This window comes from Lontra canadensis, unplaced genomic scaffold (genome assembly GCF_010015895.1).
Source record: "Lontra canadensis isolate GAN:19392208 unplaced genomic scaffold, GSC_riverotter_1.0 scaffold82, whole genome shotgun sequence".
Taxonomy (NCBI): Eukaryota; Metazoa; Chordata; class Mammalia; order Carnivora; family Mustelidae; genus Lontra; species Lontra canadensis.
In genome coordinates this window covers 318,238-388,756 of record NW_022631076.1, presented here as the reverse complement: position 1 = coordinate 388,756, position 70,519 = coordinate 318,238, and the positions used below count along the sequence as shown (strand labels likewise).

The following is a 70,519-nucleotide window of genomic DNA, read 5'->3' as shown; positions in this document are numbered from 1 at the left end:
TTCTTCTTTTTTTTTTTTAAATAGTGTTAAACTGAGAAGCCAAGTGTTAAAATCTCTCGACTCTCACATGACAGCCAAGTAGCATGGGACATAGACTGAGATGAGCATCTTTGGTTAGCGAATGTCATCTTCCTTCCCCTCTTCCTGTTACTTTTCCTGACACTTTTATAAAATCTCTCCTGGGTGGTTGTAACAACTCTAAGGCATAGGGAAGTAATCAGAAGGGCTGGGTGGGATAGAAGAGGCGGCAGCTGGAGAAACGGCTTATTTTGACAAGAGCTCTTAGGCAGCAGGTGGGAGATAGATGGAGGAGGACGGAGAGGCAGCCAGATTTCCACGCTCTGATGGTGACGTCCCTGAGGAACAGACAGCTCTTCTGAGGTGTATCCTTCCACAGCTGCAGTCCACGGCAAAGGCACGGAGCTGCTCAGAATGTTGGTGTCTGGACACCGTTAAGCAGGTGTTTCTGATTCAGATCTGACATGAAATGACTCATCCGTGCCCAGCCAGACGAGCTCCAGTGTTCCTGCTGGAACTGACCAAATTCCAAGTCATCCATCTGATGTCTTCCTGTTTGGGCTCCATTTAAGAACGAGTCCTACCTTTCTCCGTCCCGCTCAAGTAGATCAGGATCCCAAGATTCTGCCGTGTTCATGATGGTTTCTGATACCATCGGTCTGCAGGCAGTGGCTTGAACTTAGAAACCGAAAGTTGAAATTCCCACCTGGAACTGTGTCTGCTCATGCAGTCCCAGGGATTTCGAAGGGCAGAAAAGAACAGAGGAGAGACGGTGTGGTGTAGGGAATGAGACCGTAAGTTTGGATTGGGCAGATCCAGATTCGAGTTCTGGCTCTGCCTTTTCTTAGCTCTGTGACATTGGGCAAGCTGCTTATCAGCGCCAAGGCTTATTTTCCATTTTCCTTAAAATACAGCTTTTGTAATTGATAGTAAGTGTAAAGAAGCATTTATCTGATGCAAAGTAAATATGTGGAGAATGTAACAATTCCTTACCCCACTCACAAGGGCTATCCAGATGTGCTAAGAGGGTTCTAAATTAGAATGCGTACCTTTTATTATGCCCCACCCCCATTCACCTGTTACCCCGTGTGATAATCCTGTCCTGCACATTAACAGCTTCAAATGGACTTAAGAACTGTGTCTTATTCACTCTGGATTCCTAGTGCTCAGTAGAGCAGACAAATCAATAATTAAGAGAGTGGACCAGTTGTGGTATAGATTTCTTAAAGTTTTATTTCTGACTATGGCACTTGAGGGAAGGGAGGGTGTATGGCATCAGCCTGTGTTGGGGGGATTTCATTCAGAAAATTAGTATGCTTATTTCTCCATGGAAACAGGGTAAATAAAGCACTGCTATGTTTTGGTTTAAGATACGCAGTAAATCAAAGATAGCTCCAGAATCAATACCCAGGCAGAGGATTGGTTGATTTCTGGCACTAAACTAGATCTCCCCAGATACTGGCAAAAGAGTCTACAGTAATTAAACTCCAGTCTTTTTCCTCGGTCTTTGGAGGAAATAAGCCCCCCAGAGCTAAGATTCTGTATTTGATATCACAGCACTGCTGAAGATGGTGAAAAGGAGCTGAGAACAGACAAAGAGACAAAGCTGAGCCCCCGTCGGTAGGTACGGTTGGAGACTTCGGGCTGCTTGGTGGTACTTTGAGACCTCACTTGACTTTAATGACTTCCTTTGTAAGAACAAGACAAGTAGACAAGACTGAGGGCCAGGTAGCCTCAAGAGTTGATTCCCGAGGATGTCTGAGATCACACCTGTCACAACCTCATACGTGGAGGGCCCATGTGGATGTTGAGTGTGGAGGACCCTGCCCTTGGCCAGGGGTAGGCTAGAAGGATGGCTGGTTGGGTATCACACCTTCTGCTTTGTCTCCTTCTTCAAAGGGCCTCTTCCCCTGTTTTTAAGAGCCTAGTGCTAAGACCATTCCTACACCAGGATGACAGGGAATGACCATGAACCACATAAATATATCTAGTTAACCCAATCTAAATGTATCTTTAACTCAACTTCTCCTCAGGTGGATCTTCAAAATACTCCTTGTCCCTCCAACAGTAGGTATGATGGAGGGAGGTTAGAATGCAAAGAAACAAGATTCAACCAATAGCAATTCAAATATCTAGCTTTTGAAAATTTTACAAGACTATTTGGCCATTTTCTTCTCCAAGTCCCTGGAAGGGGCCTTTATAGGTAAAGGGTCCCAAAGTTTACCTTTCATTAGCTTTACAGTGAGTTAGTTTCTAGGATATTTTACTTATTGTCACTTTTTGTTTTTTAATTAAAGATTTTTTTAAGGGGCATTGAGGTGGCTCAGTAGGTTAAATATCTGCCTTCAGTTCAGGTCATGATCCCAGGTCCTGGCATCAAGCCCCGCGTCAAGCCCCACATAAAGCCCTACATCAGGCTCCCTTCTCAGTGGGGGAGCCTGATTTCCCTCTCCCTCTGCCTGCCACTCCCCATGCTTGTGTGCACTCTCTCTGTCAAACAAATAAACAAAATCTTGTTTTTTAAGATTTTTAAAAAGATTTTATTTATTTGCTTATTTATTTATTTATTGAGTGTGAGCAGGGGGAAGGGCAGAGGGAGAGGAAGAATGAGAATCGCAGGCAGGCTCTGCACTGACTGAGAGCAAAGCCCTACTCTGGGCTGGATCTCATGACCTGAGATCATTACCTGAGCCAGAAATCAAGGATCTGATGCTTAACTGACTGAGCCACCCTGAGGCCTCTGGGATATTTTAAATTGCAATCTGCCCCTTACCCCCAGAGCACCTCATTCTTCTTATTCACTTTTCTTATTTCCAAAGCACCACTGCCCTCAAGGTATAATTTACTCATTTATTATATCTACTTCTGTTAAAATGTACAGACTGTAAGTTTAATGAGGGCAGGGATCTTTCCTTATTTTGTTCACTGATGTTTAAGTGCCTAGAAAAAGGCCAGGTGCATAGTAGATGCTTCTGAAAGATTTGTGAATAAACGAATGAAATAAATAATGCACAACTGAGTGAATGAATGGTCTAGCTAATCTACAGTTGTAAGTTGTAAAATCTGAGTTCTATTTCAGACCCTGACCCTTAACCTAGGTCAAGTCCTTTAGACTTTCTGTGCCTGTTTCTTCGTGTATAAAATTTCATGGCTATTTATTCAATCAATTAATATTTATTGCAACACAACTAGGGCCAAGAGGATACAAGGATGCTTCCTTGCATTCAAAACTTACTACTTCTTGGGGCGCCTGGGTGGCTCAGTCGTTAAAAATCTGCTTTAGGCTCAGGTCCTGGGATGGAACCCCGCATGGGGAAGCCTATTCTCCCTCTCCCAGTCCCCCTGGTTGTGTTCCCTCTCTTGCTGTGTCTCCATCAAAAAAATAAATAATCTTAAAAAAATAAGTAAGTAAGTAATCTTGAAAAAAAGAAATCCAACTACTTCTTGCGGAGCGTGTAACTCGGAGACTTCAAAAATCCCGCCTCTTCTAAGCCCCGCCCGCTAGCCTTGTTCTTCTCCCAGATTCCGCCCCGCCGACTGCCAGAGTAGAGGCCCCGCCTCCTCTCGGCGCAGTCATCCAATGGCTAAGATACACGGATAGGTGAATGCGGCGCAGCTTTAGGTGTCCTCTTGGCGCCTGACCAGAGTCTTGAGGAATTCAGTTCCTCTCGAATAGTCACTTCCCCGAGTTGTCCCTGCGATATGCAAGATCACCCTCTCTCCCAAGCTCGCTGGGAAGGGTCGGACCAGGCTCCTCAGTAGCGTCGCTGCCCTCCCTAGAAGCCCTGGGGCTTTACTGGACGAGCCTCTCGTCCCGCGGCATTCTGGGAGTGGTAGTTTTCTTCCCAGTTCCCTCCTGGTGGACCAGTGCCTAAGACTCGCAGAGGACTCCCATTCCCAGACGCCCGAGCGAGCTGCCGGTCACGTGACCTGCACGGACAAGCGGCCGGTAGGCGGGGGCCGGGGCTGGCCGGGGCTCCGCTGCTGTGACATCCGGAGCGGCGGGCCGTCTCGGCCCTTGGAAAGCCCGCCATGGTGCGCGCGGGCGCCGTGGGGACGCATCTCCCGGCGTCCGGCTGGGACATCTTCGGGGACCTGAGGAAGATGAACAAGCGCCAGGTAAGGGAGGCCCGCGGGGTGGGCGCGCCCGGAGCGAGAACGGGCTGCGACGGCGGGGAGTCGGGGCTTTCTGGGTAGGGCTCCGGCAAGGACAGCGACTGGGGCTGACGGCGCCCCCAGGCTCCTCCACCCGCTCTCAGAGGCCCTGGGTTCAAATCTGCGCAAACCCACGTGTGGGCACGGGTGTGCGCTGTCTTGCACTTAACAAGAGCGCAGTGAGGGGAGGGTGGTCAGGAAGGAGAAGAGGATAGGAATCTAGTCCTATGGATGTCAGATGTGGTTGGGAAAGCCGGGAGAGGCGACTCGGTCGTGAGTGACAGCTGTCTGCACGTGTTTGAAGGGCCAGCTTCTGGAAGAGGAAATAGATTTCTCTGTGAGGCTCTGGAGGCCTGACACCCGGAGGAAGGCTGCCCGCGGGTGGAAGGGGCGGGAAGGCAGGCGAAAGGAAGGCACTTTCTGACAGTGGACACTGTCCAGTAGTGCGTCTCAAAGTGATTTCTTCCCGTTCTGGGAAGTGTTCTCCCCACCGTGCGTCGGGACTAAATAAAGCTCCTTGTGCCTGGCGATCTCACTGGGGGTGCTCAGTCGTTTGACTGATTCAGTGTTCTACAGGGGACCCCAGAAGGCGTCCCTCAGATTCTGTCATCTGGCTGCATCTTGAAAATAGGAAACAGTTAACGTGGGGTCTCTGGGCAACTGGGGTTGATTTCTCACTCTTCTGTGACCTCAGAGGAAAACTTCCTTCTTGCTCTCTCCTTGGTCAGCTCCCTGGCCAGCTCCTCGGCCAGCATCGCTTTGAGTCTTCAATATAAGGCAAGAGTGAGTAGGGACTGGAAAGGAAGCCCGCTCAGTCAGGAAAAATGTGATGGCTTAAGCTTCTCGATAGAGAATTTAGGGAACCTGTAGGGCATGATAGATCCTAATGGATCCTAATACTTCTATCGATTTAAACAATAAATTATGCAAAGAAAAATGGATCCATCCTATTGGTAAGTTTGATTGTCGTTGAAAATGGTATAGGGCGTCCTGGATGGCCCAGTGGGTTAAAGTGTTCGACTCTTGATTTAGGCTCAGGTCAGAGTCCCCAGATAAAACCCCGCATGGGGCTCCCCGTTGGGTGTGGAGCCTGCTTAAGATTCTCTCTCTTCCTCTTCCTTTACTTCTCCCCTTCTCTTCACCCCCTCATGCTCTCTCCCTCTCTCTAAAACAAACAAAAACACTTAAAAAGAAACTGGTGCAAATTCTAATGATTTTGACACATCCTGTCATTTTTGCCGCTATACTGTGGAGTGGGATGATGCCTATGGCAGAACACAACGTATGCCTGTGGACATATGGGTTTTGTTTTGTTTTGTTTTCCAAATAGAATTTCATACTAGCGCAGCAGTGTGGGAGAGTTTGGTGACTCAAGTCACCAAGTCTAAACTGTCATTTAGAGTCTGGTTGTTTCTAGGTGTGCATAGCTGATGAGCTGTTAGGAGTTTCTGTGATTAAGATGAGTTGCGGCAGTGATTACCACCAGCTTGAAAAACCAGCAGCAAATTCCCTGAGCAATGAAACTGCTCCCAGGAAAATCCTCCAGAAAACAGAGCTTTATTTAAAACTCCAGACTTAATTGGCTAGGTTTTTAAAACGTCTCTAAAACTGGTACTAATTACTGGTGGTTATAATTGCAGGCTATCAGAGAAGGCCTTCTGATGAATGTCTCAATTCCTAAACTAGTTTGCCTTTTGAAAGATCTGTGTATTTCCACTCTTGGTGATAAGGCCTGTCAGAAGCTATTGCATTGTCTGTGTTTTGCTGGTTTTCTGATTAAAATGTAGAAGCTCAAATCTGCTTCCTCCTGATACTTTTTTTCTTTTCTTTTAAGCTTTGTCCTTTTGTTTCTTTTTCTTTTTCCCTCCAAAATAGCATCCTCTGACACCTTGTCAGGCATGCATGCTCTGCCAATTGGAAGTGGGATCTCCTTTCTCTGCTGCCCCAGCTTGCTATAAAGTAAGGCAAGAGCCACATGCAAAAACAGGGACTCTTTGTTTCTGCAGCGAGGAAGAGAGGAAGGAAGAAAGACAGCTACTGGCATTTCTGCTGCTTTGTCGGCCAGAATATCGCGTCTGAACTGTTTGTTTGAAACTCTCAGACATTGGCTGTTTTCATCTTTGGTGGACAAAGACTGAGTGTGGGCTGCTTCTGAACTTTTGCTTTGGCTGTGAATCAACAAGCTTAGAAAGTTGGTAGGTGATGATGGACAAACAAAAGGCACCAGTGAAACGTGGTGGTGTATTTCTTACGTTGCAGTCAGTTTGTCAGTAGTTCAACCAAAATTATGTTTCTGGATCCCAGAATTTTATTTTTTTTAATATTTTATTTATTTATTTGACAGAGGGATAGAGAGCACAAGTAGGCAGAGTGGGAGGCAGAGGGAGAGGAGGAAGCAGGCTCCCTGCTGAGCAGAGAGCCAGATGCGGGGCTCGATCCCAGGAGCCAGGACCCAAAATCATAAAACTGTGGCTTGGGGTGGCTCAGTGGGTTAAAGGCTCTGCCTTCGGCTTAGGTTATGATCCCAGGGTCCTGGGATAGAACCCCACATCTGGCTTTCTGCTCAGCAGGGAGCCTGCTTCCTCCTCTCTCTCTCTGCCTGCCTCTCTGCCTACTTGTAATCTCTGTCTGTCAAATAAATAAATAAAATCTTTTTAAAAAATGAAATAAAATAAAACTGTGGCTTGGGGCTTTCCCAGTCAGATCTGTAATGCATAATGAAACAACATTTATTTATCAAGTCCTTCAAATCAGGCAGAGCAGGTAGAGAAGTTTTCGAATGTGAGCTACTTTAGACTGAGTGCCTTGCAAGGCAAATTTTACTTCGGGAGCAACAAGGGAATGTATTATAGCCCAGTGCTTTAACAGTCTCCACTTGGCACTCCAGTTTACTTGTCTTCTGGGTACTTAGTGATAATTTCATAATTTGCTATTGACACAGTAGCCAAAACGTTTTTTAATGGTGTGTAACTTTAATTTTGAATTAAATTTACTTTCTTTTCAATTATTACATCAGAATATCTTCACGGTTTTTAAAAAAATGTTATTTATGTATTGGAGAGAGAGAGAAAGCTGGAGAGAGAGAGTGAGCATGAGCAGGGGTGAGGGACAGAGAGAGAAGCAGGCTCCCAGCTGAGCAGGGAACCCAAGGCAGGACTCGATCCCAGGACCCTGAGATCATGACCTGACCCGAAGGCAGATGCTTAACCGACTGAGCCACCCAGGCGTACCTCTTCATGGTTATTTTAATTCAGTTTTATGTCCCTACTTGCAGTTGTTTCCTCCATAAACCTGGACTGAATAATTTCACAGACGTGTAGCAGGAGCAATACGAGCTCTGCTTTTCCTACCTCGCCACCGCGTCAGACTGTGTGTTTCTGTTTTGTCACACTCTTCGAAGTAATTATTTTAACAGCCATCTAATATTCTGTCATATTCCTTTAAACATTTATTTTCCCCAAACTTTGAAATTAATCCATGCCCATCACAGAAATTTTAAAGAATAGAGAATAGTTTAAAGAAGAAAATTCAGGGGCGCCTGGGTGGCTCAGTGGGTTAAGCCTCTGCCTTTGGCTCAGGTCATGATCTCAGGGTCCTGGGATCAAGCCCCACATCGGGCTCTCTGCTCGGCAGGGAGCCTGCTTCTGCCTCTTTCTCTGCCTGCCTCTCTGCCTACTTGTGATCTCTGTCTGTCAAATAAATAAATAAAATCTTAAAAAAAAAAAGAAGAAGAAGAAGAAGAAAATTCCATCACTCGTAACTCCGCCATGCTGAAATGGCCTCTGTTAACCTTGAGGGCAACTCCTTGTGTCTGTTTTACAAACTGTTTTGCAGTTTGTGGAGCTTCTACTGTAGCCTACACTTTTGTTTTAAATAGTGCTGTAACCTGCCATTATTTTACAACATCATTTCTCTGTTGTTGCTCAGTTATTTCCTTTTCTCTGTTACTAGAAATAGGACCATAACGCATATTGTTGGGCCATGATTCCCTGCCTGCGTTTCTTGTAGACTGAATTCCTAAAGCAGGACTACCGGACTGAAAGTAACCTTGTGTTAAAGTGCCAGATTGCTCTCAGAATGGCTGTCCGCTTGCCTTCTCACCGCAGTGGATCCTAGGCCAGCACCAAGTATTAGCATTAAAAAAACAAACAGAAATACCCCCAAACTTGAAACTTGCTAGGCATAAAAAAAGAAGAGAGGGCAGAGGCAGGATTGGGTTTGAGCACTCTAAGTGTTTATTCACCACTTGTATTTCTTTGGAAAATTAATAGTTTTAAGCTTTTGCTTCTTTTGTTGTTGTTTTGGGGATTTTAGTGTATTTCTTACTGTTTGTGCCCACCATATATTACAAAATGTTTATTTTCTCACTATTTATTCAACGACTTGAGCACTTACTTTTTGCCAGACCTGTATTGAATATTGGAGGTGCACCTGCATCTTGGTACAAGGCCAAAATGGTCTTTGCCTTTATGGAACATACAGTCTACTGTAAAAGACACATTAGAAATGATATGTGTAATTATGATAGTTATTATACAGATGGTATAAAGAAGTACAGAATGCAGTGAGAATATATAACAGGAGGACCCAGGCTGTTCTACAGCGGAGAGTAACAAATTCCAGCCCACCGGTAGGGGATTGGGGGAGGAACAGAGGGGAGAGAGAGAATCTCACCCAGGCTCCATGCCCAGCATGGAGGCCAGTGCAGGGCTCAATCTCACGTTCCTGATGTGATAATCTCACGTTCCTGAGCAAAAATTAAGAGTCAGACACTTAACCAACAGAGCCATCCAGGCACCTCCCCTCCCACCATCTGTTTTTATAAATAAAGTTTTATTGGAACACTGACCTACTAATTCTTTTACATGTTGTCTTACATGTTGTCTGTACAACAGACTCCAGTTGCTTTTCACTACAATGGAAGGGTAGAGTGATTTCAACAGAGACTGTGTGGCGTGTAAAATACTTATTATGTGGTTCTTAATAGAAAGTTTGCTGACTTCTAATTTAGTGGGTCAGGGAGGGCTTCCCTGGGGAACTGGTGCCGAAAGTAGGATTTAAGATGAGTGAGCATTAGGTATGCTGAGGAGTTGAGGGAGAGAGCCTCTGGGCTAATAGCCAGGTGTAGATCCCGAGTGGATAGGAGCACATGCTCTCTGAAGCACTGACAGATGCCACTAGTGTCCCTGGAGTGCCGTGAGCTTCACCGGCTGAAGCTAGGGAGGAGGGGGATGTACCAGAAAGGGCCATAGACCATATTCATCCTCAGCCAGCGGGCTGCAGTTGGAGGGATGCGATCGAGGGACAATTGAAACAGGGCACAGAGATGATCAGATGGCCAGAGGCACATTTGCGAGTGCATGGAGAGCGTAATGCAGAGAGCGCCTCAGAACAGGTGTGTGTGGCCATCAGGAGACTGGTCCCCATGGGCTCTGCTGGTGGCTTGGATGAGAGCGGCGCCAGTGGGAGAGAGAACACAACAGACTCCAGAAATGTTCAGAAGGTAGAATGTGTAGAACGAATGGGGGGTCGTGGTGACAAGAGTCCTGCCATGTAGGCGAGCACATATGGCAGCAGAGCAGGTGTACATGGGCAGGTAGAGGGGATCGTTGAGTTAGAGACGCGGGGACCAAGCACTTTCAGTCCAGGTCTGTTGTTGCGAGTGGTTGGTTCAGGTGGAGGGAGAAGGACGTTGGAGATGAGGATGTCTAAGAACTGAGACCCCGGACTGCTGGGTAGGCCATCTGCATGGCTCTTTGGATCACCCAGGACAAGGGTGAGAAGATTGAGGCAAGTACTAGAGTAAGGAGCCATCCTGGAGGGCACTAAGGGCAGATGCCCTGAGGGACTTACATTCCAAGTAGTAGCAGGCACAGTGACTTTTGTTCCTAAAGCCCCTTGGAAGACCGGAGACATCTGGCCCAACGATCCAGCTATAGTCCGATACAGGGTGTTGTGATGTGGGCACGTGTTGCTTCCCCCCTGTAGTCACCGGGGTTGGGTGTGGCTGGCCGCTGTCAGTAAAGGAAGAGCCTTGAGCTTTGGCGGGACAAGCCCCGTGGATCTTAACTCCGTGGTCTAAGGAGGAGCGAGGCCAGCGTGGAACTCGATACCATCTTGTGTGGCTTTCTGCCTGTGTTCTTAACCACATAGTGTTTGCTTTTTACTTCCTAAAACATTTATGGAAAATTTAAATATCCAGGTCTTTAAAGTTTTTGTTCACTTTGAAATGTAATCTTAGGTGCAGAACAGCTCATTGCTAAGCACTATAGGACTGTGAAGCCTCCTTTGAGGCCCCTTTGGCCAGGGGGCTAAGGAGCGGCTCTAGGTAAACCACACTGCGTGCATCAGGCTCTCAGGTCTGATGGGCATTCTCTAGAGCAGGAGGCCCTCCGGGTAGAACTTGAATAATGGGACTCTTCAGGGTTGAAGGGTCTAGGAAATCCCAGTCAGGTGAGTAGAATCTTACCGAGGCTCTAACAAAGTAGGTTCCATCTCTCATTGCTCATTGAAAGGGAGACAATATACGGACGGCTCATGCCATGGACAGAAGTTGAAATACTACTTGAGTTTGTGTGAATTAGTTTAATATCCTAAAATCACAGTTTAGCCTTTTGTTTTGTTTTGTTTTTTTGTAAACTGGCTCATCGCCAGCATCGAGTTTGTGCCTGTTCTTTCACTCGTTTTCACTTTGGGTCTGGCCTTTCCCGTTCCAGCTCTATTACCAGGTTTTAAACTTTGCCATGATCGTGTCTTCTGCGCTCATGATCTGGAAAGGCTTGATCGTCCTCACCGGCAGCGAGAGCCCAATCGTGGTGGTGCTGAGGTAGGTCCCGCACACGGTCACGCTGCTGTCGCGCTGCTGTCACACTCTGCCCCATGACAGAGGAGCAGTGTTGCCTGAGCGAAAGCCTGCGTGACAGCCAACACTCTGTGTTCTCACTGGGTGGAGTATTAGAATGTTCTTCGTTGATACTGTTTTCATTTCCTTCTGCCCTTTGTTGAAACACCCCCACTTTCTCAGCACACGCTTCGGAGCTCTTTTCGCGCACATGCTAACGCTCCAGTGCGGAGTATTTGCTCTTGTATTTTAATGCTCTAACGCACCTGAAATAACAGTCCTCCACGATTATGTGTGCACAAATGGACTTTAAACATCAGTAGTTTGAAACTGTGATTTAAAACTGTGATTTGGTTTTCTTTGTCCCCGACAGCCTGTGAGGTGGCCCTCCGCAGTGCCCCGCAGTGTACCCGGCAATTTTAAGCGTCTCCCGCAGCGCTCTTGTAGGTGGCTGCTCCCTTCCGGAGACCACTGCCCTCCTAGAGCGCACGGTGTGCACTTTAGAAAAGCTAATACTTTAGTAAACTATATGTAGCTGTACAGTTCTGCAAGGGGAAAGCGTAATCCATTTGAAATTTTAAAAACCACACTTGGGAGCCCTTCGGTGGTTCAAGAGGCTACCTGTCCAGTGCGTCCCAGACCATCGCGCCTCGCTGTGGGTGGGAATGGAGCCCGTGTGTGTTATAGGTAGCAGTGACCAGGTCAGGGTCACCGCTGGTCTTTGTGGCTCCCCAGCCAGTTCCTTTCCCTCTACTGGCCTCTTCTGCCGTGTCGTGGGGCTTCAGCCAGGACGCTGGCTTCACGTGATTGCCCTCGTGTGACTGGCCAAGGGGCCTATTCTAGAGACACACTGCTTTCATAAGCTGAGGGGCCTCAGGAGAGCATACAGGTTTCTAATTCGCTGGTGTCCACACTGCTCTAGGAGTGCCCCGGGATCCAGGGGTTAGGTTAGGAGGGAGACGGGGATCAAGTGCGTGGATTCTAGACACCTCAGCCTTCTTTTGGTTATGGCGACTCCATTTTTATGTATTGTATATGGAGGTGCATCCTGGTGAGACCTTATTTGAAGGAAGGATTTTAAGGCTTCTTCTTTTTTTTTTTTTTTTTTTGTCTTTTTTTTTTTTTTAAGAAATTAAACACCTCTGGGGTGCCTGGGTGGCTCAGTCAGTTAAGCCGTCTTCCTCCCGCTCAGGTCATGAGCTCAGGGTTCTGGGATGGAGTCCTGCATTGGGCTCCCTGCTCAGCGGGGAGTCTGCTTCTCCCTCTGCCCCTCACCTCACTCATGTTCTCTCTCCCTCTCTCAAATAAAGAAATAAAATCTTAAAGAAAAAAAAAAGAAATTAAAAATCTCTGATTGAGATGGGCCATCTCGCTTAACAAATAAAGAGCCGGAGGCCCATGAAGGCCAGGCCACTCGCATCTTGCAGTACTTTCCGCAGAGCCAAAACCAGATCCCAGGTGTTCTGGTTTTTCTTAAGTCACTGAGATACACTTGTACGCAGAGACTGTTATAACATTGCTGTCTGTAGGGACTTCTTTTTTTTTTTTTTTTTAAAGCATCCTTTATAGTTCTAAAGCACTTTGGTTTGTCAACATAAACTGTTGAGATCATGAGAGCGACCCTGGGGAACACTGACCTTTGGGAAATCCCTGGCCCATGAGGAAAGCAAGCATAAGTTGTTATTAGTGAAAAATTTCAAAGCAGTACTTTTCTCATGAGACACAAGAATGACTTTTGACGACACACTGTACCCTTCTGCCTCTGAGACTTATCCAGAAGGTTTGTATTCTAGCTGTGGTTCTTAATTGTTTGCTCTTTTTTCCCCCTCCTAGTCATTTATATTTCTAGCTCTATGTTTTTTACTCAGATTTCCTATTTTTGAATGCTAGATCTATTATGATACTTAGTGTCACTGGTTTCAATTAAAAATAAACACACCAGCAAGTACTTAGTGACAGGCCAGTCTCTACTGTGTTCCTCTTTGCTGATCCGTGCGTGCTGACAAGTTTAAGGTGGCCCAGACTCGGGAGAGACAGGAGGGCCAACTTTTTGAGCTGCTTCCATTATGAACTCACATTTCCTTTAGTGCACTCACTAGTCTGATTCTTCCTCCCGGAGTCTTGCCCTCAACAAACTTCTTGCTGGTTTTTGATCATACAGCCCCTATATTGCAATATTTTGGGTCTTATTTATTTTCTCATGCTTTAAGGCAAAGCGTGAGCATATGGAAAATGAATTCTGTTTTAATAATTTCAGCTTCTACTAGATTATAGTTCACTTTGAATCCACTGAAGATTTTTGGCATGGGTTTAAACTAGTACCATGTGGGATTATTTATTGACCTCTACATCCAAAGCAGTCAACATTTGTTAAAATTCAGCTTTCTGTAGAATATGGTCTGAAGGATGAGGTGGCTGGAGTCCCAAGAGGTGGGTTTGAATTTTATCCCAACCCTCAGCTTGGTTTGCAGATAGATCACTCTCCCAAGGCGTTCATTTTTTTCCTTCTCTTCCTTGAATGGGATTGCCCACGTCCTAGGTGCTGAGGATGAACCATGAAACGCAAGAATTGCCCTAGAGTATCAACCAGCTTTCTGAGTCTGCACTTCAGAATGAAAATACTAATGTATTTATAGATGTAAGACTTTTTCTTTGAGGCTAAAAATTGGCAGCTTTCACCTCAAAGAGTTCATATTATACTTGGTTCTTTGTCTACATAATGCAAAGTATAAGGGGCTTGCTGCTATCCTTTTCATACTTAATCTAAGGAGAAATCATTTCCTTGATGTCATCATCATGAGCAGTCAGAAGGGAACCACTGTGGCTTGGTTGATAGCTCCCAGACCTGGCCGATGATTCATGGAGGTTGAGACTTTCACTGATACGTTTACTTTTGTATTCTTCATGAATTGAAAGTTCCCCTGTGGATCCAGGCTAATTGGATGTGATTTTGCATTTCTTCCCAGTGGCAGTATGGAGCCGGCCTTTCATAGGGGCGACCTTCTGTTCCTGACAAACTTCCGGGAAGACCCTATTAGAGCTGGTGAAATCGTGGTTTTTAAAGTCGAAGGACGAGACATTCCAATAGTTCACAGAGTGATCAAAGTTCATGAAAAGTAAGGTGGCTTGACTTCTTTTTGGTGGTGTTTTGTAAATTTTGGTGGCCAGATTTATTTATTCATTCATTCATTCATTCATTACTCATTCATTCCATTAGTACTGATCAAACTTATTTTCCCCATTTTTTCTTCCTCAAGTTTTTACTTAAATTCCAGTTTTCCAGTTAGTCAACATACAGTGTGTTATTAGTTTCAGGTGTGGAATTTAGTGACTCAATTTCGGAAGCCAGTTTTCATGGTTGATTGGAAAGTAGCAGACGCTTTGGGTTACACTCCCAGTCCTCCCGTTTACTAATTGGGTGACTTTGGACCCGCTACTTTACCCAGTCTGCAAGGGCATGATAACATTATCATTTCCCACCGTGACTCACAGGGCGATTATGAGAACTGAATGGATGGTGTTTCTGGAAGCACCCAGTAACTTGAGTTGCTGCACAGTGGGAGGTGGAGTGTACGAGAGCATAGCAGTTATTTGAAGGAGTCTGAGAAAATCCACTCCCATCGCAGCTGAGGATTATGACGATGTGAGGACACTTCCGAAATGCAGAAAGCTGCCTGTTTCTCTGTGTGACTTCGGACAAGGTGCCGTTTGCAGCGGTAGCCTTAGCCCTGGACAGCGGCACGTCCCTTTCCCTGACCCGGCCCAGAGTTCAGTCATTGCGTGTCCTGCTTCACTGCCCTGCCCCCCGACAAATGCTCTTTCTTTCTGTTAAATGCCAGTGGTGGCTTCCGAAGACACTTTTTGGGAACTGGAAACGATGACTTCTACCCCAAATGCGTTAAGTTCCCGGGAGAGGGTGCAGTCACGTGATGATGTGTTACCGCCTGTGGACTGGGTTATTCATTCACCTCATGCGGCCCTAGTGTAGCATTTTTACCTGCCTGAGTTATGGGATTAAACTGAGTTGTGTGTACTTGTATTTTTTAAATAACAGAGTGTTTCTCATTGTGTGTGTGTGTGTGTGTGTGTGTGTGTGTGTACGCATGCGCGTACCTTCACTATTTGTACATTTCCAGTATTAGGTTCCCATCCCATTCACTGCTTGCAGGGCTTCCCCAAAGAAGTTGATGCTTAAAATCGTCCCTTTGTTCTGCTGTAAACATCAGAATGGGCCTGTTCCATTTGTGTTGTGCTCGTGGTACGGCACGGTGGGACTTGATGTCCACTCGTTAACTGGCTGATAAAGAAATACGTGTGTAACGTGTCACATAACATGACAGCTGACTTAAAAATAATTTCTACAGATGAGAAATTATTCAAAGTTGAGGAAATAATGGTGATTTTCTGTAATTTGCCTGAGTTGCGGGAGAGACTGCTTGGGGTTTTATTTTCTTGCTTTCCTTTCTAACCGCAGCTGCAAATCAGCTTGCTCCTTTTGGCATGGTTTCAAATCTTTGTGGGCTTTTAATATTTTATCTAATTATACTAGTGCCTTTTTTCATTTGTCTTATTGAAAGAAGACCCCCTTTATAGCTCTGTAATGCTGTAATGTTGTGTTTCTGGTGTCAAGGCTATGTAAGCACCGGTTTAGAATGTTGAAAATTAATCCCGCGGGTCTCTTTACCACACTGATTTTATGCCATTTGTGAATCCTGTTTCTTTGCAAACCGGATTTTATACCACTTTGCTCAGTGTTGAAGGAAGTAATGCATTACCATTCTACATTTGGCAAGGAGAAGTAAGTTTGAGGAGGGGTAAGGGCACGCCCGCATTTGAATTAGCCTTGTGCTCAAATCATGCTTTTTGGTTATCAGGGTAACAGGAGCATTTTGGAATTTGAGTCTGCAAAATCACCAGTAGACCTGTGCATTAGTTGGATAGTTAGCTGTAAGCAATCACCTTAGACCAGGAAAGATCCAGTCATCGTCTAAATGCCCATATCTGACTGTGACATGCCGGGTAGACTAATTGTTTCCTAGCGATGCCGTGCTGAAAATCATTTGTGAAAGGACATTATTTTGCTTTCTAGAGATAATGGAGACATCAAATTTCTGACTAAAGGAGACAATAATGAAGTGGACGACAGAGGCTTGTACAAAGAGGGCCAGAATTGGCTTGAGAAGAAGGATGTGGTGGGAAGGGCCAGAGGGTGAGCATTAACTTATATAAAAGTTATATAAAAGATTCAGAAACTAGGGACGCCTGGGTGGCTCAGTAGGTTAAAGCCACTGCCTTCGGCTCAGGTCATGATCCCAGGGTCCTGGGATCGAGCCCCGCATCAGGCTCTCTGCTCAGCGGGGAGCCTGCTTCCCTTCCTCTCTCTCTGCCTGCCTCTCTGCCTACTTGTGATCTCTCTCTGTCAAATAAATAAATAAAATCTTAAAAAAAAAAAAAAAAAAAGATTCAGAAACCAGAAAGATAGTAACAGAGAAACTAGGGGGCGCCCGGGTGGCTCAGTTGGTTAAGCATCCAACTCTTGGTTTCAGTTCAGGTCATGGACTCAGGGTTGTGACATTGAGCCCTGCACTGGGATTCTCAGTGTGGAGCCTGCTTGGGATTTTCTGCCCCTTTCTCTCTTTCTCTCCCTTTCTCTCTTTCAGTCTCCCTCTCTCTTTCCCTCCCTTCCTCCCTCAAAAAAAAAAAAAAAAAAGAAAGAAAGAAAGAAGTGTATAGGATAATAGAATCGCTCGTTACAAATATTATATGTCAGGAGAGTTGTAAGTAGCCCAGTTTGTACTCCATGCTGCATTTACTGTGGAAATACTGCTCAGAACTAAGGACCTAAAATCTAAAACTGGATACAAGTGTGTTATCTGTATCATTGGTTTAACTCTATTTTTGAAAGAAATCTTCACCTAGAGATTAGTTATTTGTGGTTTCAAATAGCATTACAAGAAATCCTCCCAGAGATAATCACTGTTTCACACTCAAGGGAATATTCTAGACATTCCCTGTACCTATAGAGATATGTGCATATATCGTATATAATTTTACATAGTAGAATTTTATTTTATGTTTTCACCCAACAAGAAGTTGGAAATAGATTTCTGTGTCAAATCTACATCCAGGTATTTTTAAGTGGCCACATACTGTTGTTCCACTGAGAATCATAAAATCATAACTTAACCAGTTTTCTTTTGGTGGACGGTTAGACTATTTCCTGTTTTTCTCTACCAGAAACAGTTATGTGATAAAACTTTTAATATTCATCTTTTCATAATTGTTCCAACGATTAGTTCTACCTCTGATGCAGAGGAGCCTGTATCCTCTTATTAAAAAAAAAAAAACAAAAAAGACAATTCTTCCCCTCTCCTGGTGACCCCTTATGCTTAACCCTTGTTAGAAGTGCCTTTTTTTTTTTTTTTTTAAATCTTCATTAAATCCCACAAGCTGTTTGAGGCTGGAGAACCCAGTTACCATTTTGTAAGATTTAGCTTTATCAACTAGACTGTGGTTTGAGGCCTCTTCCTACCCCGTTTCTCCCTCTGCTCACCTTCTAACTCCTTCCCCCCCGTTGCGATGCTGGCATATCTGTGGGGAGAAGAGAGAGACTTCCAGCTGCTCAGTCCTCTATTTTGTAGACATCTGGAGGACAAGCTTTGTATAAAGGAGAAGTTGGGGCTGCTGATTTACATAGGATTGGTGGGTACAGGGTGCCTTACCTGGTTTCCCCTTAGTTAGGTAAGGCTTGGGTCCGCTGATTGCATCTTTATTATTTTTTTTTTTTTTTAGATGTTATGTATTTGTTTATTTAACAGAGAGAGAGAGAGAGCACAAGCACGGGGCGGGGCAGGCAGAGGGAGAAGCAGACTCCCTGCTGAGCACAGAGCCCAGTTTGGGACTCCATCCCAGGACCCTGAGCTCATTACCTGAGCTGAAGGCAGACGCTTAACCCACTGAGCCACCCAGGCGCCCCCCACTGATTGCATCTTGACATGAATTTTATCAGCAGACTCACTGGCTAGCTTATGCCCCAGACCTTCTGTGTCTGCAATCATCATCATGTGTGGGTATAAATTATGGGACTCACATCTGTGTTCACAGCCCAATAAGCCTGTTTGTTACATCTGAAAAGCCCCGTGAAATATCAATGATGATGGTTCTTCCAGTTACAAACTAATTCTCCATGTATTTTGAAAGCTTTCCCCGACAGCCGTCTTTATATAGGCTGTCTGGATATGACTTCTCCACTAAAAAAATTAAAAACTAGCTTGATGGCCATTGTCGGTTCCATATGTACAAGTGGCTCAACTAATTATTTTAATTCTGCTATGGTGAATGCAGCAGGCGAAGACAGGCAGCATCTCTAGTTAAAATCATGTGCCTGCTTAAAAAATCGTCCCGCTGTTAGTGGTGATGCTTTTGATTAAGAGAGCCTTTTGAGGCAGGAGTGAATGTTAGTCTTACAGCCCGAATAGAGCTATTCCCAAGGAAGATTTGCATCTTAAGGCTGATTTAGGGTGTTTTTAAATGCTGCCATCATCATATTACAAGCAATTTTCATATTTCTGGCTTTTCATCCTACAATTTAGGTTTTTACCATATGTTGGTATGGTCACCATAATAATGAATGACTACCCAAAATTCAAGGTAGGAATGTGTTTGTGTGTCTGCATTACAAATGTATATATATTGGAGCTTTTACACGTGCCACTGTAAAGATGCAGTCTGTTTAAAGTGTTCTGCTGGTGTGGTTTTTTGTTTTTGGTTTTTTTTTCCAGAATGTTTGTATTTAACTAAAATTAACATTACCATTTAAATTATCAACACTTAAATCAGTTATTTAAAATAGCTACTTTCATCTTTTGTGTTCATAGTGTATTCTAAAATGGCACCTCTATATTTGTTGCTTTTTATCATGGAAATCTTTAAACATACAAAAAAAAGTGGTACCATAAACCCAGTAATGATGTTCTCTCAAGTTCAGTAAAAATGATACCTATATTTTTAAAAAACCACTTGAAACACAATAGGGAACGTACACAGGAATGAGCGATGAATTGGCTGGGTTTGTTGGGTGCTTAATCCTTAGTCCGTCAGTATCTGTGGGGGTTTTAAACCATAACGTGGCACTGAGCAGCTAGTTTGGAGAACCACGCATGGGGGGAAGAGGTCATCTTTGGATTCTGTCCTCAGTCTAGCCCTGAGCATACTTCATCTGAATACGTTTATAGACCAAACTAATTTGTGGAATTCAGAGTAATTTCCCACTGTTTTCTTTACAGTATGCTCTTTTGGCTGTAATGGGTGCTTATGTGTTGCTAAAACGTGAATCCTAAAATGAGAAGAAGTTCCTGCAACCAGACTGAAATGAATTCTGCTGAAAAAGAGAAAACCTAATATATTTGAAATGTTCCACTTTCTGTATAAAAGGAAACAATGTGGAGACATTTTTGTCTTGTCCAAATAAATGATTCATCAGCGAAGATTGTTTCCTTTTGTGGGCTCTGATTTGAACCTCCTCCATCTATGTGCCACTCCTAGTCGTCATTCCAAGCCAAGCACAGGGGTCTGGGCCACTTCCGGACCTGCTGCTGGGGACATCCAGGGTCCCCACGATGTAGTCCTAATGTCTGAGTTTCAAAACTAAAACTCTGCATAGCATAATAACATTTCTAGGGGAAATGAACAGGCCCCTAAAAAGAAATGGTTTCTTATTTATTAAAGTACAACCTGATCAGTAAATAAAGCCTAAAACCTTTTTTAAAAGGAAAGATCTAATCTGCTTTGTGTTCGTGGCAGGTTGGATCTTGAGAGGGTTAGATAAATTTTTTGAAAAGTGCTTCATGCTTCATAAATTAGAAAAACAGTGGATTCTCCTCTGAAAACTTACAAAAAGTACAGAAGGGTAAGAGGGACACGTCCCTCTCTGTAGTTTCCCAGGGACCTGCGCTGTGGGAGTCACACCCGCACAGCATACAGTCCTGCATAGAAAGTAGTCCTTCGCGAGACTGTCTGTCAGGCACTTCTGTCCCCACTGCCATGCTAGGTGCTGGGCTATGAAGTCCTAGCCTGGATGGAGTTTGCAGCGTTTGGGGGGAACACACAGCGGTGACAGTTGCCCTGAAGTAGAATTAAACAGGGTCCGCTAAGAGAGAGCCTAAGAGAATCCTTGCTTTTCATGAGGCCAGGGAAGACCTCTGAGGAGGGGACCTGGAGCTGAGTTCAGAAGGCAGGCAGATAAATCCTGGGGAAGAGCATTCCAGTCCAGAGAAGGGGCTGGGGGTTGGGGGGATGCTCTCAGGCTTTAGTGAGAGGGTGGAGGCCCTGACTGCCCTTAAAGGCAGGTTCTGACTCAGGAGGCCCGGGATGGGGTCAGAGACTCTGCATTCCTGACTCCCTCCCCGGGATGGCGATGCTGCTGGGGCCTGCACCGCAGCCCGTGTAGCGGTGTTAGAGGGGTAGAAAGGAGGCCAATGAGGTTTTCAAATGCACTGTTCAGTTGTAGCAGAAAGGTTCTCTTTCATGGAACAGTGTGATGTTGACATTCTTTTGGTGAGAACTTGCCAGTCTCCGTCCTTCTTTGAAGTCTGTCCCAATCTGGGGGAAGGGCTTGGAACCCCTAAAAGCCACTTACCCTTCTCTCGGCCTCGAGCAAGCTCAGTTCTCTCTGCAGCAAATGGAGGATAGGACCTGGCCTGTGTGCGGCACACGCCCCATCACCCTTGCCCGCGTCAGGTGCTTTCGCTTTCAGTGTGAGCCTGTGCCTTGTCACCCCCTTGCACAGCTCGTCTGATGGGAGCCCCAGTCCGATTGGGGAAGAGCAGCAGGAGTGATCTCCAGGGGCTGAGGGGGGGCAGCTGGCTCCTAAGCCTTTCTCTCTGCCAGAGCAGGTTGTGGCCATAACAATAGCCCTCATCCTGTCGAAATCAGTGAAGTGAAAGCAAGAGAGTTTACAGGACGCTTTCTAACAACATGATTCTCTTGTGCCCTTTAGTAAACTCCTTCCTTAAGAAAAAGATTTTTATTCCTTTAACTAAAAACAGAATATCAACATGTGGGGCCAAAGCTTTATTATTTTATCATCTTTCTGGGGTCTGCCATTGGTTAATGGAAACTCGGAAGACGCCTCACTGTGGCTGAGCTGATTGTTAATTCCCTCCGCAAGTCTGACATCCCGGCGTGAACCCTCCGTGCCTCGGCCGGCGCCGTCTGATCGTGGCTAGTTAGCAGCAGCTCCTTGGGCATCTAAGAGGCATCGGTGCTCACACGGTAGAGGTGGTGGGAATTGATGCGAGATCGAAGGTCATTTTCTGGGGGTCTCCGCTGCAGACCCACCATGGAGGGCACATCCACACGGGGCGGGCGTCCAAGCAGACGCGTGGGCGCTGCGACACCCGAACAATCTTCAGGAAGAACCTCTTGCTGGGAGCTTTCGGGTGCTCCTGGGACACACATTTCTTATGAGCTGGACAACTGTTTTCCCACCTCCCAACGGCCTCGAAGTCTCAAAATGGAAGGTGGCTGGTGGACGCTGGCCACACGAGAAATCCCCACTGAGAAGGGAGGAGACAATGGATAACGATGGGAGCAGGGAGGCCAGGATGCCCCCTGGGGTCGGGGCAGACAGCCCCCCCCCCGCACCCCCCCTCAGCTCACCGAGACCTCCTGGTGTTCGAAGAGGACTTAAGAAGTTAAACGGTGTTTGCTCTACTGTGTTGAAATCAACACAGGTTTCTGTAGGACGCTGGGAAGTTGCCATTACGGCAGGAAGCTTCAGCTTTTTTTTTAATATTTTTTTTAAATTTTATTTTTTATAAACATATATTTTTTTTCCCCAGGGGTACAGGTCTGTGAATCGCCAGGTTTACACACTTCCCCACACTCATCGTAGCACATACCCTCCCCAATGTCCCTAATAACCCCATCCCCCCAACCCCCCTCCCCCCAGCAACCCTCAGTTTGTTTTGTGAGATTAAGAGTCACTTATGGTTTATCTCCCTCCCAATCCCATCTTGCTTCATTTACTCTTCTCCTACCCCCTTAACCCCCCATGTTGCATCTCCTCTCCCTCATATCAGGGAGATCATATGATAGTTGTCTTTCTCCGATTGACTTATTTCGCTAAGCATGATACCCTCTAGTTCCATCCACGTCGTCGCAAATGGCAAGATTTCATTTCTTTTGATGGCTGCATAGTATTCCATTGTGTATATATACCACATCTTCTTTATGCATTCATCTGTTGATGGACATCTAGGTTCTTTCCATAGTTTGGCTATTGTAGACATTGCTGCTATAAACATTCGGGTGCATGTGCCCCTTCGGATCACTACGTTTGTATCTTTGGGGTAAATACCCAGCAGTGCAATTGCTGGGTCATAGGGTAGTTCTATTTTCAACATTTTGAGGAACCTCCATGCTGTTTTCCAGAGTGGTTGCACCAGCTTGCATTCCCACCAACAGTGTAGGAGGGTTCCCCTTTCTCCGCATCCTCGCCAGCATCTGTCATTTGCTGACTTGTTAATTTTAGCCATTCTGACTGGCGTGAGGTGGTATCTCATTGTGGTTTTGATTTGTATTTCCCTGATGCCGAGTGATATGGAACACTTTTTCATGTGTCTGTTGGCCATCTGGATGTCTTCTTTGCAGAAATGTCTGTTCATGTCTTCTGCCCATTTCTTGATTGGATTATTCGTTCTTTGGGTGTTGAGTTTGCTAAGTTCTTTATAGATTCTGGAGACTAGCCCTTTATCTGATATGTCGTTTGCAAATATCTTCTCCCATTCTGTCAGTTGTCTTTTGGTTTTGTTAACTGTTTCCTTTGCTGTGCAAAAGCTTTTGATCTTGATAAAATCCCAATAGTTCATTTTTGCCCTTGCTTCCCTTGCCTTTGGCGATGTTCCTAGGAAGATGTTGCTGTGGCTGAGGTCGAAGAGGTTGCTGCCTGTGTTCTCCTCAAGGATTCTGATGGATTCCTTTCTCACATTGAGGTCCTTCATCCATTTTGAGTCTATTTTCGTGTGTGGTGTAAGGAAGTGATCCAATTTCATTTTTCTGCATGTGGCTGTCCAATTTTCCCAACACCATTTATTGAAGAGGCTGTCTTTTTTCCATTGGACATTCTTTCCTGCTTTGTCGAAGATTAGTTGACCATAGAGTTGAGGGTCTATTTCTGGGCTCTCTATTCTGTTCCATTGATCTATGTGTCTGTTTTTGTGCCAGTACCATGCTGTCTTGATGATGACAGCTTTGTAGTAGAGCTTGAAATCTGGAATTGTGATGCCACCGACTTTGGCTTTCTTTTTCAATATTCCTTTGGCTATTCGAGGTCTTTTCTGGTTCCATATAAATTTTAGGATTATTTGTTCCATTTCTTTGAAAAAAATGGATGGTACTTTGATAGGAATTGCATTAAATGTGTAGATTGCTTTAGGTAGCATAGACATTTTCACAATATTTATTCTTCCAATCCAGGAGCATGGAACATTTTTCCATTTCTTTGTGTCTTCCTCAATTTCTTTCATGAGTACTTTATAGTTTTCTGTGTACAGATTCTTAGTCTCTTTGGTTAGGTTTATTCCTAGGTATCTTATAGTTTTGGGTGCAATTGTAAATGGGATGGACTCCTTAATTTCTCTTTCTTCTGTCTTGTTGTTGGTGTAGAGAAATGCAACTGATTTCTGTGCATTGATTTTATATCCTGACCCACTACTGAATTCCTGTACCAGTTCTAGCAGTTTTGGAGTGGAGTCTTTTGGGTTTTCCACATATAGTATCATATCATCTGCGAAGAGTGATAGTTTGACTTCTTCTTTGCCAATTTGGATGCCTTTAATTTCTTTCCGTTGTCTGATTGCTGAGGCTAGGACTTCTAGTACTATGTTGAATAGCAGTGGTGATAACGGACATCCCTGCCGTGTTCCTGACCTTAGAGGAAATGCTTTCAGTTTTTCTCCATTGAGAATGATATTTGCGATGGGTTTTTCATAGATGGCTTTGATAATATTGAGGTATGTGCCCTCTATCCCTACACTTTGAAGAGTTTTGATCAGGAAGGGATGCTGTACTTTGTCAAATGCTTTTTCAGCATCTATGGAGAGTATCATATGGTTCTTGTTCTTTCTTTTATTAATGTGTTGTATCACATTGATTGATTTGCGGATGTTGAACCAACCTTGCAGCCCTGGAATAAATCCCACTTGGTCATGGTGAATAATCCTTTTAATGTACTGTTGAATTCTATTGGCTAGTATTTTGGTGAGAATTTTTGCATCTGTGTTCATCAAGGATATTGGTCTGTAGTTCTCTTTTTTGATGGGATCCTTGTCTGGTTTTGGGATCAAGGTGATGCTGGCCTCATAAAATGAGTTTGGAAGTTTTCCTTCCATTTCTATATTTTGGAACAGTTTCAGGAGAATAGGAATTAGTTCTTCCTTAAATGTTTGGTAGAATTCCCCCGGGAAGCCGTCTGGCCCTGGGCTTTTGTTTGTTTGGAGATTTTTGATGACTGTTTCAATCTCTTTACTGGTTATGGGTCTGTTCAGGCTTTCTATTTCTTCCTGGTTCAGTTGTGGTAATTTATATGTCTCTAGGAATGCATCCATTTCTTCCAGATTGTCAAATTGGTTGGCATAGAGTTGCTCATAATATGTTCTTATGATTGTCTGTATTTCTTTGGTGTTAGTTGTGATCTCTCCTCTTTCATTCATGATTTTATTTATTTGGGTCCTTTCTCTTTTCTTTTTGATAAGTCTGGCCAGGGGTTTATCAATCTTATTAATTCTTTCAAAGAACCAGCTCCTAGTTTCATTGATTTGTTCTATTGTATTTTGGTTTCTATTTCATTGATTTCTGCTCTGATCTTTATGATTTCTCTTCTCCTGCTGGGTTTAGGGTTTCTTTCTTGTTCTTTCTCCAGCTCCTTTAAGTGTAGGGTTAGGTTGTGTACCTGAGACCTTTCTTGTTTCTTGAGAAAGGCTTGTACCGCTATATATTTTCCTCTCAGGACTGCCTTTGTTGTGTCCCACAGATTTTGAACCGTTGTGTTTTCATTATCATTTGTTTCCATGAATTTTTTCAATTCTTCTTTAATTTCCTGGTTGACCCATTCATTCTTTAGAAGGATGCTGTTTAGTCTCCATGTATTTGGGTTCTTTCCAAATTTCCTCTTGTGATTGAGTTCTAGCTTCAGAGCATTGTGGTCTGAAAATATGCAGGGAATGATCCCAATCTTTTGATACCGGTTGAGACCTGATTTAGGACCGAGGATGTGATCTATTCTGGAGAATGTCCCATGTGCACTAGAGAAGAATGTGTATTCTGTTGCTTTGGGATGAAATGTTCTGAATATATCTGTGATATCCATCTGGTCCAGTGTGTCATTTAAGGCCTTTATTTCCTTGTTGATCTTTTGCTTGGATGATCTGTCCATTTCAGTGAGGGGAGTGTTAAAGTCCCCTACTATTATTGTATTATTGTTGATGTGTTTCTTTGATTTTGTTATTAATTGGTTTATATAGTTGGCTGCTCCCACGTTAGGGGCATAGATATTTAAAATTGTTAGATCTTCTTGTTGGACAGATCCTTTGAGTATGATATAGTGTCCTTCCTCATCTCTTATTATAGTCTTTGGCTTAAAATCTAATTGATCTGATATGAGGATTGCCACTCCTGCTTTCTTCTGATGTCCATTAGCATGGTAAATTCTTTTCCACCCCCTCACTTTAAATCTGAAGGTGTCTTTGGGTTTCAAATGAGTTTCTTGTAGGCAACATATAGATGGGTTTTGTTTTTTTATCCATTCTGATACCCTGTGTCTTTTGATTGGGGCATTTAGCCCATTTACATTCAGGGTAACTATTGAGAGATATGAATTTAGTGCCATTGTATTGCCTGTAAGGTGACTGTTATTGTATATTGTTTCTGTTCCTTTCTGATCTACTACTTTTAGGCTCTCTCTTTGCTTAGAGGACCCCTTTCAATATTTCCTGTAGAGCTGGTTTGGTGTTTGCAAATTCTTTCAGTTTTTGTTTGTCCTGGAAGCTTTTAATCTCTCCTTCTATTTTCAATGATAGCCTAGCTGGATATAGTATTCTTGGCTGCATGTTTTTCTCGTTTAGTACTCTGAATATATCATGCCAGCTCTTTCTGGCCTGCCAGGTCTCTGTGGATAAGTCTGCCACCAATCTAATATTTTTACCATTGTATGTTACAGACTTCTTTTCCCGGGCTGCTTTCAGGATTTTCTCTTTGTCACTAAGACTTGTAAATTTAACTATTAGGTGACGGGGTGTGGACCTATTCTTATTGATTTTGAGGGGGGTTCTCTGAACCTCCTGGATTTTGATGCTTGTTCCCTTTTCCATATTGGGGAAATTCTCTCCAATAATTCTCTCCAATATACCTTCTGCTCCCCTCTCTCTTTCTTCTTCTTCTGGAATCCCAATTATTCTAATGTTGTTTCGTCTTATGGTGTCACTTATCTCTCGAATTCTGCCCTCGTGGTCCAGTAGCTGTCCGTCCCTCTTTTGCTCAGCTTCTTTATTTTCTCTCATTTGGTCTTCTATATCGCTAATTCTTTCTTCTGCCTCATTTATCCTAGCAGTGAGAGCCTCCATTTTTGATTGCACCTCATTAATAGCTTTTTTTATTTCAACTTGATTAGATTTTAGTTCTTTTATTTCTCCAGAAAGGGCTTTTATATCTCCCGAGAGGGTTTCTCTAATATCTTCCATGCCTTTTTCGAGCCCGGCTAGAACCTTGAGAATCGTCATTCTGAACTCTAGATCTGACATATTACCAATGTCTGTATTGATTAGGTCCTTAGCCTTTGGTACTGCCTCTTGTTCTTTTTTTTGTGGTGAATTTTTCCTCCTTGTCATTTTGTCCAGATAAGAGTATATGAAGGAACAAGTAAAATACTAAAAGGGTGGCAACAACTCCAGGAAAATATGCTTTAGCCAAATCAGAAGAGATCCCAAATCGTGAGGGGTGGGGAAGGGGATATAAAGAGGTTCAGAAAGAAAAAAAGAAAAGAAAAAAAAAGAAAAAGAAAAAAAGAAAACCAATAATGAAAAAATATAAAAAGGAAAAAAAATATATATATATTAGATGAACTAGTTAAAAAACGTTAAAAAAGAAAAGGGTAAAAGTTAAAAAAATTTAGCAGAAGAAGAGAAAAAAAATTGAAAAAGAAAAAAAAATTAAATTAACTGCAAGGCTAAAGAATCATGGGGAGAAAGCCATGAGTTCCGTGCTTTGCTTTCTCCTCCTCTGGAATTCCGCTGCTCTCCTTGGTGTTGAAACTGCACTCCTTGGTAGGTGAACTTGGTCCCGGCTGGGTTTCTTGTTGATCTTCTGGGGGAGGGGCCTGTTGTAGTGATTTTCAAGCGTCTTTGCCCCAGGCGGAGTCGCACCGCCCTTACCAGGGGCCGGGCTGAGTAATCCGCTCGGGTTTGCTTTCGGGAGCTTTTGTTCCCTGAGCGCTTTCCGTAGAGTCCGGAGGACGGGAGTGAAGATGGCGGCCTCCCAGTCTCCGGCCCGGAGGAGCCGAGAGCCCGGGGCCCCACTCCTCAGTGCGCCTCAGAGAACAGCGCCCAGTTACTCCCGTCACCCTGGCCTCCGGCCGCGCTCCGAGCTCACCGAGCCTGCGACCGGTTCAAGGTAAGCCCGAGCTGAGTGTCACTCCTCGGCTCTGTCTCTGTGGCCGGCTTCCCCGTTCTAATACCTGCGAGCTCTGCGACACTCAGACACCCCGATCCTTCTGTGACCCTGCGGGACCTGAGGCCACGCTGACCTCGCGTGGGCTTCACCACGGTTTAGCCTCTGGAGCGATGTCCGTCAGCGGAACAGACTTTTAAAAGTCCCGATTTTGTGTCCGTTGCTCCGCCGCTTGCCGGGAGCCGGCCCCTCCCCCCGCGGTCTGTCTTCCCGTCGCTTTGGATTCACTTCTCCGCCAGTCCTACCTTTCAGCAAGTGGTTGATTTTCTGTTTCTAGAATTGCTGTTCTTCTTCTCTTCGATCTCCCGTTGGATTTGTAGGTGTTTGCAATCTTTAGATAAGCTATCTAGCTGATCTCCCGCAACCTGAAGTAGTCTCAGCTGCTACTTCTCCGCCATCTTGACTCCTCCAGCTTCCGCTTTTTTAACAAGGTAGTAGTAGAACCTCTGGTTTCCCAGCCCTCGGCCTTCGTCGGGCTCTTTCTCCTTCGACAGTGAATGTGTCAGTCTTACTCAAATGCCTTGCACATGCACACACACGCACACGTGCACCATGGCAACCGGCCTGTGGGCTTTAAGCCAGTTGTGGGCCTGCCACTGTCCCCAGCAAGGCTGAGCGAACGACGCATTGTTGTCAAGTGGGGAAGTCTGACCGTTTTAAATGAGTGAGTTACGAGAATCGTCAAATGAGGGGCAGCACGCCTGGCATCTGTGCTTAAAAGCTCGCTATGTGACACGTACGTGCAGCGGGGAGGACCTCCGAGAAACATCTGTGTGGGTTTGTGGGGAGTAAATGCAGTTGGGATGCTCGATCGGTCACATCTGATGGCAGGATAGGAAAAGCCCGGAAGCGCAGCATAGCCACGTGCCGCCTTCCCGTCACCATTTTCCTGTCTGATGCAAATGCCCACACCCAGGGTGCTCTGGCCGCTGCTTGAGCACCTCTTACAGGCAGCCTCTGGCCGGGGCAGCGGACGGTCAGGCAAGCCACATCCAGAAAGTTCAGGTGGAGACCCAGCCACCACACTCTCTGGGTTCAGCAGTTTCCCTCCGTTTCCAGTAAGAGGCCAGGCTTGGGGTGAGGCGGGGTACAGGGAGAGGAGAGATTTGCGATCACACCGAGGGTTAAGCCCTGCCTCCATTTACGAGATCTGTAGTCTGTAACTGACTCAGACTCAGTTTCCTTGTTTCCAGAATTAATGTCAAGGTGGAACAAGACTTTATTTGATGCTCCTTTTGATCAAGTAGAGCTTTACCCTTTCTTCCTCAGGATCCCTGGAGTTTGGAGGCGCCTGGGCTCGGTTAGTTAAACCTCTGCCTTCCACTCAGGTCATGATCCCGGAGTCTGGGGATCCAGTCCCATGTCAGGCTCCCCGCTGATCGGGGACTCTGCTTCTCTCTCTACCCTTCCCCCTGTTCCATTTCTTTCTCGCTCACTGTCTCTCTCTCTCAAATAAATACAGAATAAAACAAACGATCACTGGAGTTTAAATACTGAGGATTGATTGCCTCCCAATCATCTTGAACTTTTTTCCCTATCATCTTTGGCCGTGAGTTCTCTATTTTCTCTGAATTTTGCATTTGCATCCCTACAGTGTTACAAACATATCCTCTGACAGCAGAATTCCGCCTTGGAGGCTCAGCTTTTAGCCACAGGAAGCTTTAGGATGGGATGAGGAGAGCAGAAATCCCTTACACACTTAATCTCTCCTGTGTGCCTGCTCTGTGGTGTTCTGCAGCAGTGTGTAGGCATGGGACACTCCCTCCCAGGCTCTCTGTGGCATAGTTTCTGTTGGGTTTCCTCTGGGCCTCCCTCCGTCATCACCCAGTGCCATCCACCACAACCCTCTCGTCAGGTTTCATGCTTTCCCCAAAGTGCTTAGCTTTTGCCGTTCAGCAAGAATTTCTTTGGATGGACTTTATTTTTGTTAGCGCAGTTTTAGGTTATGGCAAAATGCAGTGGAACGTGCCGAGAGTTCCCATATATTCCCTGTTCGCCCAAACACGGTACCTCCCCGCCACGGATGTCTGCCGCACAGTTAACAGTGTATCTGTTATGATGGATGAACCTACGTTAGCACGTCATTACCACCTGATGTCCACAGTTCACATCAGGGTTCGCTCTTGGTGTCGTACATCCCATGAACTTCGACAAATGTATGATAACACGCACCCATCATTATAGTATCATACAGCGTATTCCATTGACAAGAACCCCCGGTGCTTTGCCTCTTCATTCTTCCCTCCCCCAACTCCTGGCAACCACTGATCGTTTCTATTGCTTCCATAATTTTGCCTTTTCCAGAATGTCCTGTGGTTGGGCTCGCATGGTACGTGTAGCTTTTTCGGGTTGCTTTCTTTCCCTTAATTATTTGCTTTCAAGTTTCTTCCATATCTTTTTATGTCTCAACGGCCCATCGATTTTTATCACAGAATAATATTATTTCATTGTATGGATGTGCGGCGGTGTATTTCTCCCTTCACCTACCGAAGACTATCTCGGTTGCCTCCTGGTTTGGCAATAAGTAGAGTTGTTATAAACATCCCTACACAGGTTTGGTGTGAATATAAGTTTCCAGGTCTGGGTAAATACTGAGGAGCGGGTGCCTGGGTGGCTCAGTGGGTTAAGCCTCTGCCTTCGGCTCAGGTCATGATCTCAGGATCCTGGGATCGAGCCCCACATCGGGCTCTCTGCTCAGCGGGGAGCCTGCTTCCTCCTCTCTCTCTGCCTGCCTCTCTGCCTACTTGTGATCTCTGTCAAATGAATAAATAAGATCTTAAAAAAAAAATACTGAGGAGCATGACTGCCGGATCTTACAGTAAGAGTATGTTTAGTTTTATAAGAAACTACCAAACAGTTTTTCCTAGTAGCTGTACCATTTCGCATTCTCACCCGTAACGTCTGAAAGTTCCCGTTGTTCCACATCCTCGCCAGGATTTCGTGTTTCAGTTTCCAGACTTAGGCCTTTCTCAGGGCCGTGTAGTCACTATTTCTCGTAGCTTTACTTTGCATTTCCCCAAGGACCTACGGCCTGGAACACCTTTCATATGCTTATGTCCCATATGTGTATCTTCTCTGGTGAGGAATCTGTTAAAGCCTTTGGTCCACTTTAAAATCAGGTTGTTTGGGGCTCCTGGGTGGCTCAGTGGGTTAAAGCCTCTGCCTTCAGCTCAGGTCGTGACCTCAGGGTCCTGGGATTGGGCTCTCTGCTCAGCAGGGAGCCTACTTCCTCCTCTCTCTCTGTCTGCCTCTCTGCCTCCTTGTGATCTCTCTCTCTCTGTCAAATAAATAAATAAAATCTTTTAAAAATAAATAAATAAATAAAATCAGGTTGTTTCTTCATCGTTGACTTTCAAGAGTTCTTTGTATCTTTCGGGTAACAGTCCTCTGTCACATGTGCCTTTGCAAATATTTTCTCCCGGTCTGTGGCTCGTCTTCTCTTGACATTTGTCTTTTACTGAGCAGAAGTGTCTATTTTAATGAGGTCCTGCTTGTCAAGGATGTGTCATGGATGATGGCTTTGGTGTTGTATCTAAGACATTGTCATACCCCAAATCAGCTAGATATTTCTTCGGTTCTCCTCTAGGTATCTGACAGTTTTGTGTTTTACATTTAGGTCTATGGCCCATTTTGAGTTGATTTTTATAGAGGGTGTGAGGTCTGTGTCTACATTCATGGTTTTGCCTGTGGATGGGCAGGTATCCCAGCACCATTTGTTTTGAAAAGACTCTCTTTGCTGCATTGTATTGCATTTGCTCATTTGTCATAGATCGGTTGGCTGTTTTTATGTGGGTCTGTTTCTGGGCTCTGCTCTGTTCCATGGATCCATTTGCCCTTCCTTTCCCTGAGACCACACTAATTGCTCTAGCTTTATCTAAGTCTTGAAGGCAGACAGTGTCAGCCCTCCAACTTGTTCTCCTTCAACGCTGAGTGGCTCTTGTGGGTCTTTTTTTGCCTCTCTATGATGAAGTTTAGAATCAGTTTGTCTATGTCCACACTGCAGGATTTGACTAGGTATTTATATTTGGAAGAAACACCCAGTCTCTCCCCGCTGAATTCTTTTATAAGTTTCATTCCTCAAACCCAGCTATGAAGAAGAATTCCTGCCTTCTTTAAAATCGCAAGTTGATTTTTATCTACCTTCCCTCGTTTGTGAATCGTATAGAAATGTCTGAGCCTCTTTTTCCCTCGAGATTCACTGGGAGCCTCCTTGGTTATCATTCTGTTTTCTATTTTGCTGTTTTTTTGTTTTCAGTTTTTCTGTTTTCCGTTTTGCTGTGACGCGTCTTATACCCTCCACGGCATCTGTTTATCTGCTGTGGCTGCGAACATGTTCCCCCTCCCTCATGGTTATCAATGTCAAGAGCTCTTGATTAGATCAGTGGATTTAAAGGCAGATAGATTGACTCCGGCTTCTCACTAAGGAGACGCGTCATAACAGAATCAGGCTGCCATTTAGAGCTCCTACCTTGGAGCTCTGGGAACATTCAACTGGAGCTCGGTAGTGCATGAGAGACCCAAACAGGAGCCTGGTGAGTCACTCTCATAACAAATCATCCTTAAGATGGGATAATTTAATCCCTGTGAGTGCAAAGCTATGCTTCATGGTCCCACTTCATGCATTGTACATAGGCCAGATGCCTTTCCAAGTCAACATGGGAACCAAAAATGGAAAATAGCAGGAAAAGATCATTTTTCACATTTTTATGCTTACGATGTTATATTTACTGCTTTGTGGTTTTTTTTTTTTTTTTTTTTTTTTTGTGAGAGAGAGTAAGGGCGGGGGGAGGGGGAAAGAGAATCTTAAGTGGGTTCCATGCTTGGCACGGAGCCTGATGCAGGGCTTGATCTCACCACCCTGAGATCATGACCTGAACTGAAACCAAGAGTCGGACACTCAACTGACTGAGCCCCCCAGGCGCCCTTCTACTTTCCGACTTTTAATAGAAAGTGAATGAACCACTGTGAAACATTTTAAAGTGGAGCAAAGACCCATAAAAGAGCTTCCTTGCATGTGTGTAGAATGTTGGTGTTTTCCAAGCACTTGTTTTGTCACTTGCCCTCTGGCCGGTTGGGAGTGAGGTCGGCTGCCACCTTAAAGGTCATCGCGAGTAGTCTTGGCTGCTTAGAAACTAAGTGGAATAAATATTCTCATGGAAAATATTCTCCTCTGCGGTTTTGAATTTTATTTTCAATCTCTTGAACCGATTGCTTCGTAGATGACCAGTCTGACCATATTCTTCCCATGAGGAGGGTGTCTCTTAGACGTTTCTAGACTTTCTCCCAGACTGAGATCCTGGAGGTGGAAAATTTAGACAAGAGAGTCTTCTGTATCCAGAGAGTGAATACAAGTGGGGTCATTGCAGATGCCTTGGTAGGTGAGAGAGAAACACTGAGGATGTGATTCCCCAGGCCTATGGAATCACACTTGCTTTGGTTGAACAACAGGGAGTGTTATGAGGTACCCTGCACCAAGCTCCTGCCCACAACTTCTCCTTCAAGAAGGGGCTTCAAGTAGGCCCACCCCCTCCACATACAGCCCACCTGTGCTTGAAGCGGTTTTTGATGGATTGGCCGGTTTAAAGTTGCAGTCCAAATTGGTAAAAATAAATAAATTTGTAGCATTCTAGTAACTGATAGGAACTTGCAAACTGAGAATCCCAGTGGGGACTCTGACAGTTAAGATGTAAAACAGACATTAAGGGATTTGAGAGGAAATTTGAAAAACAAGCAGTCTCAGATAAAAACATAAATACAAATCTGGACAGGAGTCGAGCTCCAGACAGCCCCTGTAATTCTTCCCAGCTCCAGACTGGGCCTTGCCACGGACACGGCAAGGAGGGATAGGGACGTGCTGTTCCCAGCGCTGCCCCCCCACCCCCGCTCCGGCCCCCAGGGATCTGATGGCTTTTCCCATCAGAAATGCTCTCGCTTGGGGCTCCTGGGTGGCTCAGTGGGTTAAAGCCTCTGCCTTCGGCTCTGGTCATGATCCCAGGGTCCTGGGATCGAGCCCCACATCGGGAATCTCTGCTCAGCAGGGAGCCTGCTTCCTCCTCTCTCTCTCTGCCTGCCTCTCTGCCTACTTGTGATCTCTGTCAAATAAATAAATAAAATCTTTAAAAAAAAAATGCTCTCGTTTGCTTCTTGCAGCCAGGGTTCGTGCTGCCCAGACCTGAGTCTTGGAGCCCGCATTGCACCGCGGAGGCCCCTCCCCTCTCTCCCCATCTTGCCATATCCAGCTTTTGCCAAGTGGGGAGGAAGTTAGGGAGAGAGGGAGGGAAGAGCCCAGCGGTGGGAAGGGAGCTGCTGGGGTAGGCCTAGGGCTATTCTAACTTAAGTTTTTATATTTCATGTTCGAAGTTTCTCATCATCAGTGGTTTCCAGGCCTGGCCACCCCGGAGACTCCCCCTGCCCACACATCTGAAACAGTCTTTGCAGGGGGGACGGATGTCGCATCCAGGGGACTGTCACGCGCGGCCGGGGCTGCTGCTCATGGACCTGAGAGCAGCTTTCTCACATCTGTGTGGGACAAGGGTGTCCCTTAAGCAGGTCAGGAATTCCTCTCCAGAGGATATTCCCAGGGCAAGAGAGCCCTGCATCCCCAACCCTCTCAATTTGCCAGAATTTTTGGAACCTGATCCATCCCCTCTGGCCTTTACTTTGGGGCAAATAGCTTCCCCGGAGAGTGCGTCTTCACTCGCCTTCTCCTAGGCACTAACACCAAGTACCAAGTCCCTCTCTCCCCCCACCCCCCTATCCCGCATGGTATCTAAGAAGGCGGGGGTGCAGGGGTGGGGACAATGGGGGGATGGGGGTGGGGGGGGAGAAGCTGGGGAGGGAAGGGAGGTCAGCACTTTGCTCCCCACCCATATATAATCCCAAGTCAGTGCTTTCAAACCTTGACTGTGCATAGAAATCGCCTGGGGCGGTGGGGTGGGGGTCCGGTCTTGCCAGAATGTGGATTCTGACTCAGGAGGCCAGGGGTGGGGCCTGAGATTGTGCATTCCTAACACAGTTCCAGGTGCTGCTGGTGGTGCCCGGCAGCGGGCCCACTTGGAAGAGCAAGACCAGAGGATGCTATTTCCCTCCACCCCTTCCTTGGAAATCTTTGGAGTTTAAATTTGGACCAACTGTATATTATGTGGCTTCACAGGTGAGTGTAGCAGGATGGAGGGGGACCTGGGATCCTTGCCTGGGTAGAGCAAGGATGTGACTATACTAGTTTGGCTCAGGCAAGGTCACAGTCTAGATGCGGCACTGAGAAGAGACCCCTGGTGAGAAGGGGTCTCTTCTAGCCAGGTAGCTGAGCCGTGAGGCTTATGCATGACTATGACCTCCAGGCAATAAGGATCGTCCCTCTCCCATCTGTGCCCTCTGTGACTGCCCGTGTAAGACTCCCATCTGTGCTCACGCTGGCCTGCTTGTACTGTGATCACCTGCTTTCACCTGTCCTTCCCCCAAGGGCCTGTTCCTGTCCTGCTTCCTTAGTGCTCCAGGAGAGATCGTAAGAAGCAATGCATGTAGCGGTCTTGAGCTGAGAGTGGGTGTTCAATAAACACTTCTGCTGAGTGAATGCGAATAAAATAATGTGCTTGAATATTGCAAGTCCACATCTCCGCAGCATCACCATCAGGACACAGAGGCGCCATCGAACGGGAAATATTAAGTGGGGCCCCCTGTTGCACACTTCTCCACGAGAGCTACCACTGGTGGGGAGGGGTTGGTTTCTTTGATGTCATTCCTTCCCCAAACCCTGGCTTTCTTAGCTGTGAGCTCTCAGTCTCTAAGCTAAGCCTGTCCCCAGCAGAGGAGTGAGGTGGGACCTTGGCCACCCCCTGAGGAAGGCTGAGCCTATTTGCATCTCTAATCACAAGGAAATAACTACTGACAGCCCCAACTAAAGCAGAAATATTAAGAACGACACTGAAATTCCTGTACCGGGGGGAGAAATGGAACGTTAATAAAAAGTATTAGAGTCCAGAGCATAGCAGTAAATTGCAGATTAGAAATTGTATTTGATGGCTGCTTGAAACTCAGTTAACTTTGTCCCTTGGAATTTGCACAAGTGGGTTGGGCTTCAGCTGGCTGCTTCAGAATTCTTTTGTTATGATAGGTCAACATACTCTATACACGGTGGGGAAGTTTGCACTGTGGTCAAATGTGCTGTAAAATGTTAGTTTTCTCTGGTCTCCACTCAAAGCCGGCAGCCTAACTGGAGACGCTGTGGGTGGGTCAAAGCACTGCACTCACACGCGGTGTATGTTGCTTCTGAAACCCATAAAGGCCAATTAAACACTGCACCTCCTTTTTCCTAGTGGACGGCGCAAGGTCAGGGATTTATCTTTCACCTTAGGAACCCCCACAGTCATCAATTAAGTGGGGGACGCCTAAATTATGCGAGATTTATTCCCAGCCTCTGATGTGCGTGTACCTTTAGTAAGGGCATCTGGAGGAGCTCCTACTTCTTACTCATCAGATTCAGTCAACACGTCCCTGTGGGGCACCAGTGTGACACTGTGTGGACTGCCAAGCTCTGTCTGGACCATATGACGGCAGAGGGCAGGAGAACTGACAGAGGCCTGAGGCGAAGACGTCAGGGTGTACTGTTGACTCTGCCAGGTAGAAGCAAGTTGGTTTGGATGGTTGGTCCTTGCACAATGGGAAGGAGAAAAAGGCTTTATCCAGGTCAATGGATGTGGACCAAGTGCCAGGGTCTCTGTTGATTTGTTCAAGTAAAGATACTACATCTGGGATAAGGGCTGTAATTGGAATCGCCACCTGCGTAAACTTACAAGAATCTGTAGACATTCTCCAAGATCTACCCGACTTCTGCACGGGCCAAACAAGTGAATTAAATGGTGATGAATATCGCCACCCTCATATCTTTTAGTCTTTTGATCATGGCCTCGATCTCTACACTTCCCCTATCTTGGGAGGGAGGGGACGTTTTACAGGCTTCCAGTTAGCCCTTCCTACTCTAGTGACCCTTACTCTACCAGTCAGAGAGAATTTGGAGATTCTGAAGGGACCAAGTACAGTCCCATTTAGGTCCCTAGAAATTAAAGTCAATTCAGAGCCAGTGTCTAGTAAGTCCCCAAAGGTCTAGATATTTCCATTTCCCCAGTGCACCATTCTCTCTAGTAAATAGGTTGAGGGAGATTTAAAACATGTAGATCAGTTCTTTGTATGTTTATAATATGTACTTTTACTTACATTTTACATACTTGCTTCCTCAAGAAGACCCAGGTTCCCTGCAAGTAAGGGCCTTGGGTCTGGTAGTTGACTAACATCTGGAAATTCAGTGAGTGGTCCTGGTGGGGAGCACTCAAGCCAGGTCAGGGGCTCACAGACCTAGAGTTTTCCTTGTCACATAAACCAGCAATACTCTGGTAAGTTGTCTCTCTGCTGTCTTCCTTGGGATACCAAGATCCATTCACCACCACTAAAGACCTCTGAAGCTCTGGGCATTTGATTACTGGGACGTCCATGCTGCCCTTTATAGAAGGGATGCTCACCTTGACTTTGGTAGTTGAATGCAGCTGCTTGTTTGCTGCTCCTCTGGGGTTCCTGTACACCCCTCCCCCTTGAAATCGCAGAGCCTGTCTCAGTGGTGTTTTCCAGGACTGTCATACCTGCTCTACAAGAAGAGCAACCACACGCTTTTCACAGGTTCAGGGCCCCCTCCCCCGCATACGTGTTTCTCGGTGCCTCGGGGAGAGGGGCTTCCGGCCCTTCTTGTGGAAAGTTGTTGGGGTGACGCAGATTTCACATGACAAATCCAGTCCCACATTCCTATCTAACCACATTGCAACAGAACTAATCCCACCGAAAGCTGGGGTCTGTGTCTTCTCCTGAATCTGGGTGGGGACACGGAGCTACCCTAGCCAATGGAGTATAATGGAAATAAGTTATGAGACTTTAAGCCTCAGTAAAAAGGAGTATGATCTCTCCCCCACCTCCTTCTCTCTTTCATCGCTTGCTCTGGGGAAGCCAGTTCTGGTGCTGTAGGACACTCAATTAGCTCGGGGAAGAGGTCCTATAAGGAGTTGCTGAAGCTTTCTGCCAATAGCGAACCGCATTCTAATTCTGGGAGGGAGCCACCTGGAAAGTGGATCCTCTAACCTCATTCAAACCTTCAAATGATTACCGCCCCAGCCGACATCTGACTACAACCTTAAGAGAGCCCAAGTCAAGCTACTCTTGAATTCCCAACCCATGGAATTTATTTTGAGAAAATAAATGATTATTGTCATTTTAAGCCACCATGTTTTAGGGCGCTTTCTTACACAGAAATGGGTAACTAATACATATGCATCGCTGATAGACACATACATATGTAATAAAAACAGAGACTAACATGCATGGCTGTGCGTGCTATTTCAGGAGAGCTGTTACTTCTGGGGATAGAAAAAGGAGATGGGACTGGAGAGGAGTCCAAAGTAAGCTTCAGAGGTATCGGTGATATTTTAGTTTAAGAAAAAAAAAAAAAAAGATCTAAAGCAAATATGGCACACATTAAGATATGTGAAATCTGCCTGATATATACCTACAGTATATTTTATGTTATTCTGTACTTTTCTATATGCTTAAAAAAAGTAAAATACTGAGGGCAAGGGTATAAAATATACTTTTGCCTGGATCATGATTTGCTAAGCTTGATCATACTCCAAATTCTCAGGGGCAGAGTTTGGTTTTAGCCATTGGTTCATTAGACCTGTCCAGTCTTTAGCTTTCATCAGAGACATCAAGATTGCTATGCTTGCAGGGGCGCCTGGGTGGCTCAGTGGGTTAAGGCCTCTGCCTTCGGCTTGGGTTGTGATCCCAGGGTCCTGGGATCGAGCCCCGTGTCGGGCTCTCTGCTCAGCGGGGAGCCTGCTTCCTCCTCTCTCTGCCTGCCTCTCTGCATACTTATAATCTCTGTCTGTCAAATAAATAAATAAAATCTTTAAAAAAAAAAAAAAGATTGTTATGCTTGCCATAGAGTATGTGGCAAAAGAATGTCCCCAAATTACTCTGGCAATCATTCTCTAAGTAAAGCCGAGGGAATTTATTTTCTAAAGCTACATGTACAGGGAGGTAGCTGTTCATAACGATTGCTGTTACAGGTTTTATCTCTGTGAGTGAGAACATATATGAGGGAATTAAAGGAGTTATGGATCATAGAGTTCTAAGGTGGGAAGGGAACTGGCATTCATCCTGTCTCCCATGTCCCTTACAGTGTCCCTGACAGCTCGTGATTCAAGCCCTGCTTCTGTACCTAATGGTGACGGAGGCTCAGTCCTTCCGGGAGCAGCGTGTTCTGTGGAACAGCATGGAAAGTGCCCAATTCCTATTGAACAGAAGCCCCTGTGACTCTCACCCACTGCTTTTAGCTTCTAGAGCAAATCATAGAAAGTTTACTCCCTTCCACATGACAACCCTTCGAGTGTTTGAAAACAACAATCTGGTCCCTCTTCAGACTTCCCTCCTCCCAGTAATGCATCCTCAATTCCTTCAGAAAGCAAGGATTCTAGCAATTCTTGAATACCTGTTTCTATGCCAAGTGGTTTATCTCTGGGCTTTTATATCATCTTCAAACTGCTGGTGATTATCCACATCACCGATAGGGAAACTGAGGCTCGGGGAATTGAAGTGACTCAGCCTAGGATCACAAGGCTTGTAACACTGCAGAGCTCGTCAGCCTGACTGAGCACGCGGTGTGTGAAACATGGGGTCCTTGAGGACACTGCAGTCCTCCCTGCTTCTCCTGCTCGAATGCGCAGCTCCTGAGATGGATGGGATGCTGAGAACCGGACACGACCTAATGAGCCCATAGCCTCTTTGTAATATTTTAGCTTCTTTGACCCTCTCTCCAACCCTCTGAATATGCGAGAAAGGCATCAGAACTCACGTGCCACAGATCAGGAAACGGGCTCAGCAAATTGGAGAACTGAGGTGCAAACCCAGATCCTCAGATTCCGTGTTCATCCTTTCCACTGTGCCCAGATGCCCCTCCACAATCCACAATCCCGTCAACATCAAGAACATGTCCCACCCTAATCAATCTGGACTTCAGTATCGTAATTGTTAATACATAGCCCCAAATGGCCTTAACTTCTTTAGCAGCCACATGACACTGTCCTGTGGTGTCTGAGCTGGGTCCTGTCAGTGGTCCCCCAAACCTCTGTCTGTTTGACAGATACACCCGTGACGTCATAGTCTCCCTGCAAAACGGAGTTTACACTGCTCCTTGTAAACTTTCTGCTTCCCTCCATCCCACTGAACCCCATCCCAAGCTCTAGCCTGGGGGGTGTTTTGAACTCCCGCAGTGTCGTCTCATATAGTAGCGACTTCTGTTAGCACCAGGTGACAAGCACCTTGACAGCACCTGTTGGCTCTCATCATGGAGTCCTCGATGCCACTGGGGAAAACAAGGCTGAGCATGGAGCCCAAGGAAAGATGATGGCAGGGGAGGGAAGTCAGTGTGTGTCCAGATGTCTCCACGGCACCACGACTGGGACAGCATGAGCCCCAGCCCCCTGGGGACAGAGCCCCTCTGTACAGTGGGGGAGGGGGCAGAAATTGATGGGTTTCAGAGGAATGAGACACACAGAGACCCTCCTAACAGGAAACCGTTCTCCTAATTTATGACGGACCTGCTCGTCACTGTAGTGAAGGTCACTCAGCGCCACTGCTTTCCCCCACCTTTGCCTCGTTGGTGGGATTCCAGTTTGGAAAAACCCCTTGGTGGCTGCCTGTCTCTGGAGCATCCCCCTCAACTGGGGGAGGCCCCCTCGCACCTCTGGCTTGCCTCTCCCTAACTGCTTAGCACCCTCTCCTTTTCTGGTACCGTTTCTCCCGAACAGATGGTGTTTATCGACAGGAAAGACATGGAAGTTACTGAGCTGAAAGGCGGGTAATCAGTACCCCGAAACCCACCCTCTGAAGATGCCCGTCAGAATAGGGGTTCTCACAGATGCAGCCACTGAAGGAGCTCAGAGCAGGCCACCCCCGCATCCCCCCTCCTGGCCCGGGCTGTGTCGGGGGACAGGCGGACGATTGATGGTGCGTCCCTGACTTGGGGGCATAAGAAGGTGCATTTCCTGTGGGTTTTTCTCCTTCAGACTCCAGGGCTGTGTGTGTGCAGGTCTTCTAGTCATGCGCAGAGCCCTGCTTTTTCCCTGGGCTGTGCTCCGTCCCTCTGCTAGGGGCTATTTATTGAGCTCCTGCTTGATTCCCAAACACTTGGCTTGTTGTGGGGGCCCCAGAGAAGTGCCAGAGTTCTTGGGCTGACGAGCAGGCTGGGCGGCCAGGGCAGCTTGCCCTTTGAGAAACGTCCTGGGAGAAGGTGGAAATAAGATAGGAGGCAGAGAGGGAGTGAGGCCGGCAGTGAGTTTGTGTGTGTCCTGGGAACTGCAGGAAAGATCCGGAAACGTGGAATCACATGCCCATGCACCAAGTGTACACTCGGCAGTGGGGAATCTGGGGGTGCAAGGGAGGGAGGTTTGGGTTGAAGACGAGGGAAGAGCCTGATTTCTGAACCAGCTTGGGGGGTAGCCGGGATGGAAGGGTGTGGCCATGAATAGGGAGTGTGGGGGGCAGGGGGGCCCCCCCGGCTGCTGACAGTGATCATGGAAAAGGCCACAGCCTCCTCCATATCCCAGAAGAAGGGGTTCCTAGTCACAGGCAGGCCTCCTAGTGGGCCAGGGGCCTCTCTGTGGCCTGGCAAGGCATGGGACTTAGGGGCCCCGCCTCCAAAGCTCAGCCAATAATAGGTTCAGAAACAAACCTCTCTCTATGCCCCCCTTTTCTTCACCATGGAAAGGTAATGTCTCTTTCGGCCAATGCCTAAAATGTCTGTAGCAAAGATAACTACTTTTAAAATATGATAATTTGGGGTAAGGCCTAAAATGTAGCAGGTGCTTCTGACAGCGACAACCCCACATGGCATCTAGAAGGACAGGCTGTAGGTTTCACGGAGGCCTGGGATCCTTCCCAGCTCTGCTGTTTGCTTCTTAGGTGATTTCTGTCACTCTCTGGACCTCCTCTTCTTCGTCTGCAAACTGGGGACTAGAGATGACACTTTCCTTACAGGATTCTTACAGGGATTCAAGGAGCCAGTACACTTTTTGAGTGGTCATATTTGTCAACCACCAACAAAGGGCCACTGTCGAGGCCACCCATGCAATCTCGTGGAAATTGATCAACACGTAAGCGACAGGGTCTCTATTTATATAAGGGGACAAACAAAGAGAACTCAGAGGACACTGAGGGACTTAGGAGGAAGGGGAAATTAGCAAAGACCACCAAGGCGGGCAGCTGAAGGCAGAGGCGTGCACGGGTCCCCCATCCTGCCCAGAGGCACTCGGGGTTCCCTGGAGCACACTCAGAGAGGGATATGAACCTGTTGTCAGTTCCCGAAGTAGGTGGCCGGGCTTCCGGTCATTTCTGTGGATATTTCACTTGGGTAAAGAAAACTCATTCCCAGGGCAACTGCTGATTAAGTATGTTCCAGGTTGAGACTTGGTCTCTGCCCTCAAGCCATATAGAGTCTGACTGTGGAGGTCAAGCACCAGCGCAGCCAAGAGAAGCCTGGTGGGTTGAACTGGGGAGGGGCTGGGCACTCGCTATGCTTTGAAAGCAACAGCCCCAGGGCTGGGACAGCCAGGGACCACCAGGAGGAGAGGCATTTCCTGCTGAGCCTTGAAGAGTGGGGTCAGTGTAACCAGAGCAAATGGAAAGGGCGTCCCTGCCAAGCAGGACAGCAAAACTAAGGGGGAGCCTGGGTAGCAGTGCAGAGACTTGCTTCCCTGGACGAAGGGCATGTGTGCCTCCCCTACGGGGGGTGCTAGGGACGTGTGGGTTCCAGTTGAACCTGGGGAAGGTTCTGATGAGGTCAGGCTCTGGGGTGGGGGGAGACACACTGATTTCCTGAGGGGTGAGGAAAGGAATTGAGAGGACAGAAGGGTGGGAAGATCAAAGCGCAGTCCCCCGGGGCTGAGATCCCACCTCAAGGACAAGCAGGACGGGCTCGGGGAACAGGCAGGCTGTGGCAGGGGTCCGCCAGGTGAAAGCTGGTGCTTGAGCTAGGGAAGGTGACACTGAGGAAGGGCCAAGTGGGGTGGGAGGGTTCCTGATGGCTCTTTAAAGTAATAACAAATCCTACTGATAATAAAAAATATAATTGAATCAATTCCCCATAAAGTTTACAAATTTCCAGGAAATCAGAGAGTAAGTCTACACGTGGAAAAAAACAAAACAAGGGTTGGAGCTGGTGTGTTGTCTGACTCTGTTTTCTAGCCATCTTCCTCCCTTGCATCGAGCACGTGTGGACAACCGTATCGTTAGCGTGTGTTCAGTGCACACGGGCCCTGGCCTTTGGAAGTCACTGTAGCCACCACGTTGTTAAGCAGAATCATGATAGATAAGTGGCAGTTTTTATTTTCCGTTTTTGTCATTTCCACACGGAACTATTTGAATGACAGAGCAATGAAATTGCCAGCATGAAACCCGTTAATGTCTTCCTGTCCCCAAGCTCATTCCTCCGGGTCATTTTGCCCAAGGCTGGAAACAAGAGTAAAGCATCTTCCTTCTAACTCGAGGGGGACAGGCCCTGTATTCATACTTTTAAGTCGATTAAAATTGGTTTATCTGGCTTCTTTAGACTATAGGAAAGTTAAAAGGTCATGATTTATCTTGGCTGCAATTAAAGAATTTCCCCATGACCGACTCTACTGTTAATTCAACCTGTTCCTTTAGGAAATTTAAGCCTCCAATGAAAAATAAAAAGTCAACCCCAAGGAGACTTAGAGTCTGAGCTATGATTAAATTTATGCTTCAATTCAAAAATTATAGAAGGTAACTGGGAGCCCCTCCAGCGAAGCTGAAGCCGGGTTTATACCCCCCGCCCACTCCACTCATCAGGATTAACAGTTAATTTTAATTCAAATTCAGTGCAAGTGGGACCCTCGAGAGGGCCTCTCCCCGCACACTAATTTCCCAGCCGTCATCAGCCAGCTGTTTTACCCGAGAAGTTCCCAGATGGTGACAGGCCACATAGTTCAGGCAGAAGTGACAGAAGCGAAGGTCCCAGGGACACAACCCTATTTACAAGTGTCCTCTGGGAATTTGGAAGTGACCAGAAAATTCTAGATGTGCGCATATTCAGAAAGGCCTGTTCCATTCTTACGACTCTACCGCTGGGAAATACTCACACAGGCATTTGAAGATCGTGTATGGAGGTGTTTGTCGCAGCGTCGTTCCCAACAGCAGGAAGTGGCCAGTAACATAACCGACCGCCAACAGGAACAGGTTAAATATATGATAGTTTCTTCACACGCAGGGCGAACCGTCTGGCCGAAGAAGAAGGTAGATTGATGTGTGGTGACAGGAAAACATCCTTGGCCAACTGTCCAGTGAATCAAAGCCAGCTTCAGAATGGAATGTGATCTCAGCCAGAAGAATAATAACATCGACGTACCCCATGGCGGGTGGGAACGTGCTGTCTGCAGTCCAAGTGGCCTCGGTTCGGATTCTAGCTCTGCTGTGTGCCAGCCAGTGGCCACGCCGCGAGAAGGGGGCCTGGTTTTCCTTGTCGGCAGAAATGGGGATCTTTTTTTTTTTTTTTTAAGATTTTATTTGTTTACTTGACAGAGAGATAGAGCAGAAGTAGGCAGAGCAGCAGGCAGAGGGAGAGGGAGAAGCAGGCTCTCTGCTGAGCGAGAGCCCGACGCGGGGCTCAATTCCAGGACCCTGGAATCATGACCTGAGCTGAAGGCAGCCGCTTAACCAACTGAGCCACCCAGATGCCCCAAAAATGGGGATCTTAACAGTGCCTGCTTCGTGGACACACAAAAGTCTTTCAGACATATTATCAAGCTCTTAGTAATGAGCAACTCTGGGGGGCTAGACTCGGAGAGAAGCGGGATTTGAATTTTTACTATATGAACTTCTAGACCATTTTATATCTTTTGGAAGAATGTTGAAACAGACCTGTAAAGAAAATGTTCTCTCTGAACTAAGGCCGTCTGTCTGCTAACAGATGACACAGCTCCTGCCACGCCCTCCGTAGACTGAGGATTAATGCGGAGTAGAGATATTTACCGACGACCTCCAGATGCTCTGAGATGCTCCATGTAGGGGACAGAGGCCTTGGTCCACAAGAAAGTCAGGCCCATGGAGAAGCACAAAATTCTCAGCACAAATGACTCTGTCCAGCCCCCCACACTATGAGGCTTGACCAAACTTCTAGCATGGTTTCTCCCAGCCCAAAACTGAGTCCTTAGGATGACCCTAGCCTTCTTAAAATGCCTGTCTAAGAAAGCTCGACACTGTCAAGAGAATTTACTATTTGTTCCATCTAAAACCCCGACTACAGGTCCCAGGTGTCTTTTTTCTTAGAGCAGTTACTTTAGAAAAATTGCAATTATAAATCTTTTCTTGGCCCCTTTAAAACGTACATCTTCTGCCACCCAGAAATGTTTCCTCCAGGATCTGGGAGCCACCTCGATGGAACGCGGACACCGAGGGTGATGGCTCCCTTGACTCCCAGTCTGGTGGGAAAGTAGGAGCCCCACTCTGGTGGGTGCCCTGTTCCAGTTTGCAGACTGTCTCCTGTCCTCACAATAGGAGAAGCCAGTCTCTCCTCTGGCTAAGAACCGAATAGCAAACACAGGTGGCCTGATCACCCTGACCCACACCCCCACACCTGGAATGTCTTGCAGTAATTTTCCTTGAGCACAAGCCAGTGTTTAAACATTCTCCCACCTTCTATCTCAGTGGAGCAGAGCTCTCCCCTACTGCCATCCCTTTCACAGCTACCTGCCTCTGTTTCTCTTTGACACCACTAGTGGGGGGGAGCTTGGTCCAGTGGAAAACCCTGACCTTGGAGAAGGGAGGCTTTGGGATTTACCTTAATAGAATTTGCTAAATCTCTACCTCCCAGAAAACACAGGAGGAAGAAGGAGGTAGCGGTAGCTCGCTACGCAAAAGCCAACTGAACTGTGCAAAAGATTGCTTTCCCCACGTGAGCATCAGGATAGCTCCTTTCCTGAGTACTCTGCAGAGTCCTGGGAAGTGGGCTAAGTTCTCCACATACAGCCTTTCATAAATCCTGAGAGCACCTCTATGAGGTAGGTGCCGTTATTTTCTTGGAATTGAACCCTCAGGAAGATTCTGGAATATGCTCAAGGTCACAGAGCTCATCAGTTGCAAACCCAGGGGCCAGATGCAGTGTTCCTGTCTCCATAGGCGTTTGCAGGGCTCAGATAAAAAGCCTGGTGGCATGCCCGTGAAGTACAGCTGAAACTCACTCTTTATTCTGGAAAGTGTCCTCTCCATGGGGAGTAGCTCTGTCTTCCTAAATGCAATCTCAAAATGGCCTTACTAAAATGATAGGCCACCACACACATCTCTGTGGTCAACGTTCAGCCTTATTCCCTCAAAACTGGGTTTCAGTTTTGAAATGAGGGGTCATCAGACGGAGCGTAGAACCCTGCCTTCTTTTTCTCATAGAACCTACTCTTCTCCTAAGTGTCCTCTCTTGAGTCTCACTCCCCAGCTAGGACATCAGCAACCCGCAGGGAGGGGTTTTGTCTCTTTGATTAACTTATCCATCCACAGTGTCTATGAACGTGCTTGGCCCATAGTTGGCACCCAGTATAAATATATGTCCAAAAAAGGGAAAAAGGAAGGAGAGGGGGAAGGAGGAGGGAGGGAGAAATAATGGAAGGGAACCGAAATGGGATTTAGAAATAGACTATCTCAAATTTAATCCCCACCCCCACCTAAAGTTAATGATGAGGGGCCGTGGTCCAGACAGGTAAGGGACTGGCCACAACGGGGAGCAGGTCTCTACTCCTCAGCCAGATTGGTGGTGATGATGGCGGAAGACAGGACCAGCTTTAAGAATAGCCTAGGGACGCCTGGGTGGCTCAGTGGGTTAAGGCCTCTGCCTTCAGCTCGGGTCATGATCTCGGGGTCCGAGGATCGAGCCCCGTGTCAGGCTCTCTGCTCAGTGGGGGGCCTGCTTGCTCCTCTCTCTCTACCTGCCTCTCTGCCTACTTGTGATCTCTGTCTGTCAAATAAATAAATAAAATCTTAAAAAAAAAAAAAAGAATAGCCTAGATGTTCGAGTTTCTCACCCTCAGCACTGTTGACATTTTGGGCCAGAAACGTCTTTGTTGTGGACTGTCCTATGCATTGAAGATGATTAGCCACACCCCTGGCCCCCTACCCACCTTGATGGGGGTAACACTGCCCCCCACTCCCCACTTCTGAGTTGGGACAGCCACAAAAAAGTCTCTAGGCTGTGCTAGATATCCTGGGGGCAGGGGTGAGGGAAGGCAGGGATGGGTGTGGGGGGCAAAACTGGCCCAGGTTGGGAACCACTACATTAGAAGGTAATGGAATGACTGACTACTTAACTAGGTAAGAAGGGGTAATTAAACCTAGTGCTTCCATTTAGGAAGCGGGGGACACTTCAGGCTTTTCAGGGGACACAAAGCCATTGCATACTCACTGTGAAGAGAAGAGGAACCTTGGGATCTGGCCTGGTTCCAAACTCCAGCAGCAGAGAAATATTCGTCAACATGATGACTCAGGAGATGGATGCCTGCCATTCCAGGTAAGAATTAAGAAATTTAATAAGAAAATTGATCTGTCCGGTGAAGGAGAAGCTAATGAGCAACAAGCCAGGCAGATTCAAAAGCCTCAAATTCTTCTCCCTAATACCGGCACAGCCATTTCTGAACAAAATTACGGACTTGGAACCCCACAGGGGAATTCAGTGGAAATCATTTAAATATTTATTTGATGTGGAACCTCTGACCCAGGCAATTCATAGAGCAATTAAAGAAGGAGGGCCTGCAAGATCTGCCAGAACCCAGTTTTGAGTTTTGCTGAGAAATGGTCAGTACAAATAATAATGAGTGGTATCTTAAATTAGATTTAAGCATGAGCCAGAATCAAGGATCCCATAGGCCTCAGTACAGGAAACTGTATTATCCAATATACAGCGCTCATTGACAGCCCAGAGGAGAAAGTAAATCTGACTTTAGATTTAGATTAAATTTGCAGATAATACAAAATGCGCGACAAATGGCAAATGCTGCAGATAAATTAGAGTCAAAATTACCAAAGGAACTAGACATTTGAGAACCCTGGTCAGAGCTAAATAAGATGGCATTGCATGAGAAAAGGGAAAAGCATTTGACTGTTGAGTTTGATTACCTTTGACGGTCTGAGTAATCAGCAGGCACCGGGGAGAGGTAGGGGGCTGCTGGAGAAGCAGAAAGAAACTTGGCCTTCCTCCAACAAACCTTGGAAGGTTGGCTTAATAACTTAGCATATTGTGTTTTAAGGAGATTTATTTTGCTGCAGGGGAAGTGGGAAGTGGCAGATACAGACCCGCTGTCCCTGTGATCCTAGGTCAGGGGTACAGAGTTTTGCTAAAGACAAGCGGAACCCTGGTGGGGTCCGGACCTTCATCTGTTAGACGGTGATTCAGTGCTTTGAAGCCGTCATCCTGTCTCCAACATCATCTCCATCATTGTCTCCATCATCATCTCCATCATCGTCACCATCATCGTCAGCACCAGCACCAACAACGACACCTACTGAGATCCTACAGATAGCTCAGACTATGTTAGAAGAAATTTATTTAGCTTAAAAAAAAACAAAAACAAACTATGACAAAGGCTGGTGAACACCTATGGTTACTAGAAAACATGTTTTTACACACTTATGCTGAAGAAAAAAACAACAGAATATAGAACAGGAAGCTAAAAGATCAGTATAATGGAAAAGATTTCACTTTTCCTGATAACACAGAATAATATAAAAAGCTTATAGAGGACACTTATCATGATGAACACTGAAAAACATCTAGAATTGTTGACTCATTATACTGTTCACTTATAGTGCTGCATGTTAGTTCCACTTCAGTAAAGAATGTAAAATGCTTAAGTCATTTTTTTTAGGTTTTTGTTTTTGTTTTTTAATCTTCACAGCAATCCTTCCGAATGGGGAAACCAAGATACAGAGAGTTGAAGTATTTTGGCCAAGGTCACACAGTGAATAGTGGGGAAGGTATTAGCAACCCATATTCCTTGTGGAACAAACTGTAGCAAGAAGAAATCAGGGAGAAAACCTAGAACATTCCCAGCAAATTTGAGAAAAGAATTCAATTCTGAATGTAGGCAAATTCTATTTGTTGGCACTAGTCCAAGAAGCATGACATTTGCTTCTAGTACACTCCTACCTCTTTTTTCCAAATCTACCTGTATTGCTGACAGATTTATTGGTCTGTAAGAAAAAACTTACTCACAGTAGCTTAGACAAATAGGGGTTTATTTGTCACATGTGACAAGAAGACAGAGGTGGACAGATGCTAGCAATGATCTCCCATTTTGGCAACGTCAGGGCTGACGTGTCTGTATTTCTGGGCCTTTCTGTCATGGCAGCAAGATGGCTGCCAGAGCTGGGTGGAATGTCTATGTTCAAGGGAGGAAGAAGGTGGAAGGTCGGTGCCATCTGTTACCAGTTCCTTTATTAGGAAGGCAAAAGCTTTCCCATGGCCAGGCTGACCTCCGCTTAGGTTCCATTGGCCAAAATAGGTCCCGTGTCCATTCCTGCCCCAGAAGAGACTGGGGAAGTGGGGAAGGACTGTTGGGATTGAGTTGAAGCAGCCGTGCTCCACTGAGGGAGGCTGGGCCCTGGGAGTAGCAAGAAAGAAAGAAGTGGCCACTGGGAAGTGACTCAATGTATCTACAACAGGCTCCTTCTCTCCTTCTCTCTTCCCTTCGGCCAAGCAACTGGGTTCCCACAGGTCCTTGATCTGAGTAGCTGACATGCTCTAGCTAAAGTGTGAGTCACTAGGGAGCTGAGATGGGATGGGCCTGTTCACAACAGTTCACAGTAGTTCATTTTCAATAGGGTGTCTTCAAAGGAACTTAAATCATAAATCTGTAGAAACGGATTCTGGAAAGCCATCCCTTTGCAGAGGCAAACATCGATGGAGGAGTTTAAATGTTCACTGGGGTGAAGTGCTGGTAGGCTTTGATTTCTGGGCGGTAAATAGAATCAGGGGCATTCCAAACATGGAGTTAGGACTGATCGATCACTCAAACAGGGAGGACTGGCTTTTGAATCAGGAGAAGATGCTGGGCAGCTTTTTAGAGCGTTAAATTCATAGTGACCTTATGATCAAGCAATTCCACTCCCAGTTGCTTACCCCAGAGAAATGAAGACAAATGTTACACAAAGATATAAATGTTCATAGCGGCTTCATTTATTATAGCCAAAAACAAAGCACAAAGCAAACCAAAACAACTCCCTCACCCAGCAATTAGAAACAAACCAGATATCTGTCAACTGGTGAACAAGGAAACAAATTGAAACACAGTCACAAGATAGAAGATGATTTATCAGAAGAAAGGAGCAAACATCTGATATGTGCACCAGCGTGTTTGACTCTCCAAAGCATTACTGTAAATGATAGACACCTGTCACAAAAGACTACAGACTGTGGAATGCCATTTATATGAAATTCTAGAAAAGACAAACTGATCTGTAGTAATAGAAAGCATAATCAGTGATTTATCGAAGTTGGGGGTACGTTTCAGGGGGGATGGGAAAGGTATTGATTGAGGTGGTTGCATACATTTGTCAAAATTCAACAAAGTGTATCCTTAAAACAGGTGCCTTGTATGTCACTATGTCAATGATATGTCAATAAAGTTGGTTTGTGTTTTGAAAAATCCCATCCATGTGTCCATCTTCATGTTTTCTTTTTCTTTTTGTTTCCTTTGTTTCTAGCCAAGTTACATTGGAAATTTCCTACCTTGATGGAACTCCAGGAAAAGCGGTATTTGCCTAATGCCTACAGGAGATGGAGAGAGTGCCTTCAAGATTGCTGTGACATTTAGGGTAGTTGCCCAAATTTGACAACAGAAAGAGACAGTATGATAGTTAATTTTATGTGTCAACTTGGCTGGGCCTCAATACTTAGATATTTGGTAAAATGTTTTATTAGATGTTTCTGTGAATGTACTTTTTAGATAAGATGAACATTTAAATCGGTAGCCTTGGGGGAAAACGGATTGCCCTTTATAATATGGATGGGTCTTACCCAACCTGTTGAAGGCCTTATAGAAAAAGACTGACCTCCCCCACGCAAGAAGGAATTCTGCCTACAGTCTACATTTGGATTCTGCAACTTGGCCCTGTCTCCAGCCTGCTGGCCTAGCCCATCAGATTTTAGACTTGGAAGTCTCCACTATTGTTGGAGTTCATTCTTTAAAACCTTTCAATAGATAGATGGATAGATAGGTGGGTCAATCTGTATGTATTCATACATACCCACGTTCTTTTGGTTTGTCTCCAGGGAGAACCATGACTAATGGAGACAGGTAAAAGTTAGATGGGAATTATGTAAAGCTCTAGGCTCTTAGCATACAGGTTGGTGCACGAGGGTCAGCCAGTGAAGAGCTGTGATTGCCCCATACCACCAGGGTTCTGATGCCAGCTGCTTGACCATGGGCACATGTCTACATTTTCTGAGATACTCCCGTCTCCCAGAAAGGGAAAAATAAAATCATGTACTTGTTAATAAGGGTGAAATGAGATATCAATACAAAGCAATTCTCACTTTGTCATAAATACTATGACTCCAAGAGGGTCACATAGAGTTAAGCCTCCTGACTTCCGGGGCACAACTCTTTTCACTGCCTCTGGAAACCTATGGAAGTGTCCCCTCCTTTGTCTTAGATGACAGCCAAACTGATCCCACGTTGAACCTTAAGAGAATGAACACTTGTTTCTGAACTTGAATTAGAGTTCCGATTCTGGCGGAAAGAATTGTCACATTATTGTATTAGGTGCTACGATCGATCATTTTTAAGCAGCTGCCACCTAATTCATTTGAGCTGACATTATTCTCCTCATCCCTGTGGTCAGGAGGCTTCAAGAAATGCCATGCATGCCACAGGACACTACTCTTCCATGGGACCCACACCTTCTCCTGCATTCCCAGGAGGCCGTGCTGGGAGGCTCCATGTGTGCACTTGACCCAGCAGGCACCCTTGTTCCCATCGTAATGTGATATATTGGTCTGAATACCTGCGTGCTGCCGTGTTAGGCGCCATCCAGAAGGAGCATAAGAGAGATGAATCGATGTACCTTGATTTGATAAGCCAAATCAGATTAAAGTAATAGCATTTCAGAGACTGTTCTGAATTATATCTTCCTTAGGAACGCACTACCAAACTCAGTTGCAACTTTGTCTGGCTAGAGTTGAGAGGCCATGGCCCAGAGAAGAGGGGGGTGACAATTTAGAGATAATTATACTTCTGCCAGAGTCTAGAAAGTGCTGGGCATCAGACAAGTCATTTAATTCTTCTGGGCCTCAGTGTTCACATTTATAAAATGGGATATCCTTGGACATCTGGGAAGGTCACAGGAACAAAGGTACAGACGACCAGGCACAATGCCCAGAACATAATAGCTGCTCACTAAACGTTAGCTGTTAGGTACATGATTATCTCCTCAGGGGAGCTAAATAACCTGGGGCATTGGGTTAGGCACTGAACAGGGAAATTATGCTATCTTGAAGCTCACAATGTAAGATAAAAATTAGCCTGCCCTGGGGGTGCCTGGGTGGCTCAGTCAGTTGGGCATCTGCTTCCGGCTCAGGTCCTGATCATGGAGTCCTGGGATCCAGTCCCATCCTGGGCTCCCTGTTCAGTGGGGAGTCTACTTCCCCCTCCCTCGCTCCCTCACCACAGCCCATGTGCATACACTCTCTCTTTCTCAAATAAATAAATAGAATCTTAAAAAAAATTGGCTTGCCCTAATTATATTTCTCCATCATTAATTAAAATAAATAAGCTCTTGCCAGTCGATAAACACAACATGACCTCATTCAATCCTCTTAACACCAACTCAATTTATAGATGAAGAGATAAGGATGTGGCTGGCCTGGGGTCACATAGTTGCTCCTGTGTGGCTGAGGCCCGATTAGAAACCACGCACACGCGGCGCACAAGAGCGCTGTTCCCGGCCTTTTCCTTTCCAGGACTTCTTCTTTTGCTCTGTCCCAGGCCTGGAAATCTCGGTGCATCTCACTGCGGGAGGACCTTTCTCCAGTCCTTCACAGACACCAACGTGTAAACGACCCGTCACAGCCAGCAGAGCCCCTCAGCCTTAAGCGGGGACTCCCAACCTGGGCAATGACGGGCCACGATAGAGCTGGGCCCTGTTTCCATATTTCAAGAAGTTGTCTTAAAAATATACACTTACACTTGAAGAAGCTGAGAAGATTAACAAGAAGTCAACGTTCCACTGATTTAAGCTGGCATTACATTGATCCTGTGTGGTAATACCACTTACATCAACATGATTGGAAATTTCTGATGGACAGTTCCTTAGGTCTTTGATGAGTGAAAATGGGAAATCTAAGCAATATGGTGTTTTGCAATAAAAAGCCCATCAAAGCCTGAGTTCCATGGGAGGAATTAATTTTAAAATTGCCTGTAGCAATGAAATGTCTGGGCGTCACTGATCTAAAAGGAAAGGCACAAATCATGGAATAACAGGCACAAGACAGCGTATACCTGAGCATCTGGGGAGAAGGATCGTGGTGTATGGGACATTGGGTGCCCATCTGCTCATGCCTTCTTTTCAAGGAACACTGCCCTGCCCTGAGCCCCATGGAGCGGACGCTGCCACATACGTCCCCCTGTGTTCCTAACCCCTGAGGAGGGTTGACGGCACATTCTGGACTCATTCTTCTATGAGCTGTGCGGCTGGGTAAACATAATGAGCTGAGTGGATCGTGTTTCTCCCTTGGAAATCAGGAATTAGGAAACTGAGAGATGGAGGCAGTTTCCAGCAGACGTAGGACACAGGAGGCCCCATGAAAAGTAGTCTCCTACAGCAGGTTCCTGGGGAGACAACTCTCAGGTAGCAGGTGGATGTTGCGTGGGAATGGAAACCCATGAGTGGGCAGGGAAGCCAGTCCAGAGTGTGGAGAATGGAGCAGGTGTGGAGAGGAGGAAATAGTTCACGGGCAGTGACTCTAGGGGAGACCGAGGCCAATCCTAGCTCCTATAAGACTCGGATGTATACTTCATCCCCTGTGGAGTAGAGAGCCTGCTGGGGAAAACAGCCATAGAGTTTCCTGGAAAATGCCACGTGGGAGTAGAGAGAAGAAGGGCAGGTGGGGGTGTGGCCCTGGAAGTCTCCCACGGGAATGCCAAGTTAAAAATGAATGAACGCTATTCTGTTGGCCAGATTATTTTGCTGAATATCACTTTTCGTCTCTCTTTTCCCTCTATTCTCTGTACTGTGATGAACTGTGGAGGACTGGTCTCATTACTGCTTCCTGCCTCCACCCTCCGACCACTGTCTATTCTAGGAAAGAGCTCCCGTGCCCTAGACTTTGGGCATGGCCATGTGACTTGCTTTGGCCAATGGCATAAGAGGTAGGCAACAAGGTGTAAGTTCTAAGTCTAGGCGTTAAGAGAGCTCCTGTGTTGTATCTCTGCCATAGTCAGGAGAAGAGAGAGCTCTGGCCAGCCCACTGGTTTCAGCAGGGGGAGAGAAACCTGGAGCAGACTTCAACCCAACTTAGGTCAGGAGTCAAGACCAGCGGAGCTGACATGAGAGCCGCTCATGTCAGAGCTGACATGAGGGCCACCCTAGCCCATCCTCACACACATGAAAAATTAATGTCACTGAAATTGTGCCCCTCTGTCACATAAAACTTTTGTGAACGTAGCAAAATGGTAAGATCCATTTAGAAAGATTAGATTAAGTGTTCCTAATTTCCCACAGTGATAATAGAGTCTAGCACCCCATGAAGCCTAAAGGGTGCTGGCTACAGGAAACAGCAAGAGGCTCCCTAAGGGATATAGATTTTTGGGACAGAGGGACCTGGGCTACAGGTCCAGTCTTTCCTGTCTATGAAGAGATTCCCCTCTGTGCCAGCCTTGTAGAGTTTCATCTTACTTTATTAAATACAACTGGTAAGACTCTCCTTGCACCTGAGGTACACTAGGCTGGTTTTGGTAGCTGTCCACAGAGGGACAATCCGAGCCAGGCACCTGACTATCAAGGCCACAACTCCCAGTCTCTCTTACGCTTACCTGTGGTCTTGTGGCTGCCTTGTTTACCAATGAAATATGAGAGGAAGAGGTAAGTGCTATATTTGCCCGTGTATTAAGAGAGGGGGCATGCCTCCTCACTTTCCCCTTCTAGTCCAGGACTAGAACAGTCCTAATGAAGTGTGATCCCCCATCAGCTGCTCATCCTTAAACCTTTTTTTGCTCTTCTACACCATGCTAAAGAACTTGTGCCAGAATGCAAAACAGCTAGCTCAACGGACACTTTCTTTTTCCCGTAGTAAGATGTTCTCGATGAGGGAAGCAGGGCATTGATTTCCATTTTGGTACATGCCCCTGTCTCCTCATGGAAGAGCCCTTTGAGGAGAGGCATATTAGGGAATGGTAGAGGCACAGGTTGGAATGAAGCCGGGTTCTGGAATATCCATGTGGCTGGAACAGCTACTTTCTGACTGAGAACATCTGCCCTGGACGCTAACAAGAAAGAGACACAGACGGGTCTTTTGAACGTGGCATCGCATCATGAGATTTCTTTCTCAAAGGAGTTTAGTTTTCCCCTAAATCAGTGGGGTTAATCATCTCTACCTGGCAGGGCTGTGTGAAGATTTTAAAAGGTATAGACAAGGGGCACCTGGGTGACTCAGACCATTAAGGGTCTGCCTCTGGCTCAGGTCATGATCCCAGGGTCTTGGGATCAAGTCCGGCCTTGGGCTCCTTGCTCAGTAGGGAGCCTGCTTCTCCTCTCCTTCTGCCTGCTGGTCCTCCTCCTCTCCCTCTCTCTCTCTCTCTGTCTGACAAATAAAATTTAAAAATCTTTAAAAACAAATAAAAAATAAAAGTCACGGAAAAGTTTATCCAGGTACGATCTCTTTGGGCTCATTCAATGCTGGCTGAATCAAACATGCTATGGTTTCTTTCTCTAGCTGGTTACCCTCCGTTGATCTTTCTGGTGGGGGGGATTGGACTCAGGCTCCTGTATCTGCAGGTCAACGCATCCATTCCCGTCTATGGAGTCTCTTCTTGGGGCCGAGGACTGGGCCAGGCACTGTGGACGCAGCCCTGAGCAAGACTGACAGAGTCACTGCCCTTATGGTGTGACAAAGCGAGTCACAGGTCGAACCCAAGACCGGGTGCAGACAGCCGGTGTGCTGGGATGCTTACAGGAAGACCAGGAGTGGATACAGGGGCCCAGGTATTTCTCGACCTCCAAGAGACCCAAGCAACAGTGGTTTGCCTGAATTAGCAGAAGCGTTGCCCCTGCGGTACAATTGTTCCCACACTTTAATGTACTTATAGTGGTTTTTACAAGGTCTTATAGGGGCAAAGCATCCTTTAAAGATCCTAAAATAATCTTGATTAAACAAAGAGAAGGAACATTTTTCAACAACTTAATCTGTAAAGATGAAGGTTGAATGCTCCTCCAAGGACTCAAGATCATAGAAAGCATTGAGACCTGGCCCTTTCTCAGGTCCGTTGTTCAGGTATCAGATACATATTAAACATGACTGTGATCCAGGTTCTCTGCAGGAACACAACGGGACAAGACCAGTAGAAGTTCATGGCCAGGGGCGCCTGGGTGGCTCAGTGGGTTAAGCCTCTGCCTTCAGCTCAGGGCATGATCTCAGGGTTGGGCTCTCTGCTGGGCGGGGAGCCTGTTTCCCCCTCTCTCTCTGCCTGCCTCTCTGCCTACTGTGATCTCTGTCTGTCAAATAAATAAATAAAATATTTAAAAAAAAAGTTCACGGCCAAGTGGGAGGCAGTAAATCTATGGACAGTCACCTGACAGTGGAGCGTCTGCTTACTGATGGGATGGATGCAGAGGCTGGAAACCCAGGCCACATGGAGTCAAGGCCAAGTGTGGACTTTTCTTCCTGATGGTCATTTGGGTGGTTCCCTCAGGAGATCAGTAGTGCATTTCTGTGGCTAATAACGTGATCTTGAAATTAGCATTTTTTGGTACCTTAGAGCCAGACATACTCTTCCAAGCCCAAGGACAGTCACTCATGCAATGTGCCCAAGGAACCATCTCGGAATGGCACAAATGTAGTCAACCACCAGCTATGCAGGGAAGAATGTAGAATTTCAGCTTCTACAGTAACAACACCGGAGCTGACAAGGAACACCAGTGACCCATCAGGGACCTATCAGGGACCCGCCAACAAGACAGGTCACCAGCCCCGGTGAGGAACAGCCCTGTAGGAGCACGCAAACGCGCCCGCAGCGCTGCCTGAAGGTGGGCAACAGCCGCCTCCAGCTTGTTTACTGTTGTATTGCTATGATGCCCACCCGCTTCGCGTCCACAGCATTGGGAACCTCAGGAGTTGGGGCCTTGACTATTCTTCACACCTGAGAACAGAAGGAGCAGAGGGAAGCTGAGCGGCTCTGGAGAGGCGTGTGAGTAGCAGTTTAGGGACGGTGTGAGCTTTCTGGTAGATGCCGCCTAGGGAACTCTGCACAAAAGCAGCTTCTTCGTGAAAGCAATATGCTTAGGAAAGGGGCCAGGTGTATAATAAAATCCTTGTTAGTTCTGTTCACACAACATATCCTCCCCGCTGCGACCTGCATCTCATCAGACCAGTGGCCAAGGGCGTCTCCGAACTGCCCTTTCACGGGTGGGATGAGGGTATGTGTGGTGGTGGTGGTGGTGGTGGTGGTGGTGGTGGTGGTGGTGGTGAGAAGGCGGGGTGGGGGGGGGGTGTCTGTGTGTAAGAGGGACCTGGGGGTCTGGAGCTCTGTGGGCTGGGACCTTGAGGAGGGAGGTGGTCCGCCGAGGGGGGAAGGTGTGAGAATGCGAAGTCCCTTGCTATGCTGGTTCCAACCGCCTCCAGCAAAGCCCAGCCTGAGGGCGTCCTTCCTCTGGGCTTCTCCCCCCGCCCCACCCCGGGATCCGGCCGGCCGCGGGGTCTCCACTGCCCCTCGCAGGATCCGAAGGCGGCTCACCCGGCAGAACGCGGGGTGAAATCGTGTTGGAGCGGAGGCGTCGAGGACGGGCAGAATTAATCCAGCGGGGCCCGGACGGACAGGATTACGAGGGCAGGTCGAGAGGGGCCGTGGGCGCAGCCTTTCCCCTCCCTCGGCCGGAAGATGGATGGTTTTCGGGGACTGCTGTCCCAGCGCCGCAGGGAGACGTCAGAGCGCTCGGGGCGGCGGAGAAGAGCCCCCCGGCTCGTCCCCCCCCCCCGCGCCCGGGCTGCCTTATAAAGTGCGGGCCTCGTGGAGGCGGCGGCGGCAGCGGCGCGGGCGCGGCGGCGGCGCTCTCGGAGTCCGGGTCCTCGCGCCCCTGCTCGGCGGGGAGAGCGCGCTCCGCCGGCCTCACCGCGCGCTCCAAGGGCTTCCCGCCGGGACCATGCGCGGCCGCGAGCTCCCTCTGGTCCTGCTGGCGCTGGTCCTCTGCCAGGCGCCCCGGGGGCCGGCCGCCCCGGTGCCGGCGGGCGCGGGGACCGTGCTGGACAAGATGTACCCGCGTGGCAACCACTGGGCGGTGGGTGAGTGTCCCGCGCGCTCCAGTCCTCGGCGGGACCCCAGCCCTGGGCCGCCACCTCTGCACTCGGCTCTCCCCAAGCTCCACGCCGCCCCCCGCGCCCCCACCCCCTTGCCGGTCCCGGGAGGCCGTCGGTCCCCGAGCAGCCTCAGCCTGCGTCGTGGTCCTTTCCCTCTCGCCTCCCTCTCCCCGCGGGCGCCCGGGCCGGCTCTCCCAACAGGCCGACCTGCCCTCTCAACTACCCCACACCTCCTCTTATCCTGAGGGTAGCCTTGTCTCGCACGGCTCTGTCCTTGAACGACGTAGGAGCCAGGTCCCCGAGCGCGTCCCCGAGCCCCGGGATTCCGACCGCCTGGAGCCGCGCAAAGCCACAGGTGTGGGAGCCCGTCCTGGGGTCCCGGGTTTCTCGGCGCGCGCTCCCGGGGATGCCGCCCCTTGTCTGCGGCTCCCCGGACTTCCCTCGGTCCTTCCGCCACGGTGGCGATTTCCTCTCCCCTGCCCTTGGGCCCGGCCCAGCCCTCCCTCCTTCCCTCTCGCAGGCTCCGGGAGCGGGCTCCCCACGCCGACCCCGGCCTCTCCGTCCCCGAGACCCCGCAGTCCTCCGTCTCTCTAGATCTTCGGCTTCCCTCTGCCCACACGTGCCGGCCTCCAGGCCGGGCCCCGGAACCCCAGCGGCGGTGGGGAGGGCGGTGGGGCGGCCGGCGGGGCGCAACCCCACAGCTTCCCCGCACCTGGCGGGAGGGTAGCGCCCACCCATCGTCACCCCGGGGCTCTCCCCCGCGCCCAGCATAGCCTCTGTCTGGCGGATGCCAAGCTTCCAGCTGCCTCCGAAGCCTCCCCAGGTAGCCACTTCCCAGAAGCTGGTCGACCCCAAAGAGATCTAAGGGATAGTGGTGCTGGTGCGGGTGGTGTTCCTTTCACTGTTCCCTTAGCCATCTACTCAGAGTGGGCGAGGGTGTGTTGGAAAGATCCTTGCTAATCCGAATACCAGCCGAGTCCAGACGGTGTGAGGACCGGGACGCATTCATGGGAAGAGGGGAGGCTGAACGGTCACCGCCTCAGCTCCTCTGTGTTGCGTATCCTCTGGCAGAGAAATCCAGAACTCGGGGCTGCCAGCAGGATAGTCTCCTTTGCCGCTGGAGGAATCCTTTGCCGAGTCCTGGCGGCCCCAGGGATGAAGGTATTTGTGATCTGTGAGGGGACACTGGGAACACCGACAGAAGAAGCTCAGTGGGGTGAAGAGGAAAAACCCCGCCCTCCAAGGGAGGATATTTACAAGGCATTCCAAAACCGCACCTGAAATTCATGCTTTGAAAGGACTTCTGGGCATTTAGACCAAGTGGCCATTGTCCACTCCAGCCACCAGCCAGTGGGCTGGAAAGGTGGAATGAAAGTCCCAGATTTCCAACCTCTTTTCTCTCATCTGTATTTTTGGATTAAAAAGGCTTATTAGTAGGCAACCCTTAGAGGCCAAAAGCAGGATCTGGGCCCTAAAATCTGGGCCCCTAGAATCTGGGCCCCTAGAATCATGTTTCTGAGGCAACCCCACCCTGATTGCTCTAGTTTCCCAGAGCGCCTGTCCCTGGGTGTTCAGGGGGTCTGGCATTGAAACACCCTGCGTGGTGATGCTTGGGCATTCCTCATCCAAGAGCACACCAACCAGTGGCAACCTCCAATTTTCTTTTCCTATGTGTTCTCGAATACACTCTTTTCCCTTTTTCTCTCTTGGCCGGCTGTGCAGAGTTGATGGAGAACAAGAGACCGAGGGAGGTGAAGTAGAAAATCACAGTTGGGTCTAAAATAACATGTGATTGAGAAAAAGTTTGCTTTGGAGAGACGTGCTCTCTGTAGGAATCGGAGCACTCTTAAGCAGGAACAATGTTGTTAGATTTTAAATTTAGCCTTCCACTCTCCTAAGTAAATGCCTGTCCTCCTCAATCACTGAAGACATGCAGTTTAGTTTTAATTATATCAAACCAAAGCTACATATTGCTGTCCATGAGGAAGCTGTCAGCACAAATTTGCAGGTTTGTTAAGGGAATTGCTTCTTGCAGCTGAGAGAAGCATGGCGTGGCAATGGAAAGCAAGTCAACAGATGGAAAACTTAATTCTTGTCTGGCTTGATGTTTCTGGAAATGTTTTGTTTGTGCAAAATATAGGTATGAAAATACAGGTCAGCGCTGCTACTGTTAACTTGCCTCTGCTCCCATGAGATGCTCCTGGTCATGGCTCTAACATTGATGTCACGAATGTCCTGGGAGGTTGAATTCTGGAACACTGATGTTCAGCTGTAGAATGGCTTTCTGTGGGAGTGCTGTCCCAGAAACTGTGAAATGTGGTGTAGGGATCACTCTAGGAAAATTAGCTCTCAGAAGTGCCGGACACTCTGTGTCTTAATGGAGATTTTCCCAAGTTGGGGTGATCTTCACATTTTGAGTTCAAGAAAATTCATTTATGTTTCAAGCCTGCTGTGGTGGTGGTATTTTTACATGATTAGAAGGGGTGGAAGCTTTTATTTAATTATTATTATTATTTTTTTACTTCTGGGCAAGTTTTTATTTTTATCGAGGGCCTGTCTTTTGTCTATGCTGAGATCTCTATTACTATGATACGGACACATAACAAACAATGATGGGAGAAGTGGAAGTGGGCATCCGCGTTGCCATGGAAACGATTATTTGGTGGGTAGTGGCCAGCTCCAAGGTGAAAATGAAATAGGACCCAGGCAGTGTGTTTCTTGGGATGTTAGAGATGGTGTACTTCCCTTAATGACCAGTGTTTGGATCTGGGGCTGGGGTCGGACCACCACCCACCCACCCAATATGCAGATCTGTATGCTGTCACGAGGAGCTATATTAAATCAATCACAGAATGGAGGGTTACTTCGTTTTCCCGTTTTACAAAAGTCCGCCAAATTATTCAGGCATGACAAAAAATGGAGTTTTCACTTGTAAAAACATCTCCATTGTCCCTCTGCGTAATTGGCCATAGCATCTTTCTCATTTCTAGCATCCTAACTAGATGACAGCAGTGAGGGAGGGTGGGAGTGACTGAGGTCATTACTGGAGCATCAGGTTCTAATCCTACTTTCCCATTGTCATGATTCAGTTTCCTCCATACAAATAAATCCAAATGTCTCACTGCTTCCTGGAAAGGTGCGCCTCATAATCATCACTATGACTAAAAGCCGGGGGATTTCTCAGATATCTGGACACCAACTTGACCAAGCAGATAATGAAAGAGCCGGTCCTTTGGGAGTTCGATCCTTCAGTTGGGACCGGGTCCTCAGTGAGGTCTTGGAATTGTATGAGATGTCATGTCATAAATGACTTGCCAGGTCCTTGCTCACACTGCAAGGCAGTAAAACCTCATGTTAAGGCTCCCCAATGCCCACAGAATAAATTTTTCTGAGTCACATCATGAGTCATGATACACTGGTATATGATCCCTATTTCTTTTGATAACACCAAGAGATGCTTTTGCACACCTTACCCTTATTTCCAGATCCCAGAGTGATTCCTACCTGCCTTATATTTTTAGGAAGTTCAAAGACCCTTCCAAATGGTATAACATAGTAGAGTCCAGTCTGTGAGCTCATTTTAATCCTAGAATCTCTGCTCACACGTGGGTGGCCTTTGGCAAGCCTCATTTGCATCGAACTCCTTGTGGAGTAGATCAAAGGAAACATCCTATAAACACACGCCAACAATAAAGTCAGAGGGAAGGCTTCTCTGCTGTGGGATGCAACTCTTGCCATTTTAAGTGGTTGAGGTTTGGCAAACATTATCCCCACAAAGTTTGCCTTAAATACTTCTAATGCCAGACAACATTGGAACCACAAAGAGTTTTCCTTGTAAGTTTTAAATCGAACACATCATAGTTTTACTAGTATTAGGAGTCTAAAAGTACTCTAAAATCCAATTGCTGAGAGATGGGGAAGAAAAACACGGAGGAAAGTAAATAAGATAACGTGGGTATTATTAGCAAGGGGCTAAGGTGTTAAGAATGCAGACCTTGGACTCCATACCCACTTCTGACCCTGTGGCTAGCCCCACTTGCATACATGGATTTCTCCATTTAATGGTCTGGCCTCCCACATGGCAACTATTTTTGTTTTTAATTTTACTTATTTATTTGATGGAGAGAGATCACAAGTAGGCAGACAGGCAGGCAGAGAGAGGGGGAAGCAGGCTCCCTGCTGAGCAGAGAGCCCAATTCGGGACTCGATCCTAGGACCCTGAGATCAGGACCTGAGCCAAAGGCAGAGGCTTTAACCCACTGAGCCACCCAGGTGCTCCTCACATGGCAACTTTTGTTCATTTTTATGGCAAGTCCTCATCCCTGGAATCATTGGTAGTCTTTCACTGACCCTTTTAGACATCTAGGCAAAAATTCTGCATTTATGTGGCTGAGAAGGGTTGCTCAGAACTTGTTTTCACCTTGTTTTTCATTATTTACTCAACAAACGAGTTTCTAGGTGACAACTCCTAGATGTAGTCTCTGCCAAAATTCTAAGAAAGTTGAAATGAAAAATTCTATCGGTACATTTGTATTAGAGCCCAGAGGAAACCAACGTCTTTTTTAATCACAACGAAGAAAAGCACCAACGCTCTTCTTTTCAGCAACAATTGAGAAGTGACTCAGGGAGATGTTTAACCTCCATTCTTCAGCTGGGAGCTCAATTGGTGACAGCACTGTCCTTATGGAAGGCTCCTTAGGTTGCCCCTAATCCGACCTGTTCATTGTAGAGTTGAGAAAATGGAGGACTGGGGATGCTCAACCCTTGACCGAGGTCACCTAGCTGGTTAACTGAAGTGCTGGGAGCAAACCTAGGGCTCCTGAGCTGTCGCTGTAGATTGTGTCCAGCTAGTTGCACATTCTGAACAGGGAGCAAAAGATGTCCGTCATTTATGAACAAGCGTCTGATCATAAAATGCTGCACTTTATTCTGCACTTCGGACGAAATAATGGAAACCGAATTGGTGTCCTCTGAAACGTCTTGTTGGTTTGGTCCCCTGCGTTCCACGGGTGGTAGTCTGTTCTTGTGTTTGTTTTCACAGGGCACTTAATGGGGAAGAAGAGCGCCCCATCTGTGTATGAGGGAGGGAGTCTGGAGCAGCAGCTGCAGGAGCACCTTTGGTGGGAAGAAGCTGCGAGGAATTTGCTAAATCTCCTAGAGGCAAAGGGCACCGGAAGTCATCAGTCACCTCAAAGGGCACCTCTGGGCATTCGCTCTTCTGCTTGGGATTACCAGGATGACAGCAACTTTAACTTCCTAGGTTCAGAACCTAAAGGTATAATGTACTGGGTGGGAGGGGGCGAAAGGGTGGGGTGGGGTGGGAGGTGGAGGTGTTGGGGGACGGTTGGAAGGAGATTAGTTTCAAACCCAGAAGAATAAAATTGTTTATGGTGCGAGCTTTCAAACCATTTAATTAGGCTGACTACCAGTTCATGCTGAGAAATGAGTAGATACTTCCCATGTAATTTCCTTTCAACATAATAGATGATTTTTCCTCTTAGAGAATTGAAGGGGTGTTGGTTCCAAATCCCAATTAGTTTTATCAGTAATCATGCTTATTAGCGATTATGCATTGGTGGGATTCTCCCAGAATATTTAAGGGAAGCTGGACATTATTTGAGTCAATCCCTATGTTTCTTTGTTTGCTTTAAATTTTATTTAAATTTTAATTAGCAAACAGTGCAATATTGCTTTCAGGAGTAGCGTTTAGTGATTCATCGTTTACATACAACACCCAGTGCTCATCACAGCAAATGCCCTCCTTAATCCCCATCCTCCATCTAGCCCCTCCCCTCCCCACCTCCCTTCATCAACCCTCAATTTGTTCCCTATCATTAAGAGTCTTTTATGGTTTGTTTCTCTCTCTCCTTTTCCCCCCATCCCCATATGTTCATCTCTTTTGTTTCTTAAATTCCCCATGTGAGTGAAATCATATGGTATTTGTCTCTGACTAACTTATCTCACTTAGCAGAATAGACTCTAGCTCCGTCCACGTGGTTGCAAATGGCAAGATTTCATTCTTTTTGATGGCTGAGTAATATTCCACTGTGTGTACCACATCTTCTTTATCTGTTCATCACTTGATGGATGTTTGGGCTTTTCCCATAGTTGGCCATTGTTGAGAATGCTGCTACAAACATTGGGGTGCATGTGCCCCTTCCAATCTGTATTTTTGTACCCTTTGGGTAAATACCTAGTAAAGCGATTGCTGGTGGTAGGGTAGCTCTATTTTTAACTTTTTGAGGAAACTCCATACGGTTTTCCGGAGTGGTTACCCCAGTTCACATTCCCACCAACAGTGCAAGAGGGTTCCCATTTCTCCATAGCCTTGCCAACACCTTTTGTTTCTTATGTTGTTAATTTTAGCCATTGTGACATGTGTGAGGTGGTATCTCATCGTGGTTTGATTTGTATTTCCCTGATGCTGAGTGATGCTGAGCATCTTTTCATGTGTCTGTTGGCCATCTGGATGTCTTCTTTGGAAAAAGTATCTACTCGTGTCTTCTGTCCATTTCTTAATGGGATTATTTGGGTTTTGGGTGTTCCTTTTGATAAATTCTTCATAGGTTTTGGATACTAGCTCTTTATCAGATATGTCATTTGGAAATACCGTCTCCCATTCCTAGGCTGCCTAGGATTGTTGATTGTTTCCTTCACTGTGCAGAAGTTTTTTATCTTGATGAAGTCCCAATAGTTCATTTTTGCTTTGGTTTCCCTTATCTCCGGCAATTCGCCCTGTGTTTGTTTTTGATGAGTACTTGTGGAAGGGGCTATTCACATACGCTTTTAGAAGAGAGCACTCTGGGGGTGCCTGGATGGCTCAGTCGGTTAAGCGTCTGCCTTCAGTTCAGGTCATGATCCCAGAGTCCTGGGATTGAGTCCTGCCTCAGGCTCCTTGCTCAGCAGGGAGCCTGCTTCTCCCTCTCCCTCTGCTGCTCCCCCCGCTTGTGCTCTCTCTCCATCAAATAAATAAATAAAACCTTTTTTAAAGAGATTTTATTTATTTAATTGTCAGAGAGAGAGCACAAGCAGGGGGAGCGACAGGCAGAGGGAGAAGCAGGCTCCCTGTTGAGCAAGGAGTCCGATGTGGAACTCGAACCCAGAACCCTGGGATCATGACCTGAGCTGAAGGCTGACGTTTAACCAACTGAGCTACCAGGTGTCCCTAAATAAATAAAATCTTAAAAAAAAAAAAAAAAGAAAGAAAGAAAAAGAAAAAGAGAGCACTCTGGTCTTGGTGAACATATCTAATCAACTGATTTGTCCTGTGTATGCTCTGGTAGAAGAGTTATTATGTAGAAGAGAGGAATTATACCAAACTGACATTGCTCAGGGGATGAAAGAGATGAATGGGATGGGATGGAAGAGATAATAACATTTATAGGAAAATAAGGCAACCGAAAACGAAGTGATTCTCGTTAACCTTTAAGTAGTTTCCATGAAATTTATATAAAAGGCAAAAACAATCATCACAATTCTAGTAAGACTAAGGATGGCTACTTTTGTTGAGGGATGACCATAATCCAAGCACCAGGCAAAGCAGTTTACCTTCACCGTCTCTGTGCATGCTCGCAGCAGTCTTGGAGGAAGATTCAAGAAAATTCGATTACTCTTTCTCTCACACACATAGCTTTTCACTGGTGAGAGCAGAGCAGGAGCCCACGCCAGCTCCGTGGAGAGTCGGCTGCCACGTGAAGCATCTGCTGGGGAATGGGGGTCCTCGTGGACAATAACGATATTGTGTTTCACTCACAGAGCTTGGGGAGCTGGCCCGTTCTCTCGTTGCTGGTGATCAACTCTTCGATTGATGCCCCCTTTGCAGAGGTTCAGGGCTGGTTTTGCCAAGCCTCAGCCGGCTTCTCTGGAGGGAGGCTCTATGTTTCACAGCGCTTGGGTCTACTGTGGATTTTCGATGCTAAACACAAATGGAAAGTTCTCTTGTTGTGTCAAGCCCCTAGGGAGGAAATCTCCAGTACCTTCATTCAGAAAGAAATCTGTATTAAACTCACCGATACAGAAACAAGCAGCCACTGTGTACAAAGCTCCGAGCCATTCTCTTGCCCATGCCTGTACTACTGGGGTCACAACCAGCTCCCTTCTTTTTTGGTGGCTTACAGGGCCCTGAGGGCTCTGGGAATTTGGGGTGGACTTCCCAGCCCCTGGCCTTTTCTTGATCAGGTGACTTGCTGGCCTTCCGGTGGGGGGATGTCCAAGAGCAACGCCTTCTCCTTTGTCTGAGGAGTAACCCCGGTGGATCACCACCACAAAATCCCTAACGCGGTTTTACAAACACTGAAATGGACTTACGCTCCCAGCTCATTACCCTTTGGAGTGAAATTTCAGTATCCACTTTGAGTTGCTTTATTCCCCCAACCCTGGCTCTGCATAACCTTGGAATGCTTTTTGTTTTTTGTTTTTAATTCAGCTCCTGCAGCACCTGAGTGGCTCAGTTGGTTAAGTGACTGACCCTTGATTTCGGCTCAGATCATGATCTCAGGGTCCTGGGATCGAGCTCCCCATCCAGCTCCCCTCGGGCTCTGTGTTCAGTGAGGGGTCTGTTGAGATTCTCTCTCCCTCTGCCTCTCTCGCTCTCTCAAATAAATAAATACTTTTAAGTTTTTATTTATTTATTTGAGAGAGAGTCAGCGAGAGAGAGAGAGAGAGTGCAAGCACACAAGCTAGGGGAGAGGCAGAGGGAGAGAGGAAGAAGCAGGTTCCCTGCTGAGCAGGGACCCGCCGCCCCCCCCCCCCCCCCTCCCCCCACCCTCCAACCCCGTCCCCCCGGTACCAGGGGGCTCAATCCCAGGACTCTGGGATCATGACCTGAGCTGAAGGTAGACGCTTAACCGACTGAGCCACCCGGGCACCCCTAAATCTTTTTGAAGAATAAAGATTCAGCTCCTTCCTTAAAAATCAGTTTTCCTGTCATATTCAGAAGACTATTCTGTAAGCTGCAAAGCCAATTATGAAAGGACAGCTCCATTTGAGTGCTCGTAGCATGGAGTGGATGGAGGGGGCAGTCACAGGGAATGTGTCATGGGGACAAAATTTTTCAGTGTTCATGTGACTCGGCGGGAGAAACGAAGTCATCTTTTTATAATCAGGCCTCGATTTTCTACTGTATCTTTTTATGTTTTGTGTTTCTTCTTTTATAAGTTGACGAGGCCCATCCCATTTCATTCCTTTTTTTTTTTTTTTAAGACTTTATTTGAGAGAATGCGTGTGAGGTGGGGAGGGACAGAAAGAGCCTGGGAAGGAGATTCCCCGCCGAGCAGGGAGCCCAGTGTGGGGCTCAATCCCACCACCCTGAGATCTTGACCCGAGATGAAACCAAGAGTTGGATGCCCAACTGACTGAGTCACCTGGGTACCCCGCATTTCGTTCCACTTTAGTCAAATAATGAACTATTTACTGCACACATTGGTACCATTCTTTAGGATATATTTCCCAGCAATATGAAAAAATTCAGCAGTTAGTGTAGTTGTTGCATAGACCAAGAGTTTATCTCTCTTCTTGCTGTGGAAATTCCATCTTAGTGAAAGAATGTTGATAGGAAAACATCTTACAGTTTTCCTATTCACAAAGAGGGAGTACCAAGAGAATGGTTCTATTAGAAACCCACATATCACTCGGCATTAGAAAGAAGTTTAATAACTTAGCCAAGCATTGCCAGAAGTAGCAGCAGGAATTTTCAAAGGCTGAAGGATTTTCTTAAAATTAAAAACTATCCACATATGCTCTCCTCTCCCATTTTAGTAATAAAACATGAAGTCCTGTTGCCAAATCTCCCAGAGCTGTAATCAGAAACTCTGAGCATCTTCCTATGTTTTGGTGGCAAAGATATTTACTTAAATTCAGAAAAGATTTGTGCAAATGTGCACTGAATCTGGACTACTGTATCATGGCAAACGAGCTCCGGAACATTATTAACAATCACGGGCAATCATTTTCAAGGTTAACCTTCATCTTTTAACAGTACCCTTATCACACAAAATTAATGGAACTTTTTGACCCAATGGTTTCTTTCTTTTTTTTTTTTTTTTTAAAGATTTTATTTATTTATTTGACAGGCAGAGATCACAAGTAGGCAGAGAGGCAGGCAGAGAGAGGAGAGGAAGCAGGCTCCCCGCCGAGCAGAGAGCCCGATGTGGGGCTCCATCCCGGGACACTGGGATCACGACCTGAGCCAAAGGCAGAGGCTTAACCCACTGAGCCACCCAGCCGCCCCGACCCAATGGTTTCTATCACATGAAACAGTGTTCAAACCAGCGCCAGGGCCTAATCTGTAATCTTAGATATGGCTGTGGATTGTCTTGAGTTTCAGTGAAGGTTGAAGTTGGCCTTCGGATTCCTTTTGTAATTTGGACATAGACCATGGTTCTTTGCAGCCTTTTTTTTTTTTTTCCCTGTTATTTGGTGGACAGGAAGAAAGGGGCCCAGGGAGTGCACTGCAGAGGGTGTTATGGAAAGGAAGTAAGTGTGTGAGTTTGCCCTCAATTTTAAGGGATGGCTCCACTGTCCAATCAAATCAGCACATAGAAAGGTTTTTTATCTGAATATGTGAAACTCTCCAAAGGAAGTTCCAAATATAAGAAAAGTAGCAACATATAATTGAGAATAACTAAAAATGCCCCGATTGCCCTAACAGTCACTATGAAGGACCAGAGGGAAGTCACCCCCACCTCAAATAGAGCTCCCCCCCCAATAACGGGTCCCTCCCTCCCACCTCTGTGTCCTCAATCTTTCTAGGTTACCAATTCCTTTTTGTAGCTTTACTTCCATTCCCTTGAGCCAAACAGCTCAGATTCAGTATTTTGAGCCAATGTGGGGGCTTCACGGATCCCCACCCACCTCTCCCACTTCCCCCCCTTTATGACCAGTGGCTTGTATTGCAAGATGGGCGGAAGCATCTTCAGGCAGGCTGTGACACTTTGTGGTGCCGCCCGGGCACATGGAGGAAAGCAAAACTAATTGCTCTGTGTGGGAATCGAACCCCAGGCCCTGGCCTCATTAACACCTGGTCAAAACAGTTGAGCAGGTAATAACTGGCCTGAGACTTTCAGTAATTCCTTTATTAGAAACAAGTGGTGGGTCTGGGCCACTGGGGCACCTGAAGGGGCAGAGAATCTCGGAAGGCATAATAAGGGTAATAAGCTTGAATCTGGTTGAAAGGTGTTTTCTCATCTCAGCGTGTAAAGGGTGCTATATGGGAACAAAGACGTATTTTAACATTACAACTACTCATTCTTTCTTCAGTCCCAATGTGAACAGAAGCCACAGAGCAAGCCACAGTAAATTCAGAATTAGTGGAAATCCAGATTGGCCCCTGTTTCCAGGTTGCACACTACTACCTCTTGCCGTATTGGCTTCGTAATGTGCAATCGTGTGGTTTGTAAACTAGCTCTGATTTGTGCAATGGGGCATTGCCAACGTAAGCGAAGTAAGAATTGAGATTCCATATTCGCTAATAGTCCCCTTGCCCCGCTGACCCTTTAGTAACAAATTCCTGACGATCCTACATTTAATTTCCAACGTTGGTCAAAATAGACCTGAATAGTCATATCAGGAACAAAGTTAAGCTAATATGAACGAAAAGAACCAAACATTCAGTGGCTCCGGAAAGAGAGGAAGTCAGTTTCTCCCTCCCTCCCTCTCTCTCAGGATAGCTGTGAGCTATGGACATGCTCAGAATCACCCAGAGGATTTCTGGAAGCCCAGATCACTGGGCTCCATCCCCAGAGTTTCCAATTCACTAGTCTGGGGTAGACCTAGGAATTTGCCTTTCTAACGAGCTCCCAAGTGATGCCCATGGTTTGTTGGGAATGTATTTGCCTCTAGCAGTAGACTTCAGGATTGCTAACTATGTTTGCTTTCGTCTTTTTAATATTTTTTAAGTTGGCGGACTCTCTGCTCCAGGTCCTCAACGTGCAGGAAGGAACCCCCAGCCGAACTAACCGGGACAGCAACGGCCTCTCTCAACCCTTAGGAGACTGTGTTCTATGGGCATCAGTTCTACTGGATCTTCAACAAGATTTCCTTTGTGCAAAACACTTAACTATTCTTGTATCCTTCAACCTTCACTAAATTCATGATTTTTAAGCAGCATCTTCTGTTTTGAATTTGTTTGCTGTGATTAACTGTCCCTAAAGTGTCTTCCAATTAATGCTCTTTACATCCAAGCTCTT

At 46.7% G+C, this 70,519-nt stretch overlaps 2 protein-coding genes across 3 annotated transcripts; both read left to right on the top strand.

The window, feature by feature from the left end:
• The first annotated feature begins 3,965 nt into the window (after positions 1–3,965).
• SEC11C (SEC11 homolog C, signal peptidase complex subunit) lies at positions 3,966–19,500 on the top strand. Of its 2 annotated transcripts, XM_032882388.1 has the most exons (6): positions 3,972–4,137; positions 10,890–10,999; positions 13,981–14,130; positions 16,104–16,223; positions 18,607–18,664; positions 19,300–19,500. In XM_032882388.1, the coding sequence occupies exons 1-6, from the start codon at positions 4,051–4,053 to the stop codon at positions 19,351–19,353; spliced, it is 579 nt and encodes a 192-aa protein (XP_032738279.1). In that variant the 5' UTR covers positions 3,972–4,050; the 3' UTR covers positions 19,354–19,500. The 2 variants fall into 2 exon arrangements, with proteins under 2 accessions (XP_032738280.1, XP_032738279.1); XM_032882389.1 differs by lacking the exon at positions 16,104–16,223 and having other exon boundaries at positions 3,966–4,137.
• A 38,640-nt stretch (positions 19,501–58,140) lies between these two features.
• GRP (gastrin releasing peptide) lies at positions 58,141–70,314 on the top strand. Its single transcript, XM_032882556.1, has 3 exons — positions 58,141–58,319; positions 63,376–63,609; positions 70,230–70,314. Exons 1-3 carry the CDS (start codon positions 58,181–58,183, stop codon positions 70,286–70,288), a joined length of 432 nt encoding a protein of 143 aa, XP_032738447.1. The 5' UTR covers positions 58,141–58,180; the 3' UTR covers positions 70,289–70,314.
• Positions 70,315–70,519: the final 205 nt, after the last annotated feature.

Bases quoted from the DNA above. Each gene is read 5' to 3' on its own strand.
- SEC11C (XM_032882388.1), top strand. From the start codon at position 4,051: ATGGTGCGCGCGGGCGCCGTGGGGACGCATCTCCCGGCGTCCGGCTGG. The intron at 14,131-16,103 runs GTAAGGTGGCTT...TTTGCTTTCTAG, and splicing joins GTGATCAAAGTTCATGAAAA to AGATAATGGAGACATCAAAT. The intron at 16,224-18,606 runs GTGAGCATTAAC...CCTACAATTTAG, and splicing joins GTGGTGGGAAGGGCCAGAGG to GTTTTTACCATATGTTGGTA.
- GRP (XM_032882556.1), top strand. From the start codon at position 58,181: ATGCGCGGCCGCGAGCTCCCTCTGGTCCTGCTGGCGCTGGTCCTCTGC. The intron at 58,320-63,375 runs GTGAGTGTCCCG...TTGTTTTCACAG, and splicing joins TGGCAACCACTGGGCGGTGG to GGCACTTAATGGGGAAGAAG. The intron at 63,610-70,229 runs GTATAATGTACT...ATATTTTTTAAG, and splicing joins CCTAGGTTCAGAACCTAAAG to TTGGCGGACTCTCTGCTCCA.